Below are 72,089 nucleotides of genomic sequence, written 5' to 3'. Positions count from 1 at the left end.
TATTTCCCTTTCTCTCCCTCTGAAACCAGACTGACATGACTTTAGCTCAACGTAGGGCGTAATGTGCAAACCAAAGGACTGGCTCATCGATGAAAAGAAACACATTCCCTTTTATACATGACTGGAATGGCAAAAAGGGGAGACTTTACATGTACTATTTAGGCTCATTAGAAGGACTGATTATGATAGTTCTCTGGTGTAATCTTTAATCGACTTTGACACTAGATTTGCCCCGTTACAAATCCTGTCATGCAAATTAAGTCATTTGTGTTGTTTGATATGGAAAGATCTGCTATGAAATGAAAGATTAGCTCACAGATGAGGCACCAGAGACCGCTGCCCTCGTGCACTGTGCAACTGATTACAGGGATGAGAGCGTCCATTTCTACAGTGCGGTTAACATTTAGGAAAGGAGATTAAATTAAGGTGGCTTTAGGTCTTCCTGCACGAAGATATTCAAAATAAATGTTCATATTTTCATAGCTGTTATTCTTGGCCTATACCAAACAGGTGCTCTGAAGCAGTGCTCCAATGTCCAGTTATTTTCATGTGTTTTCCATAGCGTGGGACTGTATATGTGTACATTCATGGACGAAATGCCCGTATAGATATGTAAATACCTGTATATAAAAGTATATACAGGTGATTGGTGTTAACTGATTAACGGGCAGCTTGACAAACTAGGTGGGAGTTCCAGTTGCCCCCAGCAAACCGTGATTTAGTTTGGACCTCTACTCCCATCCCACCTTCTATTTTAATGTTGGATGGCCATACTCTCAGGTTTTTGGCCTAAATGATTATAAAATGGAAAAGGAAGTAAATGGTAAGATTTAAGGAAAGTTTTCTCAAAAAGGTTCATGTGAAAATGAAATCTTATTAACTAAAACGGTAATGTGAATTTTAGTGCTATATCATGACTTCAGAAATTGGAATCTTGTAGTTTCTACAATCTAGATTAGCTCTGCTGGGTATCTCTGGCCCTGAAAATACAAATTATATGTTAGCAGGAGATGGGGAGGAGAAACTAGATTTAATTAAAACTGTTTCATCCTACAAGTATATCATGGAATATACTAGTTTCGGGCTTTTTTTATCTTCAACACTGTTTTCTGTCTTATATCAAGAATTCACCATATTGAAACCAAATCAGACATGGCTGATAAACAAAGCCATCTACCTAGCAAAGAGTGTTCTATGGTGAGTTGAAAGTAAGTTTTAAGAATGGTTGACAGGAAGGAAATCATGAGCAGTGTAATCCAATGGGCACAGCGAAGCTTTAAATATAGTTTGGTTTGCTAAACATAATGCATTGCTGTATTCAGAGACCAAAGGTAAAAGTTGAATTAATTTCTTCATTCAATGATACTTCAGCCAAAATTGATGCAGAGGTTTGTTCTTCCTGAGACCACGTTAGGGCATTTAAAGAAAGTGCCACTTTCCTACATATGCTGATAGTTTTGTGATTATAATTAATGAGAAATTACTTTAGGTTAAACCAGATCTTTAGAGGTAAGAAAGTAGCTATGCAAATGGAATAAAATTTTTTAACTAAATTTTAAAACTTTAGTCATATTTAGTGTATGGCCTCATCAGGTTGTTTTTTTAAAAAAAGTGATCCGTTTAAAATAAAAATTAAGAGTTACAAAGTAACGAGGCATGATTTTACTTCATTGAAAAATTTAAAAATAAACGTGACACAGTCAAGAGGCTCAAACCAAATATAATCTAGTTGTCCTTATCTTTAATTATTTCTTGTTTATTAATCTATGGCTTGCATCCTACATCTTTTCACAGATAGTTTGTGGGGGGTGGGGGAAGTGACAAAATATGATAATAGACTTACCGTTAAATAAAAGGTCAAATGCACTACAGCAGTCAGCTAGCTGGAAAATATGTATGAGGTGCTGTGCATTTCAGGCATGGGATAAATACTCCGTGTAATTCGGGGGCTGTCATGGAAGGTACCTTTGATTGAATACTACTGTAAATAGTCATTTAAAATCCCTTTTGAATGATCATAACACAAGTTAGAGTGGCCTCCAGCAGCTTCATCCATGTATCTTCTTTTGGAACATTTTTAATAGGCATGCTTTGTCTTTTGAATGAGCCACACACCTCTGTTTTGATTAAATTTGATCAAATTTGGAGATTTTTGTTTTCCTTGTCACTAGGTACAGAATTAGCCATTTAGATATCATTGAAAAGAATTTTAATGAATTGGGGTGGCCGGTTAGCTCAGTTGGTTAGAGCGCGGTGCTCTTAACAACAAGGTTGCAGGTTCGATCCCCACATGGGCCACTGTGAGCTGTGCCCTCCACAGCTAGATTGAAACAACTACTTGACTTGGAGCTAATGGGTCTTGGAAAAACACACTTAAAATAAATAAAAGTTTTTTAAAAAAAGAATTTTAATGAATGAATAACATTTAGGTTTTCCTTGGCAATCCTCAGGGGAAAATGAATCCATAATGGAATGTAAAGATTTGAGAAAGTTTTCACAATTTCTCATGCTTACCTCACCAAGGTATAGAATAATGTCCATGAAGGTTTCATTTCCCTTGATGTTCATGAAAGACCTTGCTATTCGTATCAATGTGAATTTGTGTAAAATCAACGAAGTATGGGAGAAGGGATCCTAAAAAAGTGGATAAAGGAAGACAAAAATAAAATAGGAGTTTGGCATAATAAAAGAAGTTGAAAAATCTGTAAGTTAAGAATTGATTAAATACTCTTGCTTTTATTGCTATTACACTGACACTTGTATGACTGAAAATGTCTGCAGTTCATGCACAATGTTTCAGTCCTAAAATATAATCCTTGCTATCAATGTAGTACTTTTAATTTAATTTTGTAGCACAGTGAAATAAATTGTTGCTATTCCTCAGCCATCCCATCCCCTTGGCTTGCAGTCCTAGACAAGCACATATATTATTTCAGGTCACTGATGGGCCAGTGTCAAAGGGCACGCTGGTACTTTTACGCAGGGCACAGTGTGTTCTCAAACTTATGCCTGCACTGAAATTACCTGGAGGGCTTGTTAAACCACAGATTGCTGGCTCACCTGCAAACTTTGTTTTTTAGATGTGGGGGGTTACATTTTGCATTTCTAACCAGTTGTTTGATGTTGATGATACTGGGGAGACCACACTTTGAAAACCATCTAGATAGGGTGTCATAAAGATTCCTGAGGGTGTGAGATTTTCACATGGGACCATCTCTGAGCACTAGAGGGAGAAGGGAAATAAATTGCCAACATACTTTCTTTAATGTTCTTTCTCTCCTTTCTTTTTAATGTAGGCCATATCCAACTTTAGTTCTCAGAATATATTTTTCAGGTTTTTATTGAAATTCAGATATATTTTTTCCATTGAAGAAGACTATAACACGTAGGACATAATAAGTCCTCGATAAATATTTTTTTTAACTGTGTTTCATTGTCAGGCTAGCCCAAAGAAAATATTTAGCACATATTGTTTTTGATACATAGGATTATGTGGTGCTGATGATTGAGAAAATTTCAAATACCTGATCTCCATCATTCTGTGGCAAAATATATTTTAAGTTCTGATGGGTACCAGAACAACACCTGAAGATTAGAATGGAATCTCCATGGGTGAAGTCAACAAAGGGAATAGGATTAGGGGGTATGGGGGTATAGGTAGTAGAGAAAAGCAGATATTCTTGGATTTCAGGGATTTTCATTTCAAATATATTCCTTTCAGCAACCTTTATAAAGCACTTATTATGTGCCAGGTCCCAGGTTAGGGACTGGGGTATAGCGAGATGAGTTCCCAACCTTATTTGCTCTCTGTTCCCACTTAGAATAAGGAAGAGCTAGCTCAGGATAAGGACAGGAGCCAGTTGTTCTAGGCTTGGGTCTGCCACTAGATACCTGGGCAACCTTGGGTCAATTACTAAACCTCTCTGAGCCTTGTATACTCCTCTGGAATGACTGTTTATCACATCATTTTTTCCACGCTTTGGGTCATCCCCTGTTATATCTTGATTTAATTAATTTTCATAACCATTCAGGAATGTAGACATTGATCTCATTTCACAGTTGTAATTTTTTCTAAAACAGTAATAATAAGGTCTGTCCTGTACTTCACGGAAGACTTCTGAGGGTCAAAGAAATGATTTCTGGGTAAGAGATAAGGGCTTTGCAAACTATAATGTGCTATGTGGGATCATTGTTTACTACACATAAACATGTGCTTGTAAGAATCTAAGTCTTCTATTATTATGATGATGTATAAACTAGAAACTTGTCAGAACACACTCTTCTGGCTGGAAATGTCCTTTAAAATTTAAGCTTCAGTTCAGGAAGTGTCCAAAACCCATGTCTACATATGGAGCAGCCATATTGGCATTTCAGAAGTAGACCTAGGTCCTAATCTGACAGGATTGGTGGCCTCTTAAGAAGAGGGAGATCTCTCTCTCTCTCTCTCTCTCTCTCTCTCTCTCTCTCTCTCTCTCTCTCTCTCTCTCTCTCTTCTCTCTCTCTCTCCACACACACACACATACACACACACACACACACACACACACACACACACACACACACACACCAAGGAAAGGAAAGGCCATGTGAGGACACAGGAAGAAGGTAGCCATCTACAAACCAGAAAGAAAGCCTAACCAGAACCCAGCCATGCTGGCACCCGATCTTGGACTTCCAATCTCCAGAAGTGTGAGAAAATAATTTTCTGTTGCTTACAAAAAAAGTGGATCTCCAGCTATCATACACCTGTCACTACTTGCAGCTTAAGCCTAAGTTCTTGTTGCCCATTTCTTTCTATGCCTTTATCTCTAATAATTCTGATATCCACATGAATGACTCTTTAAGTGTCCGTGGTTCCCTGATCCTGGATTTCCCAAGATTTAACAATGGACAGCCATCTACCACTTGCAGTACACATTTTTTTTTTGCTGTCCTCCAGAGCTGCTCAATGTCCAAAATTCAAAACTTCAAATGCTGAAATGTTACTATCTCACTTCTTATACTTCTAACACCATCCCCGCGTTCCTGTATTTACTCACTGCTTTCATTGTGACCTACTCCCTCCTCTGCCCGTGTTACTCTCCCTGATTTCTTTTGTTTGTTGGGTTCCTTATTTTTCTATACTTACCATGTGGTAGGCACTGTGCTAAGGACTAGGGGTGGAGAAACAAAAGACAGAGCCTGCCTTCAATGTGCTTTTGACCTGATGAGAAAGGCAGTCTACCAACCCAAAAGAATGAAACGTGGGGATGGCCATGCCGGAGACATGTACAAGCTACTGTAGAAACTTAGATGCAGAAAGTTTACCAGAGAATGTGATGCTTGGGTCGTAAAAGAAAGTCGGGTTGGCCATTTGTAGATGCAGAGAAAGAATACAAGAGTGAAGGAACAGTATAAGTGCTGACATGGAGACCTAATAGGGTTTAGAATGGTTGAGGAAACGGCAAGTAGTTAGATTCAGCTTCAGCATAAAGTGCAGGTAGGAGATCCTTGGAGAAAGAAAGAATCTGGGCCTGGAAGGCCCATAATCAGGACTCAGATTATGGCGGTACTTGTGTGCTCTGCCAAGGAGACATGTGATCTGAGTTGTTAGATCACATCACACTTAGAAAGAACACCGTGACCTCAATATTGGTGGCAGGGACACCACTTAGCTGCCATTTGTATCATCCAAGCAGAAGATGATGAGGGTCTGAACCAAGGCAGAGACTGACTCAGACCCTGGGCTTTGCTCCTTTCTCTTCTCAAGGTGAATTCTATCATCAATCACGTCAGCCCTGATTTTGTCATACCTTTTCAAAGTCTTAAAAATGTACATATCCTTTGACTCCATTTTACATCTTAGAATTTAACTGAGAAAAATGCTCAACAATAGGTGTATAAAAATTGAATACCACTATAAAAATTTAGAAATAGCCTCGTTACCCAATAATAGAAAGTAGTTAAGTAAATTCTGCTACAACATTCAGTGATACTTCAGGCAACCATTAAAATGGTCATAAAACTGGATTTGACCACAACCACCAAACAGTAAAGTTAAATAATACTAATACTAAGCAAAGATTCTCAAACCAGCTTTCTTCTCAGTGGACCCGGTATTTTTCTCTCTTACAACTTGATCTTCCACCACTCTTCATGTGTCTTCAGTGTCAGAATATTGGTATTGGCCTGAAGACATCTGTTGCCATCTTAAATTTCTTAGAGCAATTTTTTTCCCAATAGGCTGCCTTATTTGGGTGGGGAGACTTTCTTTAGGAGTACTAAGCCACTAATCTCCTACCAGGCTTGGGACAGACTGGGCCTTTCCTTCTATGTGTTAATTCATGTACGTAAAGGCAAGAGCTTTAAATTTGACTCTGCAGCTGGCCACACCAGACTTGTGGTTATGGTCTCTAGCCTAGAAGAAATATTTTCTAATACATTTAATCCATCATTGAGTTAAAGTAAAACACTGAAGCTAAGCAACAGTGCTCATTCATCATTCATTAACTCATTCAACAAAATCTCATTGAAGAATATTCTGGGCATTGTAGGGTGTTGGGGTGGGAGAGGAACCATATAGGTATTTATGGCCTGACTCCTGCTCTTTAGGAATGTGTACTCTAGCTGCAAGGGATTCTGGAAGAGGACACATGACAAGCATGCCAGGTGAGAGAGTTAGATAAGAAAACAACAGCAGCAACAACATAAATAACAGTAAATAATATGTGTATCGAATATTTGGCAGTACACAATTTGTATTTCACATCAGAGTGCTCTTGTAAGGCAGTTATCACCAAATCCATGTATATTTTAAGCATTCGAGAGAGTAAGAAAGCACTTTGGGCTGCAGTGATCAGCCCAAGAAGTAGCATTTGAATTCAAATGTGAAGGGAGATAAGATTCAAATAGGTAGGTAGGAAGAAAGGCTGCTCTGTTTCGTGGGAATGATATAAGAAAAAAGCATGGAACAGGGAAGTGAGTACAAGTTAGAATTGGAAATTGGATTGGAGCTCAGTTTGTAAAGAGAAGTGGATGAGGGTCAGCAAGTGGGAGACTAGGGTTGATGAAACATGGAAATATAGCGGATTGCAGGGCTCCTGAATGCCAAGTTAAGGAATTTGTGACTAATGGAATATCATGTTAAAATAGTTTTGGAAGAAAAATGGAAGGCAAAGGGACAAAATTGGGGACTAGAAGGGATACCAGATATGCAACATTGAAATACTAAGTACTTGAATTCTGGTGACTCTTTAATAGTTGTCTCTTCCTGGGTAACAAACTATCCCAAAACGTAATGGTTTGAAGCGACCACTTATCATTATTTCTTTTGGTTTGTAGGTAGACTGGGCTCAGCTGGGCAGTTTTCTCTTGGGATTTCTTAGAGAGTTACAGGCAGGTGTTGGTCAGGGCTGCAGTCATGTATAGGCTTGACTGAGCTGGACATTCAGGATGGTTGACTCAAATGACTGCCAATTGATGCCAGATGTCATCTAGCAACTCCGTTTGACTGGCGTACCATCCCATGTCTTCTCTGCATGGCTTAAGCTTCTCAGAGTGGCAGCAGGATTCTGAGATGACTGCAAGGCTTCTTATCACCTGACTTCAGAAGCCCCAGAATGGTGCTTCTGATGAAATCTGCCCAGATTCAAGAAGAAGGGAATTATACCCATCTCTCGATGGGAGGATTGTCTAAGAATTTGTGGCCATATTGAATTTGCCACAGTGATTTTGAAAATGGGAAAGAGACACTACCTGGAAGTAACTTGCTCATCAAGGGCGGGGAGGACTTACATAGAGGGTAGAGGCTAAGATCACTAAAAGATTTTAAGCCTGATTATCAGGGAGGAGAGGTGCTTTCATATCACCTGCTGTTGCCTTAGTTCAGCATCTATTATTCAATGTGATGTAACTGCTGCTTATTTGCATCTACCCACCTCTGTTTGCCCTGAGAGCAAAGATTGAAACTGAATTTTTTGCCCTGTATCCCTAGCACCGAATTCAGATCCTGGCATGTAATAGGCATTCAAAAAACATAGTTGAACAAATGCATGAATGGATCATTATCAGGAATGGGTAAGAAAGGAGGAAAAGTTGATTTGGAGAGAAAAGATAATATTTGATGTTAGCTATATTAAATTTTAAGGGGTCAGGGATATATGGAAATTTCCACCCAATGCCGAAAATGTGAAACAGGGACTCAGAAGTCACTTGTACACAGCTGATCATTGTCAGGCTATGAGTTCTTCAAGGGAGAGATGTAGAAGAAGAAGGTGAATGATAGAGACTTAGCCAAGAGCTTTTATTCCAGGAATAGGAGGAAGAATAAGCAGGCAGAGAAGGTGATGGTAGATTCCCTCCTCCAAAGGTGAAGAGGTCCTCATGAGCAAGGTCATAATACTTGTAAAAAGCTAAGTATTATCACCTTTGATTTTGGAATCTTGGTAATTGATTCCTCTCCCCAAATATTAATACACTTAGATCTTGGAATACTAGAAATTTCCCAAAGAAACCACTAAACACTATAGATGCAAAGAATTTCCTTACAGAATTATCAAAACAAGAGTCATTCTGCAAAGAAGTCAAGAAAGAGTGATAATAGACACATAGATGTAAACTGGCAGATAAAAACTGGCAGATAAAAACTTTGAAACTAATATTTTTATCAAAAAATATTTAGTGTACATCTTCTTTCTGCACTGTTTTATTCAAAACATTGCTAAATGTCATCTTGTTAACAGAAATTTAGCTTTGCAAAACATATCTTCCATTCCACCCTTCACTCCATGCCCCATACACTCTGGATTTCATGGTAAAAAAGATTCTAGATCACTGTGTAGGAATTCCCAAATCTTTTTTCCTGCATGCACCTGATAATTGGGTGTGTCATTTAGCTTTGATGGACCTTAACTCTCTTATCCATAAAATGATGAGAGGTGCAAGAAACTTCTTAAGTCCTTTCCAACACTAAAATGTTTTCATTCCATGGTTCTGAAGATAAGAGTTTGACAGCTCCTGTCTGATATTTATACAGTTAGGAGAAGAGAAATCTCCCCCAAATGCAGCCTTTGTAGAGTGGTTGGTCATGAAAGCTTGAGTCAGGTTATTTGTGGTGATTACAAAAGAAGGGTTGTTGATAACAAGCATTAGGTCTTGTTAAGCACTAGCTGAGAAAAAACACCTTTGTGGTCCTGCAAGTTACTTCCCCTTCTTCTACTGACCAGGCAGGTCGGGACCCACTCCTCAAACAGTTGGCTGTGCATCTTGATTTTCAGTGACCAAAGGCTAAAGCTCATGGAGGGTATGGACACCCTTGGTCCATTGTAATCCTTCAAGAAAGATACTACGATGCAAGGAACAATGTATACAGGCACGTACCAAATATATAGAGCAATCGATAAATTATAAATAATAATAGACCATGAAATATGACCAAAGAAGGTTTATTTCTTAGCCCCATAAAACTTTCTGGAATATGTTAGAGTATCTGATCATTTTAGTAAAACTAGAATATAACAAAAAGTTATCCTACAAAAAAACAGGTCAGTGGTTTTGAAAATCAACTGCTTACCATCCAAGTAAACTTAAAAGTCTTAGAAGATGTGGCTCTGAGTCACTTTGGAAACAAATAAGCACAGATATGTATCTATAAAAGCAAAAATACATATTTTCAGAAAATTAATGTATTCCAGGTTACTACAGCAGTGTAGGCAAATGGAGTGCCATAAATCAAATTTGCCCTCGACTCAATTTAACATAAAATCTACAAGGAAAAAGTGATACATAGTTAAAAATTGTGTTTGTTTTTGTTTTCTTGTGGAAATGGATACCTAGTTTTATTTTCATTTTAGTATCACTCTATAATGGTGATGATGATAGTATGACAGTAAGTACGTTATAAAAGACTTAGGAAACTTAGCATAGAGGCCTACTATATTGTTCCTGGAACATAGCAACAGATATTTGTTGTTGTATTGACAAAAACTGATACTTGAAAGAATAATGCATTAAGGTAATTTAATTTATTTAACATTCAATATACTATTTGTTGGCAAACTAAACCTTAGAATATGTAGATTTTTGGAAACATTTGGAAAAGATGTATGCAGTTTTTAAAGTCTGTTTTAATTAAAATAGCATCAAAACTCAGTGTAATTAAATGTGTTTAAGTAATTGAATCAAAATTCAGTGTAATTAATAAAAACAATGTAAATTAATGTATTATCCATACAAAATTTAAAAATATAAAAGTTGATTAATGAATAGCATAAATATTAAGCACATGTATGTCACGAATGTAAACTACTGTCAACTACACATTGAATGGTTCTCATTACATGCTAGATGTATGTATACTCAGTTCTCTATCACTGACCTTATTTCATTCAATTCTTACAAGGATCCTTTGAAGTAGAAACTAATACCACCATTTTCAGATGAGAAAACTGAGTGTTCCAGACCTACCTCTAAGCACACAACTGAAATTGTCATTTGAACCCACATCTATCTGGTTCCAAGGCTCATGGTCTTAACCACCTGTGCCCTCAAAGAGCATAAAATAAACACAAACAAGTAGAAATCATGAAGACAGAGACTCATAAAAGTAAGCTGCTTTTTTGTTCAAGGGAGGAGATATCATGAAGTGTAACTGACTCATCTGTCATAAAGAAATGAGCATAATCTAAAGAAGATCGTGTACACAGTATGCCTTACTTTCTGCGCAGAATAGGGTTTCGTGGATAGTGAATGAGACTGAACCCTCATGATAAAGAGTTTTGTGTGGTGACAATTTCCAGATGCAACATATTGTGGAAACTGTAGTTTATATAACTACAGGGCATTAAGGGTCCATATTTCCCATGTTTTATTATTCAGTCTTTGCAGTTATAAGTAGGTAACATGACAAGGTACATTTAGTAAAAAATGCAGGCTAATAATCCAGTGGCTGCTATACCTTTTAGGCAAGTACATTTTCCTAAAGGACATGCAGGTTTTTAAAGTACTTCTGTCTTCCCATATTGGCACATTATCATATGCAGTTACTTTATGCTTATAAATCACACTGCTGCTTGACCCCCCAAGGCTCTGCATCAAATCTGAATTTTTTCCACTTCCAACCCTGGGACCCTGACTCCCTTCTTCGGGCAAGAGGTGGGTAGAGGAACAGGTAGGGGAAGATAAGAATCTTGCACTAAATTTTCCTTTAAATCTCCCCTATAAATTTATATTTCCCTTGGAAAGACTGCTAAAAAGAATATGGGAGAAGGGAAAAAAAAAATGTCCATTTCCATCCATAGCATCTCAAGGAGAAAAGCATCCAGAATTCTAAAATTATCAAAAGAGTACCAACTTGGAAAAAAAAAAAACACACACACACAACATGAAAAGAGAAATGAAGGACCAGAATCATTATATGCCTCCTTTAAAAAATATGACTTGCATTGTCTTTATTTCCTTTTTCCAGGGGATTTTTCTGCTTTATGACTAGGCAATACTCTGTCAGAAACACTGACAGGAGGCTTTACATATGGGGTGACTGACTCATTACTAATGAGAGCAGGTCCTTTTGCTCAGCCTCCTTAGCATTGCAAACCAGGCTGCTTGTGGGCTCTGCCTGTGACCTAACGCACAGGCCTGCACATTCCGCGTCTCCCATTCCCCCTCACCCCTTCAGTCCTTATTAGAAGTCATTTATAGGTTCTTCCCTAAGACTAGGCCAAAAGTTACTCAATTTGGAAAGACTGATTAATCTCTGGGGAGAAACTCTCTTCTAATTTGGAAACCCCAGTCCTATAGGTGTGGTGCTTTAGCTTTGCTGCTAAGTCTCCACGGAAACCATTGCTATTTGTGACTGGAGCTCAAGAAGTAATTCTTACCTGCTTCAGCGAGACTGGCAATGTCATGACAGCTTCAGGAGGCTGTCATTTCCGCCACGAGAGATTCTGTAGATCGATTATTAATGAAGCACTGCCATATTGTAAGTGACTCTGTTCTTTGAGGGCGCGTGTTTATATTTAATTATTGAAATGTGAACTGTGCAAAGGCATGGTAGCACAAAAGTCAGCTATTATTCCCCAAAAACGGTTCAAAAATCAATCTTCATTCCAAAACCCATAATAAAAAATAAAAAATAGCAATTTATTGAGAAAAACTAAAGACATCCTATGTCAGAAAAGCTATCATTAGTTGTGCTAAAACTAATGTGTGCATATTCTTAAAGAGAGTTGTGCGTAATTATGCAAAAGAACTTTAAGTACTTAGTGAATGGAGGACCCACTGAATTGGCACTATCATTGGTAGTTTGACATTTGCCCTGCTTCTGCCTGTCACACCAGCCGTGGAGGCAACTGTTATTAGAGATGTGTATGAATAGTAAAAAAAAAAAAAAAAATCTACCCAGGCTGCCATGCTTCCATCTGTTCTCCAGTGTGATCAGCTTGTGCTAAAAAAGTTTTCACCTCTTTTGGCCTCAATAATTTTTCCTGTAGAACTGCTTCTGAAATTCTATGATGATAGAGGGGCATTGAGTAGAGGGTGGGAAAGTAGAGCGACAGGAAAACCTTCCCCATTGGCAGTCGTGGGCTCAGAATCTCTATATAAAAGGAACTGGGGCAGCAATCTAAATGGAAGATGAGGGGAGAACATGAAGTAGCGTTCACATGACATTTTACATAAAAGTGAAAAAATGCCCATTGTCTTTATCAAAGAATGGGCGGGCACTGTTGAAGTTTATCAGAAGTCTAAAGCCCCCGAAATGACCCACCATGCTGTCACAGGCTCTTGGCATTCAGTTCCTGTGTTGTAGGAGAATGTGGGGCCAGCCTCCAAAGTGTCATAAGTGGTGTGTGATGTGATCATATCTGTATTTTTAAAAGGTACATCTGAGGCTGAGCCGGAAGAGACATCACTGTTGTAACCAAGGAAGAGAGGGTAATGGCTTGGACTCAGTTATAGTGGGATCAAGATGACAGAGATTACAATAATAACTACAACTGTCAATTACAGTTGCCTCATTTTTATTTATTCTTCAGAACAACATGGTGTGATAGTATAATCGTGCCCATTTCTATAGAGTCTTAGCGATGTAAGTTAGTGACACAAGTAACAAAGCTAACAGGAAGCAGAGCTGTGCTTTGAACCAAAATGTGCATGAGTTTAAACTCATGTTTCAACAGTTCCGAAGCAGATAGCACTCGATAAGTAAGCAATTCTTGGCATGCAATGGACAAGTAATCCAGGTTTGCTTCGAGGCTTCCAGCTTAGTTTATAGGTGAAGGATGATGTCCCTTAGAGGCGGAGAAAAGAAGAAGAGGAATAGCATATTTGGGAGGGAAGATAATGAATTTGTTCAAGAAATAGTTTTAAGTCGATACAGAATTACAGAGGGAGGTGAGCAGAGTGTGCTAACGGGAGATTGGAAACTCAGGTCTGCAGAGAAAATTTAGGGTTATCTAGAGGTTGCAGACAAAGCTCAAACTATGGAAGTTAAAAAAACAAAAATAAAGAGCCAACAACTGCATATAGATATTAGGGAGAATAAAAAGAGGAGAAGAGAACTGGGGATAAAATTTTGAGAAAAACTGATTTTACATTAGAACCAACTTGGTGGTTTATAAGAAGTGTAGCCACCCTGGATTTTTCCCCAGCGCAATTAAATCAGAATTCCTAAAATGGGGCCCATGCAGAACCAAGCTGTAAAAGCTCCACCTTAATAGGCTGAAAACATAAGCAGTGAGCAGGGTGAGGACAGAATGAGGTCTGGGGACTACCAGGGCTGAGGAGCATCTTGTCACAAGCTGAGAGAGGTCTGGTAAAATGGGGTCCCAAAAGAAGCTGCTTTCAAACAAAGTTTTAATGGAGGAAGTTTGAAGGAAGAAGGAAACTGCCTGCATAAATGACTAGCATGGAAGCAGCGAGTGTGACTTCCTCTTTCAGTGATTTAGATGGCAAATCAAGGTGGAGATCAAGGGATATTTGTGTGGGGGGGACAGGGGGAGTGAGTGGCATGACTGGGAATGCCTTCACCATGTTCATAGCAATGCAGGGGAGCTGGAAAGACAAAGAAAGATACAAGAGAAAAGAGACTGGAGATCCTGGAAGGAGATGAGTCTGTGGTGACTGAGTCAAGAGCATCGGTTGGTCTTGAAAAGGAGGAGGCACATTCTTCTGTAGTAAGATGAAAATAAATAAGACTGGATGGAGAGGAGTATGAAAATGGAAGGAAGGCAAGTGCAAAGTTCACATCCGAGTATATTTTCTTCAAGTAGGAGGCTTTTGGGTCTCTCTTCCCTAAAAAGGTGCACCCAGAGGTCTCGTGGGGCAGCCCAGGTCAGGCTTGATCTTGTGGTGAAGATTTGGAGTACCTCTAGCTTCATGATTGTGGTATGTGCAATGGAGGGCAAATTTCACAGGTCAAGTTTTAAGGGGATAGGGGCTTACGGCCAAGAAGTCTAAAGAGAAAGAGGAAACCAAGGTAAAACACTGAAGCAGCCTGAGAAGCCAGGAGACTTGATTAAATAAGTGGTCAAAGTGGACATCAGGCAAAGGGCCACAATGGAGGAATCTAGGGGCAGGTGCACACAGTAGCTGCTTATGCCACTCCTGCAGCTGCTTGCATTCTCTGGTAGTGAATTCCAACAAAATACAAAGGTTAAGCCATTTTTGGAGAGTCACTGGAACGATGGCAATTCTACGGCCTGCCATTTCTGTCACAGTCATCATCACAACAACCCAGGACCAATTGTCTTCAGAGACATGCAGTGTGGTAGATAAGTGTAGCAATTCTTCCTTTCTCCTATTTGCAATGTGAATTTCCCAGTCCTTTCTTTAAGAAGTGGAGTCTGTTTCCTCTCCCAGTGCATTTGGGCTAACCCTGTGATTTGCTGTAACCTATACAGTTTATTGGGAGTGATGCAGTATGACTTCCCAACCTAGATCTTAATAGACCTTGTCACTTCTGTTTACTGCTCTGGAGGAAATCAGCTGCCATGTATAGACGCTCTGAATGAGGTGAGATTACGAGGAAAGAGACAATGTAGGGACTGAAGTGCCTCAGCCAACAACCAGCACTAAGGCCCCCGAGACATGTGAGTAAAGCCTTCTTGGCTACTCAAGCACCACAAGACACTTTGTGGAGCAGAGGCAAGCAATCCTCGCTGAGCCCTGTCTGAATTCTTAACACATGGTGAGGGATAAAATGGCTATTTGTTTAATGCCACTAAGTTTGGAAGTAGTTTGTTATATAGTAATAGGAAACTCATACATATGGCATGCAAATGAAATCCTGGGCCTTTGAGATGGTAGTTCTTGGACTGCAGTTCTAGTTATATCATTTACTCCTCTTGTGACCTTGGAGGCACATTAGGTTTTAATTTTGACAAAGTCAAATTTATACTTTTCATTATTTTGTTGCTTTTGCTTTTAGCGTCATATATTTAGAAAAAAACCTTTTGCCTAATCCAAGGTGACAAAGACTTATGCCTATGTTTTCTTCCAAGAATTTTAGTTTTATATTTAGGTCTTCAGTCCATTTTGAGACAGTTTTTGTATATGGTGTGAGGTAGGATTCCAACTTTTTTTTTTTTTTTTTTTTTGCATGTGGATATCTAGTCCTCACACCATTTTTTGGAAAACTATCCTTCCCTCATTTAATGGTCTTGGTACCCTATGGAAAGTCAACTGACCAAAAATATAAGGGAAGGATAGTTTGGACTCCCAATTCTATTGATTTACATGTCTACCCTTATGCCAAGTCCACGGTATCTTCATTATTATAGCTTTGTAGTAAGTTTTGAAATCAGGAAGCATGACTCCTCCAACTTTATTCCTTTTCAAGGTTGTTTTGGCTATTCTATGTCTCTTGCATTTCTATATGAATTTTAGGATCAACTTGTTGATTTCTACAATGAAGCCAGCTGGGATTTCTGTATGGCCTGCACTGAGTCTTTCGATCAATTTGGAGAATATCGCCATCTACACCATACTAAGTCTTCTACTTCACTGTGGACTATTGAGTTAAGTCACTTCTCTTGTTGCTTTTAAGATTCTCTTTGCTTTTGGTTTTCTACAGTTTGATCATGATGTGTCCAGGTGTGGATTTCTGAGTATATCATACTTGGAATTGATTGAGTTTTATAAATATATAGATTAATGTTTTTTTATCAAATTTTAGAAGTTTGGGCAATTATTTGTTGAAATATTATTTCTTCCCCTTTCTTCTCCTGGGGCTCTTATTATGCATATATTGGCACATTTGATGGTGTCCCACAGGTCTGTGAAACACTGTTTATTTTTCTTATTCTTTTTTCTTTCTGTTTCTCAGATGGGATAATCTCAATTAACCTCTATTTAAATTTGCTGATTCTTTCTCCTACCTGCTCAAATACACTGTTAACTTTCTCTAGTGATTTTTTTATTACAGTTATTGTACTTTTCAGCTCCAGAATTTTTATTTGTTTCTATTTTATAACTTCTACTTCCTTATTGATATTCTGTTTGGTAAAGCATCATTCTTATATCTTCCTTTAGTTTTTTTAAGATATATTTTCCTTTAGTTCATTGAACATATTTAACAGAGAATTTAAGGTCTTTGCCTAGTAAGTCCAATGTTTGGACTTCCTCAGGGACACTTTCTATTAAATGGGGCATTATTTTGTGTTTCTTTACATGTCTTATCATTTCTTATCACAAGTTGGATGTTTAAAATAATATAATGTAGCAAATCTAGAATTCAGATTCTTCAATCTCCCCTGGGTTTGTTGTTGCTATTTGTTATCATTGTTACTGCTGTTGCTGAATGTTTCTTGACTTTCTTGAATTAATTTGATGAAGTCTGTCTTCTTTGTTATGTGTCACTATGGAAATCTCTGCTTGGTTAGTTTAGATGTCAATTAATGGTTAGACAAAGATTTCCTTAAAAATTTGGAACCAATAAATCTCCCAAACTTGGCTAAGGGTTTCTGTGTGATTATTGATGTATGACTTAAACATTTAGGCAGGAAGGCTAACTCTGCCTTAGCCTTCACTTCTTACTTTTACAGAGCCTCAAAGCCATCCAGAAGTGAGAGTTTAGGGTCTTCTCCTGAGCATATGCACAGCTCTGGAGATGTTCCCAATCCTATGCATGTGCGTGATCTCTTAGATTCCAAAATATGTATGAGATCCTTTCAGAGTCCCCATGTTCATCTTATTTCTGAGATTTTTCTTTGAAGTTTGGCTAACTTACTGTTTGCTGGAACAATTATTGCTACCTAAGGTAGCTGTGATGTTAAGCCATTACCACTGGTTGTTTTCAACAAATGCCTCCAGAGAAAAGTCTGTTTGCACTGGATGAGCTCTCAGTCAGATCAAATAAAGACAAGCCCTGTGAGGGGAACTGCCAGACAGGTCAAGTAATGGGAATTCAACAGGAATAGTATTTGTAGGAACTTCAACCCCATTCTGAGCCCTCCTGTGGATGCTAGGCTGCTATCTCACTGTGATTGCAGGCTATTGGTTTTCAAAGCTACCACACAGCTGAGGAGGGGGAATGAGAATAGTACAAGTTAAAACACCCCAACGATCCCTGTTCTTACCAAGATTTCACCATTTTTTTCCTTGAACAAATGCTTCCCAGCCTGAAAATAAGCCTTTGGTTAATTTCAAGTTCTGAAAAAGTTTATTTTGACAATTCTTCCAAACATTCTCATTGCTTTTATGCAGAAAAGCATTTTCAGAGGTTTGAATTCTACCTTTACAACTGACATCACTCTCTTATGACTTGGGCAATTGTATAATCTCTCTAAGACACAAAACTCAGTGTTAAATATTTTGGATTAAATAAGCTAAAAATGGTAAAGTGAGTGAAGCATAGGAGAAGTTTGATAAGTAGGTTTCATGAGTGAGTTGATGGAATGACGTGAGAGTTGGTGTCTATGTTGTAGAGAGGTCAAAGAATGTGTCTGAATCCTCCCACCCCAACCTATACTTGCTCTTATGGTCTGCAGAAAGAAGAGATGAGTTGGCCTAGCTAGAACAAGCTAGTCTCATGGTTACTATGGAGATCCCTCGGATTTGAGACATAGTGAAAATTCCCACCTAAGTCTGGAAGGATGCTGAGAGACAGAGAAGCAAATCAAGTGTGTTCTGAGAAACTTCAGTTTAGAATCCTGGAGAAAACTTGTCAGAACTCCAAATTTCAGACCCAGAGAAATGATTAGGATAAGGGTTCCAAGACCACAATATGGGAGTTAGGTAGGGCCCAGATGAGTACTCGCTAGTTCAGGTCAGGGAATAGGCCGAGGAGATTAAATAGAAAGGACAAGTGACAGAAAAGGATTCCCAGGTGATTTCTAAGCCAGCAGAACCTGGTAGCCTGTGTTGAACAGAAGAGGCTAAAGAGGCTTAAAGGGCACAGGTTGAGAGAAAAGGACTTGGGGCATCAATACTGCCTGCAACACTGGGAGAGTGAAACCATGGTGGGGTTGGCCAGGCCATGAGCATGGCCCCAGGTCACACAGAAAGACCACAATTAAAACTTGATGTTGGAAAGGAGATAGAATATTAAGCCAAGGAGGAAGAGGCTATTTTTTCATATTTTGGCAACATTAGTGGAAAATTGTTCTCTCCTGTGTGGTAGAAACAGTATAGGTGGTTATCTTTACTTCTTGCCAGATGCCCCACCAAAATCCTTCAGTCACCTCATTAAACAAAACCTTGATTAGTAAGAAAGATAGAATGAGGCAAAGATAAACACAGAACTTAAAGACAGCCAACGGCCCTCACCGAATCCATTTATAAGCACTCCTCAGTTATATGCAACACATTTAGTTGATGTACCCTTGGCCCAATTGATATTGCTCAAAGAACTTAGACTAATTCTAGGATTAGCCACAGAATGAGGTTAATGAGGCAAAGAAGAGGCAAAAATGAACTTCACAGATAAATTTGAAATTAATCATAGTTTGAGATTATCTTTGCTGTGACATCGTTTAAAATCATGATATGTGTATTGAATTCTTTGCAATAGGGGTAGGCTCTGAGCTAGGACCTGAGGAAAGAGATGAAGACAATTCAGGGAACTAATTCCAGTGGTGAGGGAAGAGAAGGAACACACAGTCAGTAACCAACTTAAAAAAAAATGGTTAAGTGTTAAAAAATGCAAATTGTTGGTTACAAAATAGTCATGGGGATGAAGGGTATAGCATAAGGAATATAGTCAGTAATATTGTAATAACTATATATGGTATCAGATGGGTACTAGATTTATTGGGGTGATCACTTCGTAAGTTATACAAATGTCTAATCACTGTTATACACCTGAAACTAATATACTATTGTATATCAACTGTAATTAAAAAATAAAACAATTATTTAAAACAACAACAACAACAAAAAAAAACAACCAGGGAAAATAAACATTTTATCTGCAAAGGACTGAAAAAAAAAAAAGATAAAGCAACAAATTGTGGAAATATGTAGAAGTATGAAGGAAGAAACAATTAAACTCGAAGAAATCTTCACATAAAAGGTAGATAGCAAGAGATAGTAGCACTGCAAGTTTTAAAGGGAAGAATTTTGGTAGGCAAATAGTTTGCCTCCATTAGAAACTAACTTCTATAAAGTGAGAACTTCTATTTTCATTTCCTATTCCATGTATCACCCATTAACATCTGTATAAAAGTTTGTTCCCCATACTATAATTAATATCAAGAATGTAATACTTCCTTTAATAAATAAAGCTATGAGTTTCTACTTCTAAATACAAAGTTCCATCAATTCATGAGCAGAGTATAATTTTAGAGAATTTTCTAACTGAATTATATTTTGTTTATTTACAATGAAATCATAATTGCCCATAAAATTTATTGACATGTTTGTAAAAGTATGTTCTTTCTCCTTTTTAATATAAAATAAACTTTGTTTTGCAAAAAGCAAAAAACAGACTGAGGAAAATATTTGCGAGCCACATCACTAAGACATATCTAGAATATATAAAAAATGCTCAAAACTCAACGGTAAAAACAAAACAAAATAACAACAAAAAAAAACAGTCTAATTAAAAAATGAGCCAAAGGCATGAATGGATGTTTTGCAAAAGAGAATAGACAACTGACAAATAAACCCATGAAAATAAATTCAACATCCTAGCCATTAGGGAAACACAAATTAAGACCTGTTATGATTATCACTACCTACCTATTAAAATAGCTGAAATAAAAAATAGTGACAATATCAAATGTCGGTGAAGATGTGAAGAAACTCAATCACTCATATATTGTTGGTGGGAATGTAAACTTGCTACAGCACTCTGGGAAACAATTTGGTATTTTCTTAAAAATCTAAACAGATACTTACTATGCAAACAAACAATCATACTCTTGAGCATTTTTCACAAAAAAATATAAACTTATTTCCACACAGAAATTTGTACATGAATGTTTATAGCAGATTTATATAAAATTGTATTTCTTTAGTAGCACTTTGCATGTTATAATTAATATACAGATCTGTTTTCTTCAGCATTCCACCAATATTTGAGTGCCTACTGTGATCCAGGTGTGTTCTAGACACAAGGGTTATGTTGACATACATATATATACCGTGTTTCCCCGAAAAGAAGACCTAACCAAAAAATAAGCCCTTGCATGATTTTTCAGGATGACATCCCCTAGTCATAAACTCTAATGCATCTTTTGGAGCAAATATTAATATAAGACCTGGTCTTATTTTCGGGGAAACATTATATATATATATATATATATATATATATATATATATATATATGTATGTATGTATGAAACATTATATATATATGTATGTATGTATGTATATGTATATGTGTATGTATGTATATATGTATGTATGTGTGTATATATGTACATGTATATGTATATATGTATATTCTCTGTGTATGTGTGTGTATATATGTATGTGTGTGTGTGTGTATATATATATATATATATATAAAATGTTGTAGTGGTGGTTGCATGAGTCTACACAGATTCTGACACTGAATAAAATTGCACACACATGCATACGAGTACACACTCAAATGAGTGCATGTAAAACTGGTGACATTTGAATAAGGTCTATTGTTTGTGCCAGTGTCAGTTTTCTGGTTTTGATATTGTGCCATAGTTATGTAAGTTGCTTTATAAGATTTTACATTTGGGGAAAACTAGGTGAAGGGTAGGGTTTGAATCCTTTTAGATATTGGTTGGGTCATTGTAAAGGACTCTTGAGTTGGGAATATGGGTTGTTTGATTTGGAACATGGTTTGGATAGTGATCTCGCAGTCATTGGACAGAGGCTGTGACCTGGAATACCTGTTATTGGAAGACTGGACAGCGACTCAGAGGCTTGTCCTCAGTGGAGAACAGTAGAGAAGTGCATTGTGCTTACCTTTTATATTTCATTACTTATTCTTCTTTCCTCTTTCTTCGGAGTTCCCTGTTCCTTCTGCTTTTTGCTTCACAAACCCAACATTTGTCCCATTTGGGCTTTGAGCTGCCTGCCAACTAAATCTTAATAAAGTCTCAACCCAAGATGAAAGCTGATCATCTTGATCATATTGAATGTATTACTCCATCCAGAGGTGTCTGCATTTTAAAGGGATAATGCTGTGGCCTGCCATTAGGATAGAGGAGGGAGAGAGAGCGTCTGCTTTAACGTCGCTGCCTCCTTTCCCATTTTTGCTCTGCGGCTGGTATTTTAAAGATCAAGGATGTTTTGAGCAGCACCAACCTCTAGGTAGTAGCCTCTAGCATTGTTACATTTGTCCCTTTGATAAAGGTGAATAAATATATACAGGGCTCTTCTCTCAGAAATGCTGAGAATGACTTAATGTATAGTATGGAATAAGAATTATATTCATCTCTATACTGTTAACAAAACAGCAATTTTATTCACCACGCTACAAAAGCTAGTTGGCGGAATTTCCTGAATTTAATGGAAACCCTTTAACAGTATGAGTGAGGAAATAGCCTTGGTTCTAATTCGGTCCAGAATATCCTTATCCCATTTTCCAAATTATGCTGATCCTCTTCTGTGTGTCTAATGCCATTTTTGTTCCGTTACAGTCTGTGCTGGGATGTTATTTTCTGGTCTCTGAACCCTTACCCTCAACCTTAAAAATAACGCAGCTATGTGTCAAGTACTTCCAATTATGGTGTCCTTTAACTTTTAAACAACCCAAAAGAGGTTGTTTTATAGATTTATACTTTCATACATTTTAAAGATGCTGAGGTACAGAACATTTTTTTACAGTTTTTTTTAATTAAAGTTTATTGGGGTGACAATTGTTAGTAAAGTTACATAGATTTCAGGTGTACAATTCTGTATTACATTTTAATAATTGACTCAAAGGAACACAATAAGTAATTGAGGTAGAATTCAAACCTAGTTCTGTGTTATATACTGTTTAATATATACAGTATGTTGTGTATATTACATATGTTCTTACTATATACAAAAGAATAAATATATATGCATAGTAATCAATTACATATTGTAAAACCAAGTGTTCTTAAACCATTTCTCTAGGATGCCTCCTTTATGAACTTGTTCAATTTTTCTCTTTAAGAAAAGTTTGTAATGAATTTCCAGTGCTTTGTTGTATCTAATACCTGTGTCAAATGCCCACCATTGTATGGTTATTAACTTTGTTGAAGCTTTTGCTGACGGTGTGTGCTTGGGCCTACAGCTCTGTTTTTCTCCCTTGCTCTGGGTTTCCGTATTTTTCCTCTCCACACTCCCTTCTCTGACGGATGGTAGTAAATGTAACTTAATGATTGAGTCCTGAAAACAGTCTCCACTGGGCTGGAGTACTGATTTCACGATGCTACTTTGGCATGCACCCTGACAGGCCAGTGTCACATCCTCTCTGCTGTCACCTTGTCAACTGCTCTCAGGTAGATCACACAGAATTTCCCTGTTGCACTCACAGTCCAATAATCCTATCTTTCACTTCTTCCATGTCCTTGGAAATGGGCTTGTTTTGGCTTGTTTGGCATGCCCAGCCGTCCTTGGTCCATAGACATTTAATGGTCCTACCTGCTATTCTTTTCTGACGACGTTTCATTCAGTTCCAGCCATCAGGATCCAAGACAGCAAGCTTGTTAAGTGATTAAACTCATTTTCTTCATTTGCGTGGCGCCAGATTTCTAGCTTCTCTATAAGAACTAGCTCAGTCATGTGGCAGGTTCAACTGGAGATTCCAGATGCAGATCATTTTCTCCACCACAAATGATCTCAGTCTTACTCAGAATTTGAACCATAAAGTTAGCAGAAAACATTTTTTTTTTGCAACTTGCCCTATTATTGTGGCCTGTAAAATGAAAAGATTAAAAGAAAACTTACTTTCACTAACTATACTTTGTAGAGCTCACTTTACAATTCTGTATTTCCTTAGTGGCACCTTGCGTCTTATCTTTAATATATGGATTTGTTTTCTTCAGCATTACACATATTTGAGTGTCCACTGTGATCCAAGTGTGTTCCAGACACTAGGGTTAAGTTGACAAACATAGCTGACCAGTTTCTATGTGCATGGGGCAAACCTTTTAGGAAAGATAGACAATGAACAAGAGAATATCAGAGAGTGCTTACTGCTATCCTGAAAATAAAACAGGATTATGAGAGACAGGTCAGGAAGGCCTCAGTGAAGAGATGATGTTTGAGCTGAACACTCAACAATAAGGGGCCAGTCAGGAAAAGATTTGGATGAAGAGATTTTCATGCAAGGAGAAAAGTCCATGGGGCATGTGGGGACGGGAGGGAAGGGTGGAGGTTGGCATGACCAAGGAAGCAGCAAGAAGCCAGTATGGCTGGAACAAAGTAAGTGACAGAAAGGATGCTAAGAGATAAGGTCAGAAAGGCAGGAGCGAGATGTTTCAGAGTCCCACAAGCCAACATAAGAAGTTTAGATTTTATTCTACATGTCGATAGGCATTCAATTTCTGCGAACACTTGCAGAACACGTGTCCTAAGTGTAGCAGTGCACGTGTGTCTCCCATGACACTGTGTGCTCCACGAGGGCAGAGATTCTGTTCTCTCATAACAGTATTCCTAGAGACTAGCACTTAGGAGGCACTCAATACTTATTGGTTGAATAAATGAAGGAACGAATGAATGAAGGAGAATATTGTCTATATGACGTCTATCTATGGGGGGTTCCAGAGAAGCAGATCCCAGGGTAACGATTCATGAGAGAGTAGTTTATTAGGAATGTCTCTAGAAAAAACAAACAAACAAACAAACAGCAGGAGAATGTAGAAGGGAAGGAAGCCAAACAAGGGTGCAAAATCAAGTGTAATGCCAGAGAGGGTAACTTTGGTTCAGTCCTATGGAGGAGACCTGGAGGCTGTGAGATCACATCTCAAAATCAGTCTCTGGGATCAGGGTACTGGGGCATTTGTACTTCTACACTGGGTGGTCCCAAGGGGACATAAATTTTCAGGAACCTCTGGTTTGCTATCTCATAGGAAGTGAGGACAGTCCTTCTTAACACAGAGACAAAATATTGGCTGTGGAGAGCTGGTGAGCACTAAGTGGTAAAGGGACCCAAGGGCATGTGAACTGAGCCTGAGAACATTTGCTACCGTAGCATAAAGTTTTCCATATAAACGTTAAATATGTTAATACAAGAAGCACATCAAGTAAATATCCTATAGTTCCAACCTGGAGCTAGAAATCGGAGAATTGTTGCAAAGGCTCTTCTACAGCCAACAAGCTTTGTTCTTCATAAATAATATTCCTGTATATGCTCCATTTATTTTTAAACTTTATGTAGATGCTGTTGTTGACAAAATGCAAGTCCATTTAAAAGGTAGTACTGAATTAATTACAGCTTTTTATATTATTTTAGTGGTTAGGAATATGAAAGGCATAACTCATCATTTGGACGACCTTGAAATTTTGGGGCATTGTGAAGGTTTCCATCCACAAGCTTAACAATATGGGAGCCTTGATGTAAATCTTCATAAATTCCTTATCATTAAAAGATAACATTTTTTCAGAACTGAAATAGAAAAAATTGATGTGAAGGAAGCACATGTAATATTTTTTACAATAAATAGTTATTCAAGTTGGGTGACATAGTGGGACATTTTCCTGGGTCTTGAGACAAGAGCCTTGGTTCTGAACAAGTCACACCCCCAATTTCTATGTATTTCTTGACTAACATATTATTTTCCTGCTTTGAGCCATGCCGTGGATACCAGGGGAAAGGCAGCTGTAAGACATTTTAGTGAACATAATACACTGTCACTGTAAAAAGTGTTTGCTATTATAAAACATTGTTTCTCACTTCATTTCACATAATCATAACCCATTAGGCATCTCTGTCTTTGACCTTCAATAAATATCTGAGGACACAAAGAAAGCTACACATGATATAATGGATTTCTCCACTTCCAATTTGAGGGAGGAAAAAAAAAACTTCCCTTACGTTCTTCGATTCTCATTTCCATTTATTTATTTTTAGTGAGGTTACCCTTTTCAAGTACACACTATTTTTATATCCATACCCTAATTCTGTCAAGTTCAATGTAAATCACTACACAAATGTGGTATTTAACACATGATTTCTTAGCAACTGGCCCAACTATTAGCATTTCATGGGACTTTCCTTTTCTTGGTGTATGGTGTTGGGGAATGAATCCACAAATGTTTTGAGCCCTCTGTAAAATAAAAGCCAACTCGCTCTCATTCCCAAACTCAGCATCTCCTATTTTGAATTGACTCCTTTTACTGCAGTTAAAAGTACTACTTTTGTCCTTTTTAATGTCATGGTTTATTAACATATTTGTTTTAGGCTTGGAGCAATAGTTTTTAACCAGGGATGATTTTGCCTTGCAGGAGACATTTGGCAATATAGTATTTTTGCAGATATTTTTGGTGATCATGACCAGGGCAAAAAGGGAGGAGGATACGGGTATGTAGGAGGTACAGATGAAGGATACTGCTAAACTTCCCACAGCGCCCAGGTCAGCCACCCACACAAAGAATTATCCGGCCCCAAATGTCAATAATGCCAAGAGTGAGAAACCCTGAGCCAGATGAAGATTTTGCCTCCATCTTTTTTAGTAGATGGATGCTTGCAATAGTTTATAAGCTTTAGGAGCACTCAGCAATTAAAATCAGTCTTTTGGTTTCCACACAGTGATGAGCAAATAAGCTCAAAGCAGACCAGTAGGGCGTAGCTCCCTCAATCTTCTACCACGTGTGGAGGTCAAATAGATACCTGTCCTTGAGCTTTTGAGAATGAGCCTAAATTCTATGGTCGGCATGCATAACACCCTGTGCCACTAGCGGGGTCACCGTAAGGTGACTGAGCCTCTGCTTCCTCCAGTAGATGATTAATTATGAAGAAAAGTCTCTGCACGAACTCAAAATTTCAGCTGTCGCCCAGAACAACTCATCTGTGTTCACAAAACATCTCTTTTGATTCAAGACTCCAGAAACTGATTATGCTCAACTCACACATGCTCTTTGCAGAGCGAACCCTCCCAGGCAGATAAAAACCATGAAATTTCCTAAGTACTGTAAAGTGCTAAAAATTTGGATGGCAAATGCACAATAACTGCCATCAATATTAGAGCTGCTATTAATATCAGGAGTACATACTATGACTTTATTCCCTTAACTACATAGATAGTACTTAACGGTGTGGATTTATTATCACATTTGGCATATTTTATTTATAGCATAAGAAAGGTGAAACATTCTGCAGCATTGCATGTTAAGATTAGGATTTATTGTCCAGGAATCCTTGAACAATTTTATCAAAAGCCCATTTCTAGGTGGTGTTTTTCTGCAATAAATCATACAGCAAGAATCTATCAGTGGGCACCAGGAAGAGATAAATGAGTGTAGAGGAAAGAGGGTCATCACAGATTTTTTTCTGTATCATGACCTGTCATTGGCAGAAATCCATTTATTATGGTTCACAGATGATTTTTTTACTTACTCGCTGTGTTTTCTGTTTAGGGTGTTAGCTAAGATAAAATGAAAACCTGGAGAAACATAAACTATCAAAATCCATGAAGACAGACATAACTTAAAGATCATGAGACACAAAAAGTATCGATTTTTTTTCCTCCTCCCAGGTAGCTGTAACTTTTTTTTAAAAAATGTCTTTTTAAAATGTAACTATTTTAATTTTTTAAGTAACCGCTCCACTCATACAGGTAGTACGATGAAAGGAAAAGTAGATTCCATTGCAGACTAGAATTTCGCCCAAGAACATTCCTTTAACAGGAAAGCAGGAGGGGTATATAATAGTTGTTGAGTAGTTGTCAAGCATCCCATGGGTGAATTTTCTGTTGTTGTTTTTTTACATACCCTACCTTATTGAATCTGTCATCAGGACTCTGTTATTTGGAACAAGACCAGATACATGAAAAACTACATGCTAAAAGCCAGGCTAAGTATGAGGATAAGATTTGTGAGGTTGTCTCTACAACTACAGTTGAATTTACATTTAATTGAGAGGATTAAATAACATATAGTATTTCTGGTTTCTTTTTTTCAATGTATTTATTTTGCCCTGTCTTTCCCCCTCAAGTTGTCTAGGCTAAGGGGGAAAAAAACCAACTTGCAAAATGTGTTTCCAGCTCCTTAAACTGAAACACTAGTGAGTATACATTGAGTGAATGCTTTATTTCCACAAGATTACTTAAAACAGGTCTGTTTGGTTTTTTGAAGGAGGCCGAGGGCTCCCATCTCTACATTCTCTGGGATGTAACCCTATATGACACTCTAGAGTGTCACTCTCTCTCCACATCCCTCCTAAATGGACACCAGATTTAAATATAATATACTCATAGGTGAGTAGTAGAGAAAATATAGGTGCACGGCAACTATACACCAGTGTGTGTCCCAGACCAGGTCCCAGGACTTCTATTAAGGAATGTAGAAAAATCAAGTTTCCAATCTCACATCCTTTCTAGGCAGGTGAGGACAAGTCCTCCTTCTGGGGGCACATAACCCTGAACACCAACCCTGAACTCACAGAAAGGAGCAGATAGCAAAACGGAAGTGACTGCTTCCTTCCTCTACTTTCTCAAACACAATATGCCTCTCTGCAATAATTGATTGGGAGAAATTGGACAGAATTTTTTAGTCACAGGTAAAGTCCCAGGAATTATATGAGGCAAGTAAGGTGCTTGCCTGAGGTGCAAATTTAAAGGGGTAGGGGTGCCCAAAAGCTCAGTCATCAAAGTAAATAATATTTAAGGACATTTTTAAGTATTAAAATTACTGCAAAAATCTATGATGAGTAAAATATCAATATTTTCAATAAAGACAAACTCAGTATTATTGATTTTCTTTTTGCTCCAGTGTGGCACTCCATTGTTTATTCTGTGTACTGCACAGTATCCACTGAAGTAAGTGGAAATTTAGAAAAGCTTATTTTTCCAGTTTTATTGAGAAACAATTGACATACATCACTGCATAAGTTTAAGGCATACTACATGATGGTTTGATTTACATATATTGTGAAATAATCATTGCAATAGGTTCACAGAACATCCATCTTCTCATGGAGATACGATATAAAGAAAAGAAAGGAGAAAAGAAAAAAAATTTTGACCTTGTGATGAGGTCTTAGGATTTACTCTCTTACAACTTTCCTATATTATAGAGCAGTGTTAACTATAGTCATCACGTAGTACGTGACACCCCTAGTACTTAATATATTATAACTGGAAATTTGTACCTTTGACCCCCTTCTTCCAAATCCACCCAACCCTCCACCTCTGATGACCACATGTCTGATTTCTTTTTCTATGAGTTTGCTTTTTTTGTTTGTTTGTTTGATTGGTTTGTTGTTTTAGATTCCACATGTACATGACATCATACAGTATTTGTCTTTCTCTGTCTGACTTATTTCATTTAGCATAATGCCTTCAAGGTCCATCCAAGTTGTCACAAATGTATGAATTCCTCATTTCTATGGCTGAATAATATTCCATTATATATATATATATACTGCAAATTCTTTATTCATAAATCCACTGGTGGACACTTATATTATTTCTGTCTTCACTATTATAAATAATGGTGCCATGAACATAGGAACGAGGGGATGCAGTAACTTTTTGCGTAGGGGTTTTCATTTCCTTCTAAGTGGAATCGTTGGATCATATGGTAGTTCTATTTTTAATTTTTTGAAGATCCTGTAGACCATTTCCGTAGTGGCTATACCAATTTACATTCCCACAAACAATGCACAAGAGTTCCCTTTTCTCCAAATCCACTAGCATTTGTTATCTCTTGTCTTTTGATGGTAGCCATTCTAATAGGCACGAGGAGATGTTTCGTTGTAGTTTTAATTTGCATTTCCGTATTGACTAGCAATGTTGAGCATCTTTTCATGAACCTTTTGGCCTTGTGTATATCTTTGGAAAAATGTCTACTCAGGTTTTTAGCCCATTTTTCAATTGAGTTATTTGGTTTTTGCTATTGAATTATATGAGTTTTTAAATATATTTTGGACATTAACCCCTTATCAGATGGATAGTTTACAAATATTCTTTTCCCATTTTGTAGATTGTCTTTTCATTTTTTTTTGATGGTTTCTTTTGCTGTGCAGAAACCTTTTAGTTTGATGTAGTCCCACTTGTTTATTTATTTTTTTTCTTGTGCTTTAGGTTTCATACCCAAATAATCATTACCAAGGCCTATGTCAAGGAGTTTACCCTTTATGTTTCCTTCTAGGAGTTTTATAGTTTCAGGTCTTACATTGAAATCTTTAATCCATTTTGAGTTAACTTTTGTGAGTGGTGTAAGATGAGGGTCCAGTTTCATTCTTTTACTTGTGAATATCTGATTATCCTAGTGCCATTTATTGAAGAGAATTGTCTTTTCTCCATTGAGTATTCTTTGCTCCCTTGTCAAATATTAGTTGACCATATATGTTTGGGTTTATTTCTGGCCTCTTGATTCCATTCCATTGCTCTATTTGTCTGTTTTTATACTGGTACCATACTGGTTTGATACTACAGCTTTATAGTGTAACTTAAAATCAGGGAGTGTGATGCCTCCTTGCTTTGTTCTTCTTTCTCAGGATTTCTTTGTCTATTTGTGGTTCTATATAAATTTTAGGAGTGTTTTTTCTGCTTCTGTAAAAAATGTCATTGGATATTGATTGGGATTACATTGATTCTATGGGTAGCTTTTGGTAGTATTGACATTTTAACAATATTAATTCTTCCAATCCATGAACATGGGATGTTTTTCCATTTATTTCTGTATTCTATTTCTTCCATCACTGTCTTGCAGTTTTCAGAGTAGAGATTTTTCACCTCCTTGATTAAATTATTCCTAAGTATTTTATTGTTTTTGATGTTATTGTAAGTGGGTCAATTTTTTTATTAATTTTTTCTCAGAAAATTCATTGCTAGTATGTAGAAACACTACAGATATTTGTATATTAATTTTGTATCCTGCAACTTTATTGAATTCATTGATTTGATCTACTAGTTTTTTGGTTTTTAGAATTTTTTTTCATATACCGTGTTTCCCCCAAAATAAGACCTAGCCGGACAATCAGCTCTAATGCATCTTTTGGAGCAAAAATTAATGTAAGACCCAGTCTTATATTATATTATGTTAGATAAGGCCCAATCTTATATTATAGTAAAATAAGAGTGGGTCTTCTATTAATTTTTGCTCTAAAAGACGCATTAGAGATGATTGGCTAGGTCTTATTTTCGGGGAAACATGGTATAATCATGTCATCTGCAAGTAGAGACAATTTTACTTCTTCCTTTCCAATTCTGATACCTTTTATTTCTCTTCCTTGCTTCATTGCTTTACCTAGGACTTCCAGTACTATGTTGAGTAGGAGTGGTGAGAGTGGGCACCTTTGTCTTCTTCCTGATCTTAGAGGAAAAGCTTTAAATCTTTCACCATTGACTATGATATTAGCTGGCAGCTTAACATATATGGCTTTATTATGTTAAAAAATTATTACGTTGTTAATTTAAAGTAATTTTTGATAAATATGGACTTACTATTGTCATTTTGTTAATTGTTTTCTAGTTGTTTTGTAGATCCATTGTTCCTGTTGCTTATGCTGCTGGGCTTTTTTTTTTTTTCCTTCATGTATTAATGTCTTTTGGTATCACTATGCTTTGACTTTTTTATCATGTTCTTTTGTGTAATTATATAGGTTTTCCTTTGTGGTTACCATGAGGTGTACATAAAATATCTTAAAATTATAACCCCCTATCTTAAGCTGATAACAACTTAACTTCAATGGAACTTCAAAACTTTACACTTTTATTTCTCTTCTACCTCACATTTTAGGTTATTGATATTACAATTTATATCATTTTAAATATTGTGTAACTAATAACATTATTGTAGTATGGTTGTTTTTAACTTTTATACTACAGTTTTAAGTGAATTATGCACTATTGTTACCAAATTACAGAATGTAACTTTGACTATATATTTATCATTACCAGTGAGTTTTACTCTACCTTTTTATGTTATTATGATGTTAATCATTATCCTTTTAGTTCCACTCAAAGAACTCCATTTAGCATTTCTTATAAGGCAGGACTAGTGGTAATGAACTCCCTCAGCTTTTGTTTGGGTAGGTCTTTATCCCTCCTTCATTTTTGAAGGGCAGCTATGATGGGTATAGTATTCTTGTTTGACAGTTGTTTTCTTTCAATAGGTTGAATATGCCATACCATTCTCTCCTGGCCTGAAATGGTTCTGTTGAGAAATCTGCCCATAGTCATCTGGGGCTTCTCCTGTACGTATCTTCTTTTTTTTTCTCTTGCAGCTTTTAAATTTCTTTCTTTCTGACGTTTGACTAATTATGATGTGTCTGTTTTTTCCACAGCTAATGAGGAATTTCTTTATTATACAAATGCTTTCTTAATCACCTTTGCAAAGTAATATTAATCTTTAATTTCTAAAGCCATTTGTTGTGTTCTTCTGAGGTCCGTGTGTGTTTCCATTAGACGAATGTGACTGTGTCTCCTAGATATCAAAACAGCTGGTTAAAAAGTGAAAAATGAAGTTATATTTTAGACATATCAATTTATTCAAAACATAGCAATACAAATACAGGTTACAAAATACTAACAAAGGAGCTTGGAAATGATTCTAGTAATGTGCATTGGTAGAGCCCTGTTCTGGTTCAATCTATTTGGAGTCCTTTGGGCCTCATGGATTTGGATGTCCATTTTTCTCCCCAGGTTTGGAAAGTTTTCAGCCATTATTGCTTTAAATAAACTTTATGACCTTTTCTCTTTCTCTTGTCCTTCTGGAATTCCCATAATGCAATTTGTTTATTGTGACATATGTCTTATAGACTTTCTTCACTTCTTTTTATTCTTTTTGCTCTTCTGACTAGATAATTTCTAATGTCCTATTCTCCACATCACTGATTCTTTCTTCTGCATGGTTGAGTCTGCTTTGTTGTAGTAACTCAAGTTAACCTACACCCCAAGGTCTACTGGCTTTGCTCTGCAAATTATTGGCTCTGTGTGTTCTTTTTTTGGCTTAAGCCAAACAGTTTCTGGTGTTCTCACCAGTCCTCCTGCTTAGATGGGGCCCAGATCCATACCAGTGGGTGGAGCTATGTCTCAGCTCCCTTGCCTGGGTGAGAATGAGAAGGGCTGCTACAGGCAATTCTCAGTTTCTCTTATAGGCTCACCTTTGGGAGGGACAAGGAGGTGCCCTCAGTCTTTTCTATGAGTCCATCCCCCAGCCTGTGTGCAGAACAGGAACCCTCCACTCTTGGAACTGGCCTTGCTCGGGGAGTGATCAGGTCTGCCCACCCACTAGTGTAGCAGGAGCATTGCTGGGCTACACTGCTTCCAGGTGTTCCTGTCAGTCCCTCTGGTCAGATATGGCCTGGAGTCACTCTCCACATTGGGTGGGGCTGTAACTCAGCACCTTGTCTGCACATATGCAAAAAAAGCTCTAGGGCTGGCAAAACTCTTCATTTGAGGACTTGAACCAAGCAGATCTGTACCCCATCAAATTGCCTGGTTAGAGCCAACCACCAACCTGGTTCTGCAGATGAGCAAATCTGCTGGTTTGTATTATTGCTTGGACACTGCTGGTATGAACTCTATCTGCCAAGATCCGTGTGTTGGTTGTTGCAAGCTCCTCCCCACAATGTGACTTTTTCATCACAGTCAGATTTCTAGTGGTTGAGCCCCACAGATTCCCCTGCAAGCTTCGTGGAGTGAGATCAGAGTAGTAGCCCCCACAAAGCAACCCACAATGTAGGGTGGGGGACTTGTTCCCCTGCGTTTTTCCCCTCACTGGAGGAGCCAGAGGCTCTGGGGAGACCTCTCTGCATGGTTCTGCATTGGCCTGGGGGAGGGTCAATGTGTAGCCACTTCTCTTACTCTTCTACTGCATCTGTCTTGGTCTCTGTAGTGCAGGAGGTACTTCGGCCTCAGCCCTGTGTTCTAGGACTCTCTCAGTGGTGTGTGGTTCTTGAATAGTTGTTAGTTGTTCTTCTTGTTCTGGGGAGGGAAGTCAGGAATGACCTATGTCATCATCTGGGTGATGTTACCCACCATTTATTATCTTTGTAACTGCAATGGTTCAATTTCAACAAGCTGGACATGTTCTGGAAGCAGGAATTTATCACAGGTTGTTCATGCTGTGAAGGCTGTGCCTGGGAGCATCACAGAGAACTCTCTGGAGGGAGTCAATGCACAGATTCTAGTCTTTGTCTACCACACATCAGCTGTGCAACTTTGGATGAGTTGTTTGACCTCTCTCATGGCCAGTTACTGATCCATAAAAGAATCCTGGAGAAAAAAACAAAGGTTTTGTGGTATTTCTGGAACCTATCATATCAATGAAAGACATCTGTATTAAAATGGATGCTGTGGTCATTGAATTGAGCTTATTTGAGATCAAGCTGAATGATTTGTTTATTCTTCCAATAAAAACAGTTTATTAGGTCAGCTTTCAAATCTTTTAATCTGTACCAGAGAAGCCCTGAAATCAACTCTGAGGGCCAGAAGTAAATTCTCTCCCACCCCCACCAAGTTATATCTGTTTTGAGTATCCATAAAAACCTTCCAAGTGGATCGATTCTATGCCTTTAATGAACATTGTGCTTGTTTTGGTTCTTAAAATATGGTGTGATATTAGATGACTCATTTTTTTCCAGCTAAATAGTCTCTTCCTATGGGGTTCTCGGTAGAACTAAAACTGGGGAAAGGGATCAAAGACACAAGTCATTGCCAATCAATTTTGGAGTAAAAGATTCATGAAGACAGCAGTTTTATATCATGTATTTGTTCAGACTTCTCTAATTAGCCATGTTAATCAAATTTTACCCTGATATTGGTAACTTGAAATTTCATTTAAATCTTTGCCCAATAATTACCACATCTTTTCCTTCAGCATACTGTAGTAATTCGCTTATAGAATCTTCACATTGAATTTTCTTCAAATGTTAGCCAATAGCTTAAAAGAAGGAGTTTACCCAGTGCTTTGGCATCAACGGGGTATTTTTTGAAAGGAATACATAATTATGAGTGATAAACAATAGAAAACAAAAATATTTTATTCCTTTTTGAGAAGTGAAATATTGTACCAGTTAATCACATTTAAACATCTGTTGTGCTACTATCATAGAAGAAAGTCTAATTGTGCGTGTTTGTGTGTGAGAGAGAGAGGTCACACATGGGTGTGTGAAAATATGAACTTTTTCCTTCTGCCCCAGTGACCCTAGAACTGTGTCTGTTGTCCTTTGGTGTGAGCCCTGGTCCCCTTCTACTCCTGGAAACCTTATCATCAGTACAGGTGTATCTGAATCCTTTGGATGCTCAGTCTGAAAACTGAGTTAATAAATCATGGAGCTGCTAATCCATGTGGTGTTCATTTGTAGGACCAATGGGAAAAATTTAATTACTCTACCATTTAAAATAACTTACTTCAATTGTTATAAAGTGAATGAATGATAGAAGCAGAGAAGACTGACTGGACTCTTAACCCATTGTAGGGTATAAATTAAAGGCTGTCTTTGGCTGTTTTAACTTAGTCTAGACATTTTACACAATTACTTTCTCAACAGCTTAGAAGAATTAAAGGAGCTTACTTCCTTTGTCACTTTTTTTTTTTTTTCTTACCATTTCTGACATATGGGAGGGGTGGAAGGGAGAAAGACAGAGAGAAAGTGAGAGAGGGAGATACATTTCACTTTATTAGTTTGGAGAATTAACATGAAAGGAATGTAGGTTACGTGGTCACTTAAAGCATCCCTCATATTAATTTATCCAGAAGTTTCCAGTTGGCAATAAAACATTATGAATCTAGAAGCCAAAAATGTTCCCTTTGTTACCAAAGAAATGAAATCCTATCTTGGCAGGTGACAACAGCAAAAGGAATATTCTTTGAAAAGGATGGCTTGATCAGTCTCACCTATACATTGCTTTTAAGATAAACAAAATTACAAGCCAAAGAGCTATTGACACGTCTTGTTATATTTTTCAGCTTCTTTGGCTGCCTTCTTGGGCTGATGTTTAAAAGACTAGAATGAAAACTTACCTTCTCTGTGTTTTTGAAACTTCCCACTGATCAGCCTCAGAGAAAAATGCAGTGGTGTATCATGTTTCTAACACTTGAAGATCTAATTGGGATATTGTTCTGTACATGCTGTTAGACACTGCAGTGACAAGAAGAGTCCTAGCCCACCTTGGCCGGGAGCCAATATACACCTTCCCCGAACAAAGTGCAGGATAATTAAAGTGCAACTACTGGGAGAGCACTGCAGAGCGTGCACAAAAATAGCCATCAATAATGTGCTGGAGAGCATGCCCCCGGGACCCTCAGAGCTCACTGCTACATTGACTTGCCTCTGCTTTTCAAATATAGTTCATCAGAGGTATTTTCTTCCCCTCCCCCATCTATTGACAATTTTGTTAGAAGTTCTAAATTTAAAAAAAAAAAATTAAACTAACAGCCCCCTCGATCATCTATGCGAAATTACCTACAAAACAGTTAGGAGATCCAACAGATACGTGTATGATTTCATAAAATGGAAGGGAAACGAGGCATTTTAGAAGCTTCACTTCAATTACAAATGGAGAACTAAGAACTAAATAAAATGCAGGGGGTATTTTTACATTAGTCACAATTCCTATTCAAACAGCCTATTTAAATGTGCACAGGCCTTTCACGCAGAGCCACTCAAATGCCCTTGCATAGCAGGTTCTGCAAGTAAAGCAGGAAGGGGTTGGGACTGTATAAGACTGCAACATGACCCCGGGTAAGCTCGCTTACCATTCTAGTATAACCATTTAAAAAATAGTTTTTCTATTCATTTCTGCTTTTAAACCACAATTTCGTGCAAATCATCAAGCATTGGGAACCTCTGAGTAGCTGGTTCCTACAGTGAAACCTAAAGGATTTACACTGGAACTTTCCAACACCACTAAAGAGAACAATGCATATAAATCCTTTTCACAGTGATGGGGAAATGGGATCCTTAGAAAGCTCCTTCCCTATTCAATGAAACCTGCCAATTTTTTACTCTTAAAATATGATTCTGTCCACAGGGCAACTTCAAAATGGTTTCTCCACATTTCTTTAGATCATGTGTAAATCAAGGGCTGTTCAGCAGATACCACAAATAAATCACCCAGATTTTATTTCTTCTCTTTTTATAGAATGCATTTGCAAGATCAATTTGTGATTCTGAGGAATTCCCTTGACCAGTTTAAACTCTCGCTGCCTTGCTTTTTGATTTTGGTTTGCCTTTCCCTAAGTGATCCTCAGGAAACACGATGATAGTCTTAAGTTCACTGCACAATCCCCTGGCAAGGTCAAATGGAGAGTTATAACAGACAGGCATCTATTTATTTATACATGTTGCTGTGCTATGCTGAGTTAATCGCAACACATTCAAGTTTTTGAATCATCGAACTTGCTTTCAAATCAACTTCCGCAAGACCGCTAAAGGATTCAAGTCAATAGCTACGCGAATGTTTGTGTTTTTTTTAATTAAATTTCTCTGTAGGGTCACTTAATGACTGTTAGGATGCTTGATGCAGCCCCTAGGTGGAAGACTGTCTGCAAAGCATAAAGAATGAGCTTCTCTCCTTCTGCCACAGCCTCTGCTGATTTACAACCACTTTGTGTTTGATGTTGGACAGGATAATTTCATCAGTCTCCAACCCTTGTGATCACATCCCAAAATGACTCGTCAGGTGAAGCCCCTGCGGAAGATTGCTTGTCACCTGTAGGAAGTAGCTGTCTGCTGTGAGTACTCTTTCCTCATAAATGTAATCATCTGTTAGTTATTCATTGAGCTATATACTTCATGGGCTCGATGGAGTGACGAGGGCAAGGAACCAACTCCTTGCTGGGAAAATGCTTAGAAATAATGCAAGTGTCCATTGTATTTTTCTTTCTTTTCAATCTCTCTCTCTCTCTCTCTCTCTCTCTCTCTCTCTCTCTCTCTCTCTCTCTCTGTCTCTCTCTCTCTCTGTCTCTCTCTCTCTCTCCTTCATCTCTGTCTAAATGTTGAAAAGGAGTATATATCTGGGTTCAGTTTTGAAAATTACTGTGGAAAATATCCATTTAGGTACATTGAAGCATATTTTTTTTAATTTTTAAAAAGTTTACAAGTGAAGAAATGGACTTAGTTGGTTAATTTGCCAAATGTCAGTCTGTCAGTGTTGCCCGATTTTCAGCTCTTTATTCCTAACCGATCAGCAGTATTCCAGACGAAAGCAGTATTTTAACGAGGTGACACAATTTCCTCTTTCACTTTTAAGCCCAATCTAGAATAAGCCCAATATAAAATATTTTAGATATTTAGACATCATGCTTAATCCAATTCCTAATTAGCCACTTTATTGGTTTATTGACCCAACATCTGTTAAGTTTCTACCATGTGCCAGACACCAGCGATATGATGGTTCAGCAAGTACCGCCAACAAGTATGGTGAAGCCCCCCCTTCTGCAGGGCTTACCAGAGGGGCCAGGCTATACCATAAGTTACTCCAGTGATTGTATGATTACTGCCTATAAGAGCCTTAGAGGAGAAGTCAAGGGCAATGAGCCTGTTTAGCCAGAGTGACTGGAGAAAGCCTGCAGGGGACAGACCCCTAGAGATGGGCCATAGATGATGTCTGCATCCCCGAATGACACAGGCCTCTCAGGGACCCAGTATGCACCAGAGCCATTTATACCACAGCCTGACTTGTCCCAAACCATTGCATGATGTCTCATTGTCATCTCTGGGAAATTTTGGCAGAAAGGCTCCTGGGACCCCTGCTGTGGGGTTGTCTTGGCATTTTAGGGAAGGAGAAGAGCAGAGCCTGGGATGGACAGGGAGCCTTGGGCTGCATCCAACAGTCCTACTCACAGATTTTGCTCTCGATCAATCTCTTTCTCTAGGAGGCCTGACTGGTGGGTGGGACCACAGGTTCAGGAGGTTTGAAGCAGTGGACTATACTTGAAGTTAGGATTCTTGGTGAGTTTGATGCAAAATTTCAAACAGCCTTGTGGGCCCTCATCTAGTTGATTCAGGGTGTGAAGAAGCATTCTAGGTCTAGGCACAGTCCCAGGAGCAAATCTGAAATGCATACAAAATGTACTAAAAATCTTATTGGTTGCTATGGTGAGGGTTAGATCATAACCTAGGAAGGGCGGAGCTTGTGGTTAGAAGACCTAAACGTGGAAATTTTCAGAGCTCTTTTCTATTCCTATGCTTAAAATGAACTTTGACAATGCATGTAGGTTGATCCTTCTACCCTAATGAACTAGACCAGAATATTCTTTCCATTCATAGTTTTGTAATAATAATTGAATTTCTGGAGTACAAATTTGCTTTGCAGATTAGCCAATACACCTTTGTCTGGACCTGCTCTCTGGCCCTAGCACTGCAAGCCCTTTGTTTGACATTTTGCTCAAACTCCTATCTACTAAAGAGTGAAAAGTGACCACTTTCTGATATTCTCTGGGGGGAAGGAAGACCTTTTTTCATAAAACAATATAACCATATCAATAAATGGTGGTTAAACACCTAGTACATTCATTGTGTACTAAAGGTCTGGTGTCATAAAGGTCTAAAGCATCATTGGAGACATGGCATTACCTCTGGAGGCTGCAGAGTATGGAACTTACTAGAACTTCTTTTCCCATATGGACCCTAAGTGCCTCTGTGTAATTTGATGTTGTCTACTTTATGAGAACACAAAGTCAATTACTTTTAATGATTGGGTTCTGAAGCATTGAAAATTGGTACTTCTATTACCAAAGGCAGCAGTGAAATGGGAGAGAATGGCACAGGGGTAAAAAAAAATTCCACTTATTTATGATCATTAGAAATTGTCTAATGGATTCACTTTTTACTCAAAAAAGAAAAATGTTCCCAAGCTGGAAGGTGTCACATTCAGCTAAGAAAAAAAAATTATGATCAAATTAAAACACACAGTGCTGGGAAAAAGGTTTATTATAGATGTTGTGATGGGTAACTCCCAACAATGATGTTTCTAGTAGGCAGAAGGGTAATGTGGTTTTCCTTTTCATAATAGCTCTTTAGCTAAACCATATCAAAGGAAGATAGAAAGAAAAAAAAAATGTCAGTGGCAATGAAGCAGCATCAGTGGCATCACTGACGTTGGCCTTAATAAGCACAAAGCAGAATGCTGGCATCAGGGATTATCTAAATGCAGCCCTGCAAGGCATAGCTTTGGCACCAGCCAAATAAATCATGGATGCCAGAATCACCCGTCTGTATTTGTGGGAGAGGTAACCTACCTGCTTCAACTTCATTTGGAGAGCATGTGACTTTTCTGAAGCAAGGAAAGCGTTCCAACCTTCCCTGGAGGATGACTGAGTTGGTCCACAGGGAAATGGTCTTCTAGAAAACAAGTCTAATGGATCCTGGAAAGTTAGGTGAGAAGCTCTGCAAGACAGGAACACAGTCTGTACCGTAAACTAAATGTCAAGAGTTTGACCTGGGAAATCACACTTTTGAAATAAAACTATGATCCTTTTCTAAACAATTATAACTTAAATACAGAGAAGAAAGTAATTTGGACACACCCCACCCCCATGTACTACAAAAGGAGATGTGGGGCCTTCCTTATTCTTTAACAAAGCTCCATTGTTTTCTTGTTATTTTGCTTTATGGGGTTTAAATTAAAGGGAAGCTACTCTATGGCAAAGTAAATCTTTGTTTTAAAACATTTAAGTAGCACCTATATTGGTGAACTCCCTTGAGGACCAGTGCTTGTTCTGAGATGAATTTTTTTAAGTTGGAAATATTTCAAATCATTATCATGAAAAAGCAATTACAAGGGGAGAAGTAAACTACCATAATATCATACAATTTTAAATACTGTCCCAAAAGTCTTAGTGAAATCTCCTCAGACAGCCAATGTATATAATGAATTAACTTCTCTTTTAAGCGCCTGGAATTTATTAGATATGTACCATCCTTGAGACAGAAGCAAAAAACGATCATTCAAATTCTCTTGTAGAACACCAGAAGGAACTAAATTATCCCCAAATCTTCAAGGTCTAGTTAGCCTAATTGTTCTGCTGACTCTGGGATACAAAAATTTTAGGTAAAAAGTTGACTTCTTTGGTAGAGATTGTAACCAGGTACTTTCAAAGTTATTTCATTAAGTTTACCACATAATTATAATTGAAGAAAATACAGGGTTCATTTTTTTAACCCATTATTACAAAATCCTTTGCTTTAAAAGCTGTTATTAAGAAAAGAAAAAGTAGCCTTTTAGTAAAAACTAAGTTGGAATGCATTATGACATGTAGAAGAAACAATGAACTTTTAAATTCACTGTGTTATAGGAAAAACATATGAGACTTTTAAGCTTTTAAGAACTACTCCGGGTATCTTTATTTCCATTTCCATAGCATTTCATGAGGACATTAATATGAATATCACGGTGGCTTTGAGCCACTATTTCAGCAATGTGTGGGCTTTTTATCTTTTTCTTCTTTGCTTTTTTATTTTGTGATGGAAAGTATATTAAATGCAAAAAAATAATTTCATCATTCAGTTTTGTAGATGTGTAAAATCATAAGCTCATTAGAATTATCTTATCAAACACTGTACACACTTTCTGGAGCAAGATTTAGTCCAAATGATGGTAAGAAGCACGACGCTTCTGTAGGCCCAAGATGTAGCAGCATAGAGCAAAGGCTCAAGAAAAGTCTCATTAAAGAGATGAATATTAAAAGATTCAAGTAAGTAGGAGTTAGCCAAGAAAACTGGGAAACTTGTTCTAAGCAAAGGAAACAGCATGTGCCAGAGCCCAGAAGTGACAGGGAGCACAGTAACTTGGGATATTTGAAGCGATAGAGTATTGGGAGAATGGCAAAAAAAAGACTGGAGGGAAAAATGGTTCGAAATGTGGACTTCATCTCAAGGACAACTATTAAAGGGTTTTAAGAATGGAGATAGCAAAATCGAATTTTCATTTATTGAGATCAATTTCATAGCAGTTCAGAGGATAAATTGCTGTGAGACACTGGGATAACCAGTCAGGGAAAACCGCAAGATATTTGATTTAAAGCATAGAATAATATGAAAGAAACATAATGAAAATTTGGACACGGTACAGATTCTCCCTGGCTGTACATATCATAATCAGGAGTCATATGCTGCCTATCAAGAGAGAAAGCATAGAAAGGTTTAAAGCCTAGAGACACATGATGGCTGTATTATTATTGTTGTAAAGATCATTCTGGTGGTGACAAAATTTTTTTTGCCAATTACCTATTGCAACTTAGAAACCACCCTAGAGTTAATAGTTTAAAGTTACTATTCATTTCATCATGATAACAATCTATTGGTCAGGAATTTGAGCAGGGTTCAGTTGGGAGATTCTGGTGCCTCATGTGGCATCAGCTGGGGTCACTTGGTACTATGCTATTGGTGACTTTTCTGAAGTGTCTGAAGTTTCCCAAAAGGTTTCATTCACATGTTTGGTGTCTTGGCCAGGAGGGCAGGAAGGCTGCAGTAAGCTGGGCCACTCTCTCTCTCTCCATATAGTTTTAGGACCTCTCCACATGGTCTCAACAGTCAGGTGTTCAGACTTCTTACATGGTGGTTCAGAGCTCCAATAGCAAGTGTACTTTTTTCATTTTGATCACAGCTGACGTAATTCCTTTAAAAACTTTGTGGAATTCCTCTACATCAAATTATATTCCACTCCACAAAGCCCTTTGAGATAGGTCCTTCTCTTCCTTGGGCTCCCTGAGAAAGCTGCTGTGGGACATTGCCTCTAAGATTCTTAAATGTCTGTTGTTTCATCAAGAGAGCCTTGAACACACAATCTTAACAGCCCTAGGAGGCCTTTTGTCTAGCAGAAAGTGTCCACAAATCTCATCTTTCTGAAATCTTAAACAAAGAGTTTTACAGTTTCATTGTTGACGTCAACTTTAACCTGAAACATTTTACTATCCTGCATTTGATCCTTGCCACAAGGTCATTTCTTACTTTGAGAATCTTTTTTGATAACTTGAGAGAAATTATCCTGTGCCCTCACTATTTCCTCAAAATATTGCTTAAAAATTGAACAGTTCCTTTGATAGTTTTTATCTTCTCATGATTATAGAGAACATTATAGAGAGACTCACTTTGGCTTTAAGGATACATACAGGCTCAATGTGAAGGGATGGAAAAATATATTCCATGTAAGTAGAAAGCAAAAGGGAGCTGGGTAGCTATATCTATATTAAACAAAATAGACTTTAACTCAAACACTATAAATGTGTCATTATATAATGGCAAAAGGATCAATTAATTAAGAAGATATAACAATCATAAATATACCTACACATCAGAGCACATAAATGTATTAAGCAAATACTAACAGATATGAAGGAAGAAATAGACAACATTACAATATTAGTGAGGAACTTCAATATCCCTCGCTATTCTATAATGGATAGATCATCCCACTTTCTGTAATGGATAGATCATCCACACAGAAAAATCAATAAGGAAATTTTGGTCTTAAACTACACTTTAGATCAAATAGACCTAACAGATATATCAGAACATTCTATCCAATAACAGCAGAATGCACGTTCTTCTTAAGTGCACACAGAACCTTCTTCAGGGTAAATCATGTGATAGGTCACAAGACAAGTCTTACCAAATTTAAAAACCGTAAAATCATGCCTACTATCTTTTCTGACCACAATACTATGAAACTAGAAATCAGTAATAGAAAGAAAACTGGAAAATTCACAAATACATGGAAATTAAACAACATTTCTGAACAACCAACAGGTCAAAGAAGAAATCAAAGGGGAAATCAAATATCTTGAAACAAGTGAAAATGGAAACACAATATACCAAAACCTATAGTATGAAGCAAAAGTAGTTCTAAGAGGAAAGTTTATAGAGATAAATGTCTACATTAGGGAAAAAGAATGATCTCAAATAAGCAACCTAACTTTACACTCGAGGAAGTAGAAAAGGAACAAATGGAGCCTAAAGTTAGCAGAAGGAAGGAAATAGCAAAGATCAGAGAAGAAATAAATGAAACTGACACCACAAAAACAATATTAAAAAATCAATAACACTAAGAGCTTTTTAAAAAAAAGATAAACAAAATGGACAAACCTTTAGCTAGACTGAGAAAAAGGGAGAAAACTCAGATAAATAAAATCAGAAATGAAAGTGACATTATAATTTGTACCACAGAATTGCAAAGAATCATGAGACTACTATGAATAATTATGCACAAACAAATTGGATAACCTAGAAGAAATGGATAAATTCCTGGAAACATACAACCTAGCAAGGCTGAATCATGAAGAAATAGGAGCTCTGAATAGACGGATAATGAGTAAAGAGATTGAATCAGTAATCAAAAACCTCCCAACAAAGAAAATCCCAGAACCAGATGGTTTCTCTGTTGAATTCTACCAAAATATTAAAGAAGAATTACCACCAATCCTTTTCAAATTCTTCCAAAAAATTGGACAGGAGGAAATACTCCCATCTCATTATATGAGGTCAGCTTTCTTTTGATACCAAAACCTGATAAGAACACTTCAAGAAAATCAAACTGCAGGCCAATATCCTTGATGAATATAGATGTAAAAATTCTCAACAAAATATTAGTAAACCAAACTCAACAGCACATTAAAAGGATTATACAGCATGATCAAGTGGGATTGATCCTTGAAGTACAAGGATGGCTCAACATATGCAATCAATAAACGTGATACACACATTAATAGACTGAAAAATAGAAATCATATAATCTGAGATCTCAATAGGTGCAGAAAAGCATTTAACAAAATATAACATCCTTTCATGATAAAAACTCTCAAAGAATTGGGTGTAAAAAGGAATGCACCTTAACATAACAAAGGTCATATGTGACAAGCCCGCAACTAACATACTCAATGGTTAAAAGTTGAAATCTTTAAGATCAGGAACAAGACAAGGGTATCCACTCTCACCACTCCTATTCAACATAGTACTGGAAGTCCTAGCCAGAGTAATTAGGCAGGAAAAAGAAATAAAAGGCATTCATATCTGAAAGCAAGAAATAAAATTGTCTTTGTTTGTAGATAATATCATCATATGTAGAGAAAAATCTTAAAGATGCCACCAAAAAATCTAATTATTTAAAACTATTAATAATTTAAAAATCCAGTAAAGTTGAATGGTTACAAAATCACCATACAGAAATCAGTTACATTTCTAAACACTAACAACAATCTGAAAGGGAAATAAAGAGAACAGTTCCATTTACAATAGCATCAAAAACAATAAAATACTTAGGAATAAAATTAACCAAGGAAGTGAAAGACCTATACACTGAAAACTACAAAACATTGATGAAAAAAAATGAAAAAGACTCAGATAAGTGGAAATATATCCTGTGTTCATAGATCAGAAGAATTAATATTGTTCAAATGTTCATACTGCTCCAACCCATCTGTAGATTCAATGCAATCCCTATCAAAATTCCAATGGCGTTTTTCACAGAAATAGAAAAAACAGTCATAAAATTCATATGGAACCACAAAAGACCTTGAATAGCTAAAGCAATCCTGAGAATGAAGAACAAAGCTGAAGACATCACACTTCTTGATTTCAAACTATATTACAAAGCTACAGGAATCAAAACAATATGGTACTGACCTAAAAATAGACACGTAGACCAACAGAAGAGAATTGAGAGCCCAGGAATAAATCATCACATATATGGTTAATTAATATTTGACTAAGGAGCCAAGAATACTCAATGGGGTAAGGATAGTCTCCTAAATAAACTGTATTGGGAAAACTGAATAATCACATGTGGAAGAATAAAATTGACCCCTATCTTGCACCACTAAAATTTAATTTAAACTGGATTAAAAATTTAAGCCTAAGACTTTAAACCATAAAACTCCTAGAAGAAAATATAGGGGAAATTATCCTTGACATTGGTCTTGACAACAATTTTTTGGATATGAAACCAAAAACACAAACAACAAAAGTAAAAATAAGCAAGTGGGACTACATAAAACTAAAAAGCATCTGGACAGCGAAGGAAACCATCAATGAAATAAAAAGACAGCATACTGAATGGGAGAAAATATTTGCAAACTATCTATCTGATAAGGGATTAATATCCAAAATATATAAGGAATGCATGCAACTCAATAGCAAAAGAAAAACCCAAAAAAACTTCTGATTAAAACCCCCCCCAAAAAAACCCCAAAAAAACTTCTGATTGAAAACTGGGCAAAAGACCTAAATAAACTTTTCTCCAAAGAAGACATACAGATGGGCACCAGGCACATGAAAAGATGCTCAACATCACTGATCATCAGGGAAATGCAGATTAAAACCACAGTGAGATATCAACTCACACATGTTAGAAAGCTTGTTATAAAAAAGACAAGAGATAACAAGTGTTAGTAAGGATGTGGGGGTAAAAAGAACCTCTGCACATTGTCGATACAAATGTAAATTGGTATAGTCACTGCAGAAAACATTACGGAGGATTCTTTAAAAATTCAAAATAGAACAAGCATATGATGCAGCAATCCCACTCAGGGTATATATCCACAGGAAATGAAATCAAGATCGCTAAGAGATATCTGCATGCCCATGTTCATTGTAGCATTATTCACAATAGCCAAGACATGGAAACAACATAAATGTCCATTTGTGGATGAACAGATAAAGAAAATGTGAGGTGTGTGTGTGTGGTGTGTGTGTGTGTGTGTGTGTGTAATATCATTCGGCCATGAGATAGAAAGAAACCCTGCCATTGTGACAAAGTGGATGGACCTTGAGGCATTCTGCTAAGTGTAATGTCAGACAGAGAAAGAAATATACTCTGATAGCACTTCTATGAGGAATTTTAAAAAGCTTAATTCACTGAAACAGAAAGTGGAATGATGGCTGCAAAGGGTTGAGGTGGAGTGGGAGGGGAGGCACCGGGATGGGTAGATGTTGGTCAAAGTGTTCAAATTTTCAATTATAAGATGAATAAGTTCTGGTGACTTTATGTACAGCATGGTGACTATAGTTAATACTATATACGTGAACGTTGCCAAAAGAGTAAATTTTAAATGTTCTCACCACACGCAAAAAAATGATAGTAATTATGGGAAGCGATGAGGTATTAATTAACCCTACTATGGTAATCATTTTGCAATATATAAGTCTATCAAATCATCACGTCGTACACATTAATCTTATACAATGTTATATGTCAATTATATTTCAATAAAACTGGAAATTAAAAAAAATAAAAACAGCAGCTTTGGGGTAATGAAAAAGATAAGAAATTTTCATGTGGGAAATTTTTTTTTTTGAAAACTGGAAGCCACATAAAAAGAAACCAGTACAAGGAAATCAACGTGCCATTTCAGAAGCAGTGCATTGATTGACATTTGGGGGCTGGAATAGGCAAGGCCACAACCGTAGGCCTCTAAAGTGTGACTGCTATTTTGACTGCACATGCTAAACTATGCCTGAAAAAGACAGATTTCCACCTGAAGTTTCTTTTCCTTTGTCTTGGTTATTGTATGTAAAACATATTTTCAGTACATCTATCATTATAAATGTGCACACTTGGATCTTATTATCCCCTGTTTTCCCACTTGTTATGATTGCTTTACTTATTTAATTTTATTACATTGTGTGAATTTCTATATTTCACCTCAAATTCTTTTAGAAATGAGTCAAGAATAGGCAAACCAATGAAATAGAAATAACTTCAGACATACTTATTATGACATTTAGAAACAAAAGATGTTAAGACAGAATTGTATTCTTGCTTATTTTCTTTCCAAATTACTGCTGTTAAAAACAATCATCTGAAAACCAAAATATGGAGCATAGCCATGTTAGTGTTGCCATAGGAAATACAGGAAGCTATTAGTGGATGGGCACGCACTGTGCCAATCCAGTTTGGTCTAGGATGATTTGGAATTTAATTCCCAAGTTTAAGGTGTGGCCAGAGGGGAAACATGTATAAAAACAAAGGAAAAGGGGGGAAAGCATGCTATTGACTTTTTAAACTGGCTTCAAAGGAGGAGTCATGGTCACCAGGAAAGGGGGGGTTTGGAGACCTGGATTCCCTCAGCAATTTGCAGCCCATGTGACAGTTCCTTCCCTTTCCATAGTCCCACCCTCTACAGGTGAAGGATGGTTTCCATGTCCCTCCTTGAGTTCTCATTGCTCCCAGCATCTTTTGCATTTCATTTACCACGTGGGTTACAATTTGTTTACGTGCCTCCTCCTGACAAGTCAGTTTCTCCTCAGTGTGTATGGTTTTTACTCAGTTCTATATACCCAATACCCTAGCTGGCACATAGTTGGTGCTCAATAGAGATGGGCTGAATAAATATATGGATGAAATCCTTTGTCACTTTATCTTTCTTGGCTTCAGTTTCATTTAAAATATAAAGGAAGTAACTCAGCTGATCCTAAATTTCATTCCTTGACTCTTGTACACAAAGCACCTAAGGCCTTTTTGACCATAAAACAATCAGTACTTAAAACATTCCTTAAAGTTAGAAGCCATGCAACTTGTCTGTCTCTGAGTGTTGAAACATCTAACAGGTAGTTAAGTAACTTTAATCTGAGAGTGAGCACCTGGGGAAGGAAAAAAAGTGGGCAGAGCCCTCTGTACTTCCAGGAGAGACCAGTGCTTCCTGTATGTCTTCGTATTTCATTATACCCTTGAAAATGTATATTAATGATAGGAAAAAGCATAAGGAGGCTAGCGTTTGGAAAGGAAGTGGGCCAGGGAGGAGCAAACAAGGCCAGAAGGAACTGGAGAGAAGAGTGGAGCTAAGTCGTGTCTAGGAGAAGAGAATTGTGGTCAAGACAGGGCTCTGAAAATGGAGAGAGGCTGTAAAAGGTATTGGATCTATACTTTTACTCAGAGAGTAAATTCAGAAAATGTCTGAAGCTTCTGGCCTTTTTGTCACTAATACTCTATTGGAGCTGCTTCAAAAATGAGTTTTAACAGAAGCACTTTAAAAAAGATTGAGACAAAAATGTAATAATTGCACACTCAGGCTTGTAATTTCAGAAATGCATGATGTTAAGGGCTCCAAACATGCTACTTCAAATTGGGATTCCTTTTCACTCTTCACGAAAGACTAGTCTAGTCAGAGTGGAGCTGATGGCTATTTTTGAGTCAGACCAGTAAATGGTTGGAGTCTATTGTCAGAGTGGGAAAACTGTACTTTTTCCATAATTCAAAAATAATTGAAAGAATGTAACTCCACAATTTTGAAATAATGAATTTTTTTAGATAATGGTTAAGTTTAGTCCAATCTTAGAAAATTCCAGCCCCAATGGATTTTTTTTTTCTCGAGAAAATAAGGAGAAAAGAATCGATGAGCAAAAATGGCGTTAGAGAAAACACCATCATTTTAAGCTGTTACCTGTTGCATTCCCTAAAGGGACAGAGAATACATTTTTAAAAGATATCTGTGTTGACAAAACTCAAGGAAAAAATGTACTCTCATGAGTCACCAGCGAATTGTGGCTTTTAATGTTTAGAGTAGATGTGAAGTGTATGGGGCTATATTCCTCCTGAGGCACTGAGGACATTTATTTTCCTGTAGTTTACAAGTGTATGCAGGCTCTTACCTTGTCTCTCTTTGAGGAGAGGAAGGAAAAGGGAATGTTTAAAAAAAAGTCCTCTGGATGGTAAATAGAAGAGGCACTTGTGGGGCTCTGGCCCCTGTCATTGTCTTCATCATAAGCGGTGTCAGAGCCATCACATTAGGTTGCCACCACAGGGTGCATGCAAATGGGAAAGAGAGCATGAGGCAGGCAGCGTTGAGCAGCCACCACCTGCACATTTCAGATTGTTGGCAGGTACATTGCAGTGGACTAAAACAGAATAATTACTAGAGATAGAATTGGCAAGTATAGTATACGAGAGAGGCATTCAATTGCACACGAATACGATAGGTGAACTATAAAAAAAATGGAAAGGAGGGAGGGGAGAAAATTCCCCATTAAACACCAGACAGCTGGCAATTCCGATCTTCCATTTGGTTTTCTATGAATTAAGGAAAGCTGACCTATAAAGTCAGATGCTAGCAGATTTTGGACCATTGATTTAAGCAGGAGTAAAGAGTAAAATCGGGGCCTTGAGAAGGCCTCTCTGAACACCAAATGGAATAAGCCCTCAATGGCCAGGGACATGTAGAGAAATGTGTGATAAGCATAGAGAGCATGAGTAAAGGCAGGGTAGACCATTACTTTGTAAAGATGTGAGTGCTTATTTGATTTATCATACATACAGCACTTCTGGGCCAGTCACTGTTCTAAGTACTTTATATTTACTAACTCATTTAATTCTCAGAGTGACCTTATCATTGCTCTTCTTATCATTGCCATTTTACATGTAGAGGAGGAAACTGAGTCACAGAAAGTTAAATGATTGACAGGGTGGAGAATTCAGCTCAGATCACCTAGCTCCCGGGTCTATATTCCAACTCATCACATTGAATTGTCTCCTGATGAAAATCCATAGAGATATTGTCAGAGATTTACATTGAACAACAACAACAAAATGATCACTTTGAGCAAGTGATCTAGGCTATTCAAAGTGAGCAGCATGATCTCCCTGAATGTGTAGTTACTTGAATGAAAATTATTTTTTTCTTTGTAAATCTCTGACAGCATCTCCTTTCTCAGAGTTTTGTCAATGAAATGCCTAAAACATATTATGACTCCTCTTTTAAAAGGCTAAAATTATGTACCTATGTATGTTACATACTTTCCCCAAATTGCAGGTGTGTGTTGGGCCTGGAGGGTCTGTCTCAAGGACGTAGTCCACTTGGCCACTCATTGGACCACTGGTATCTATCAAACTTTTTTCATTTCAGCCAATTCTCTTAACATTAGCACTTAGGTTGCCCACCCAGAGTCCATACTCCTCTATCTGGCTAACAGGACTTCCCATTTTCTCAGACATTTACCCCTAAATTAGGACATGGCTTTGTCCTAGCAATCATTATTAATCCAGGAACAGGCATTTGACTTAAATCACCCTAATTAGGTTCAAGGAAACAAATTATATTCCATGGTTTCTTCTCCCCCTCCAAGGAAACATTATCTCAATTGTCCCTTGCAGCCATCTTGCATCATCCACATGAGAAATCAGCTGAGTATAAAGGCTGAGAATTGCAAATGGGAAAGAAAATAAACTAGGTTGTTCATGGTAGCATTGTGTAAAGATTGTAATGGGCCTGGAACTACATTTGAATTTCCTGTCTTGTGAGACAAATTTCCATTTTGTTTTTCTGTTACTTACAGCCAAAAGCATCCTAATTAATGGAAACACTAATACCTTCTCTTCTAAGTTGAACACTTACTTCCCTGCAAACTTGATCTAGGCCCTTAGCAGCTTCCACGCTGATGTCCAAATACTTCTGCATCTCGGTTTTGACCTGTGAACCCCTTTGAATCTAGAAGCCTCTCAGAGACTGTCTGACGTCTTCAGCTAATCAAACTCTGAAACTCTCTTCAGGTCCTCTGGCAGTAGTGATATCATGGAAAGGAGTGGAGAAGGTTGACATGGCAGTGATCAAATTGGTAGCAGAAATCTGTTGGAGAAAAGAATCTGCATCTTTCTGCTGCAGGTGTTATTTTTTTCCCCTTACATCATTGGTGTGGTAGGACAAAAAGGCAACGTTTTTCAGTAAGAACACTAAAATCAAACACTGACTTGTCCATTAGCTGTATGACCTCAAGCAAGTTCCTAAGCCTCACTAAAACTTCGTGTCCTCACCTACAAAAATAGTAGTAATAATTATTTTATCTCTAATCTTTTAAGCATTACAGATACTATAGAGTCAATAACATGTGCTAAGTCCAAAAATGGTAACCATTACGACGATCTTGGTTCTACATCACTGTTGTCCAATGCTCTCATGTATTCAACAAATAATAATTGAGTGCCTACTGCTTTGCCACGTATGGTCACAGACACCAGTACTTGATCACACATTTATTGCACATCAGTATCTTTTATAAGGAAAATATTCATGTATGTGTTGTGAACAAATGTATACACACCTCTGTTTTCAAAATCTTTCTTTCAAGACTAATACCCCTCCTTTTCCAGCCTTAGCATAAGTTACTCAAATGTAGTTTATCTCTAAATTGTACAGAAACAAGGACTTCCTTTTAGAAAAATCACCTTGTTTTCTCCTTCCAGTCCAAACTTCATGGTTTCCTTTATTGGGGAAAAGATATTTTGAAGTTTGAAATGAATGTGAAGAGCTGCATATGGGAAGAATGAGGGAAAATCTACTCCCTTGTCCCTCGTATAAATAGGAGTTGAGATGATCGTCCTGATGCTTTATATTAAAGTTAACTCTTATCCCGGATGTGAGGAGCCAATTTCCCCACATGCCAGAAGGAGCCACACCTTCTGTCCTTCTGTCCTTCATAAGTTTCTGTCTCTGGACAATTCTCAGCATTCCTGGGCAGCTGTGGTAAGGAAGCTGGTACATTCCTTTACATGTGGTAGGACCAGAAATGACCATCAAAGGGAAGAAGTATCTCTGAGGCAAGAGTTCACAGGCGTGGGTTAGTGGTTCCTGCCCACATGGAGACTTGTCCTTCAGCTTTACAGAAAAGGACATGATTGATGGAGAAAAGAGCGGTTTATCTTTGCTTGAGCTGGAGCTTGAAAGGGTGAGCAATACCCTTAAGGCCATTCTGTTGGTGGAAGCAATAATCATTAAAGACATTTCCCAAGGGAATGAGAATCTCTGAATTTTAGGACTGTGGAGTTTATTTGCCTGTTCCTACTTGGCAATTTTTTCCTCTTCATCGCCAACCCTAGAATTCTTAGTGTTTCTTTGTTAAGGGACTCTGCGGGTCCTGTTTACATTTAACCCACATGAATGACCTCATAGAATTTTTCTCACTTCCCTACAACAGGACAATTATCCTTTAGAGACCAATGGAATTTGGTATCATCAGAAAAAGTGGTAACAGAAGGAGCTACCACCACTTTTGCTGTGTCTCCAATTAGGGTGAATAATATGTAAATGTTGCCAATGACTGCTCTATGAGTTAAATCACTGACCAAGGATATCCAAACCAATTATCAGCATTAAGAAAAACAACCCACTTTGACTTTTTGAGGCTTATTCCTATTACTCTTCTACTTGACTAAACACTCTTCGTCTTTTTCTAATAATGGATCAACTAGTTCCGTTAAGAAATTATCATAGTAGAAACAATTGAAAAATACAGACTCAACAAAGTTCCCATTTTCCTAGATGTATAAGATTAGAAAGGAGTATAATTAATTTATGGTCTCTGCCTCCATCAGAAGCAATACATATGCCAGATAAAGAGAGTTAAATAGAAACATAAGAGGTGTGAGGAGGCCCGAGAGGATGGCTTTTTCGGTGACCGGAGAATGCATGCCTTGAAACTCCTATTGGCTGGAGTGATCAAGGAGGGAATTGTGAAAAGACCTTAAAGAATGGGTAGGTCATAAAGAATGACAAGAGAAAGGGCATGCTAGGCAGAAGAGTGTCGGTGAAGGTTCCATAGTGAATTCCCAGCTTTCCTGGCCCAAAGGAAGGCTGAACTGGTATGCTGGAGCCAGTTAGTTGAACTCTGAGTGTGAAATTCAGGTGTTTAAGTTGTGTCTTGCAAGCCTTGAGAAGACATTGAAAACTGTGCAGGTGAATGTCATGAAGACTCTGGAATTTTATGACTATAAATCTGGCAGGTGTAGGAGGGAAAGATTGAAGGGGGAAGACCAAGAGTGATTGCAGAGGCCATAGGGTCCTAAATCAGGATGGCGGTGTTGAGGAGAGCAAGAAGGGAGGTAGCGAGATGCTGACAATTACGTTTTTCCTGTGGAGGCTCATTAAAGGTTTCATATTTCTTTACTCCATTTCATAGGAAAAAATTTACAATATTGTCTTTAGCAAGTTTAAAATGCAGAACGTGATATGGTTCTGATTTTTACAAAACCTTTGAAGAGTAATATTAAAAGCTTATGAGGTATATATTCAGTATAAACCAGCATCCGTCCCCTTCATTGCATGTGATATGGATAAGTAAAATATGTATCCTGTGTATGATTTGTGTATATCAATAATAATGTATAAAGAAAACATATCTAAAATTTAATCAGGGTTTCTGATTATAAACTGTATGAATCACCAAGATAACAACATACTTGGAGTAGAATCTTCCACATCACAAATCTCAACATACAGATATCAGCTTTTAAATTAAATTTTCATCACCAAATCAGTTCATAAAATGTTAACTAATTCTCTCCTTATGACCGAGACACTATGTAAGGAGAGAGAAATGATTTCCCACCTCCCGTACTTGCTTCTCCCTTCACCCATCTCCTGATTATGCCAAAACCCATATTGTTAGTTACATGGTGACTGAATGAGATTTCTTAATCTTTTATTTATTCTCATACATATAAATTCAAACGAGGTGAAATGCATTTCACAAGACAACATTACTAACTGCCAGCTTTGTCCATCCCACTTGCTCCATGCCCTGATTAGGATCCCCAAACCCAAAGAAATATGGGGAGAATCATCAAACTTGACAGATGGGAATAGAAAATAAGGAGGGACTATCCGTCCTTCACCCCTCACACCCCTCAACATCACTCCCAATGGGCTGGGATTCCTCCACCCATCGAGAAAATTCATTTCAAACCTTAAAAAAGAAAAATTTAGCTATGTTCCCATGTTTAAGTCTTAGGGCTCAAAAATGCTTTGTAGTAAGGGAAATTGTTAAACTGTGAGCTTCTTTAAGGCAGATATCATGTTTTGTCAATTTAAAAATCCTTTGTCTTTGCTCTGTCTCCACAATGTCTACCTCAGACCCTGGCAAATAGCAGATACTCGATTAATATTTATTGACTTGAGTTATTGACTCATACTTTGTTAAAGATATATATTGAAAATATATAAATTAGGAGGATTCAGCAGGAGTCAAGATAATTTTAATCGATTACACCTTTTTGCGTTAGTAAATCACCACTGTAAGGGCCCATTGGAAGAGAGCACTGGGCCTTGTGTTGTAAACAGTGGCTGTTGCTGATAGATTCTTATATCCATTACAGCACAGGTTTGTGGACCTGGAAAAATGCAGCAGTGGGTGAGTCCTTTATTGAATGGCCCTCAGATGGTTAATTTTGTTTGCTGATGGCAGATACTAAAGCTACAGAAAAGCTGCTCTTGTTGTTCAAAGAGGCTTTTCAATTTTTAATTTGACATGGAGAGTTACATGGTCTACAATACATGCAGACCAGCACTTATCTCTCATCATCAACTTCTTCCGTTGGTTTCAACCCGTCTTGGCTGAAAGCAGCTGTATTGTAGGTGCTTTTCCTGGCTCTAGCTTACATGTGTGGTTCAATGACAAGATTTCTGATAAACTGGAACAGAGAATGAGAAAATGGGCTTTTAAATGATCAACTGATGATTCACTTCTCCAGGTTTCGTTTCTGCCTGACAGACTTATTAAAGAAAAGAGTCACACAAAGCAGACTGGGGATTTGTCTCCCAGGTCCTGGTCAAATGAGAATCACAGACATTTAGAGCTAGAAGGCATCTGAGAGGTTATCTCATCCATTGTTGCCATTTTAATGTAAGGGAACTGATGCTCAGAGGATAAAATGACTCACCTAAGGTCATACAGCTCATGTTAGAGTCAGGATCAGAATTCAGCTTTTTGGGGGCTCTTACTTTACTGATCTTTTGCTGATTGTTAAGGCAATCTAAGGGGGGGAAAGATAATTTTTCATGGACTTTTTCCAAGAATATCATTCTTTGAAGGATTATTATGATATTTCTAGGTTTTCTTAGCTTTAAATGGGTGTGGTCCTGTAAAGATCACTGGCTGTGAATTTGAGTTCAATGTATAACCATTGCTGTAACTTATTGAGCACTTATCATATGCTAGATATTGTGCCTATATTATTTTTACCTTCATAATCTGAAAGGATAGAGACACTGAGGCTTAGAGCAGTTAAATATCTTTCCCAGTGTCATAGAGGTATTCAAATCCAGTGTATGATTGATTCCCAAATCTCCATTCATCGCTTATACCGTGCTGCCCTTATTATTGTGTGTCTTCAGGAAAGTTACTTAAGGTCTCAAAATCAGTTTCGTCAACTGTCAAATGGATACCTTAATATTGTTTCTAGCATTGACGTAGGATGAAATGAGAAATAATCGATCAAAAGTACCTGGCTTTGGACTTGACACAGAAGACACTCAACAGAAGTCAGTTCCGTTCTACAGCTGTGTTCCTCTCCCCTTTGAATTTTTCAGTAGGATTTACATCCTGAAGTATATTGACTCATGTTGAAAAAAGAAAATGGAAGCACTTTGAAGATGTCAGAAATAGATTAAACATTCCAGTTGATAATCCCAAACTGTCAAAATAACCTAATGGCAAGATGTAAATTGCAGGAAACTGGGCTCCAAGCCTGCTCCTTGTGAGTGAAATGATTGACTCAACTACAGTCAGAGAAAGCACCAACTTGAATTCAGCATCCTAAATTTAAAATTCAGGTTGGGTTTCCAGAAAAACATCTGTTCAATACTCAGGTAAAATGTTAGACAGTAGATTCTTTCTATGCCCCATTTATTGATCCTACCTTATATGTTCTATACAGAGTGAAAAGCTGCAGGCATATTCATTTAATAATTCCACATAGGCGTCAGGAATTATTTGACCGTTTCTTGAAGCAATGTACATTCTTTTGAACTATACTTCTGAAATTACAGCCTAAGTATAAGTGTGATTCAATTTACAAAAATTCAATTTGCATGCAATGATTCAGTGGTACATCTGTTGTTTTTAGCCAGGAAGACTTTTTAGAGTTGATAGCAATCAAAGAGGTTTATATTAAGAGGATAACAATGAAACAAAAATACAAATGAAAAGATTATCATGCTTGATTCAGCCTGCAAAAGACAGTGGAGGGACTAACGAGGAAAGTCACAATGGTACGAAACGAGATCAGCATGTTTTTAGGTTTAGTAATTGACCTTGGGAAAAATCACTACACAAACTCCTACATGAAAAGGTGTGTGTTGATGGCTGAAATATGAGCACATTGCTTCCTTTAAACATTCCATCACACAAGACTTGAGAGAAAAGTGACTACCAAGCAAAAAACTGCTCTGATCTAGAATATAAGTGGCAAGGGGGGTAGGTTCTGTTCACACTTACCATTTATTACATTTTCCATTACATAGCACTCAATAGTTATTGAATGAAAATGGGGAAGGAAATCTAGTCTGTGGTAGGAGAAAAGTTTGCCAGAGGGCTACCAAATGAAGATTTCACCCAAAACATGCAGAGGACCATTGGCAAGGTTAAGAATTCCAAAGGGTGCTACTGTAAATTAGTGTGATCGTGCTGGTTTCCTGTGGGTAGAACAAGATGGAGAAATCTGCCTAAACACTTTGTATGCTACAACATAACCTACCTAATGCCTAGCATTTTCCTCCATGGCAGGAGATCAATTATAGCTGCACCATGTATTTTTAAATAAAATATTCCAAGACTCTGTCTACAAGTTACCATCCATGAAGTGAATCTTGGACAAGTCACTTGACTAATCAATGGAAATAGAAGGTGCCCTGGAAAACTAAGTGATGTTTCAATTTTTGCTTAAATAATAAGTTTCTGGCTTAAAAGACTTTCAAAACCCTGGATTGAATTAATCGGCATATATTCTCTAATTGGAAACACAGTTCTCTTATTACAATGCAATGATTTGTTTGAGTAGCTTATATTAATACATATGTCACAGGATTTGCTGTTATAAAAGTCCTCTCTGTAGTTCAGGGTAGTCAAACTACCCCCTCAGAAGCACATCCACTCTGCTGGAAACCAGCCTGTCTTCACAGGACTCCGGATTCAATCGTGATGAGAAATCTGAGACCTTGTCCTCTATGTGCACTCATCCTTCCTCGTATGTCGCCACTCCCTCTCTTCGACTTTGCAATCGTTCCCATCTTTACCACTCAGGACTTTTCTGGGCATTTGGCTTGACATCTCTGGAATGCTGCAGTCTTCCTTGGCCTGGCAGAGGAAATCTGATCCTGTCCCAAACCTACCTCCACGTAGTCCTAGATGAAACCTCCCTAGTGACAGCTGGCTTCCAGTCCTTACAGGGCATCTGGGAGCAGGTGGAGTCTTTCTTTCTATCTGCACTCTAACCTGACGGCTATAGACAGAAGAGCTGCTGACCAGGAGCAGAGCAGGTTAGCACTATCCAGCTTCCTTTGGAGGGTACCATGGGCCAGGGCATAAGGAAGAGGGAGAAGGATACTTTTCCCCCTTTAAGTTATAAAAATAGAATCTATTGTACCAGATGAGTTAATTTATCAAAAGCCATCTGATGGCACAAATGACTAAGTAATTTATTTACATTTGACCTCCTACATTTGGCCCAGGGCTTTACACACTCATTGGTTAATCATTCCTTGGTTAACCTTATCAGAATCTTTAGGACAGAGGTGGGGAGGAGAGTATATGGGGTGGTAGAGGGGCATCGGTGGATTTTTTTTCTGGAAGCCATAGAATCATGTAGTTTCATGTCTCCATAATTCAGAAATGTTAGACTTATCTCTCTAGCTAAAATGTAAGCTCACTAAAGGAAGGAAACATACTCCAGATGTGGTAGGCACAATTCTAAGATGTCCGGTGGTCTCTGCTCCCTCCTGTCAAACCAGTATAATCCTAGTTGAGTGTGGGTGGGACCTGTGACGTGCCTCCAGCCAATACAATATGACAAAGTGATGGAATTCTTCTTCTGGCTTCAAGCAAGCCAACAGCCATGTTGTGAACTGCCTGGGGAGAGGACCATTGGCAGGGAACGGCAGCTGCCTTCAATTGCTGAGAGTAGTCCCCAGTAGACAGCCAGCCAGGAAAATTACAGGGACCTCAGCCTTACAATCACAAGAGAATGAAGGCTGCCAACCGCTGGAGGGATCTTGGAAACAGATCTTTCCTTAGTCAAACCTGCAGATGTGTACAGATCTTAGCTATCACTTTGACTGCAGCCTTGTAAGACCCGGAGCAGAAAACCCAAGTAAGCTGTACCCAGACTCCCGACCCACAAAAACTGAGCTGATGAATGTGCGTTGTGTTAAGGTGCAGATTTGTGGTAATTCCTCATGCAGCAATAGAAAATTAGTATACTGCACGTGTCCTATCCCTCCCCCTCCTGTCTCTTGTAGGGTGCTGAGCACATCATAGATTATCAATAATTAAACATACAAGTATCTTGATTGATCCATCAGTCATCTTCTAACTTTTTCCTTCAAGTATTGGATATGGGGTCTTTGAGACCTCACTAATTTTCTCCACATCTGTTTTAGGTTAGTAGGGGACATGTCATATCTTGTCTTATTCTTAGAGGGGGGAAAAAGTTACAAGGAAATAAAATGCTCTTCAACAATACTTATTGCTGTAGAAATAAACCTCAAGAGATATATTGGAATGCAGGTGTGATGGGAGAGCCTGTCTACCAGTGATTTGCTTGGAAGGTTATCTAGCTGTGTTCTGGTCATGTTGTGTGGTGATATGGTTAGTTTACATCATATCAAAGAATGGGCTGCAGTATAAGGAGCGCTTTTCTTTCCACGCCACCACCACCCATGCAGGATTAGGGCCTGCTGGCTGTCCTGGAAGGTTAAGTTCCAGGAGGAGCAAACAGGATCTCAGGGAACTGACAAATGTCGCTTGTGCCAAGAGTTTGCTTTAATGTTCCTGGATGTCCCAGTGGCACTGAGAGGCAGGGTCGGCTACATAATGTGTGGGGACCAGTGGGAAATGAAAATGCCACCTATGTCCAAAAATAGGGGGAAAGCACTGTTAAAGGTACTAATATATAACTTTTTCACTTCTTCCACACTCTCTCTCTAAAGATGTCATGGTGCTTTCTGTTTGCTCTTCCATGGCGTGCTTCTTCAGGCGCCGAGATACTCCTGGGAGAGCACAGGCCCAAGGTATCCAGGCCCCTGTCCAGACCACAGCCCTCTGTTCCCCCTCCCACCAGCAGCTAGACTGACAGGCTCTGCCAGGCCAAAGATGAGGGATTCAATTTCTCCTTCCAAAGAGCCTGCCACTTCAACCCTGGCTGGATGGCAACACCCCAGGGGTTGCAACCTCTATGCCAGGATGGGCTGGGTACCTGGCTGGGGTGTGGGTAAGAGGCTTGTCAGATATGTGGTGCTGTCAGCCCAGTGCCTTACCTGGAGACTCCCTGGGGCACACATAACTGGCCCTCCCCACACCCACACCCACTCCCAGGCCCCCACTGCTGGTAGAGGGCAGTAGAAGTTGCTGGAAGACCCAGGGCACCGGGGAGTGAAGAAGCAGGTATCCTAGAACCCATCCCAGAGAGGTTGGGAGGCAGCAGGAAGTGGGACCATGCATGAATCAAGGCTCCAAGTCCCCAGCACATGCCCCATTGTCCCCATTGTCCCATCAGCCTTCACCAGCAAAACACAACACCAAAGATAAGAAGAATTCTAAGACAGCAGCAGAAGAGCGTTAAATCTTAAGTGTAGACAGGCCCTTTCTCAGCACAGGGTCCTGCATGACTGCACTGGTCTGAAGCCCAAGGACCTCCCTGGCCTGTGGGGAGCACAGTGTAGGGAAATGGGGGGAGAGGATGTTGTCCATTCGGATTCTGCTACTCTGTTTATGGACTTTCAGATTCTGCTCCTCTCTCTCTGGGTCCAATGTCCAATTCCCTCGTTTCCCTTCTCTGCACTCCCTCTACCTATGAATTTTTCTATGCCCTTCGGGGAGAGCCTTCCTCCAACTCATGCTTGAGTCCTCTTTTTGGAGCGTCAAATAACTTTCATCTACTTTACTGGGGTAAGACACCCCCCTCCACCCCCCACCCCCACCCAAGGAAATGTATTCTTCATAGTCTAGGTAAAATGAGAGAAAAAAACCCTAGGGTGAAAAGGAAATACTTGTAACAGAAAGCATAAGTTGCTTAATATATTAAAATTATTTTTTCCACCTGCAGGAGTCCTAATACTTGACCATGAAAATCAGTGTATGTGTGTATGGCATGCATGTGCATGTGTGCAAATGAGGAGTTTTGCTGAACAAATGAAGGAAAGCATGACAAACACACATATTTAAATGCAGACTTTAATGTCACATCGAGTATCTTTTATTGATAGTTACTACTCTTGAAGAAGTCCTTGAGTGAATTCAAGGAGCCACATTCTGTCCTCTCTAATTGGCCATAAAAATGTATTTCTTTAAGAAGTACCTAACCTTAACAGAAATGAATCCTGGGTGTCTACCCACTACTTCAAGAAAAAAGGTTTGATACATAATCAAGGAACATGATTTGATTTTCGAAAGCCATTAGGAAAGACAGTCCACAGAGTAATGCTATTAATATTTTTGCTATTAAGATATCTGTTTCCTATCTTTGGAATACCCAGAAAGAATGGAATCTAAATATTTAAACGTCTCACAGAAAAATCTCTGACATCTGGAAAGTGTCTTAAAAGTCTATGAAGTCTGATGCTGGATAATGAGAATCAGCTAACAGAATTCATTTTTATTAAAGCATTTCAAAAGATCAAGTCACTGATGCATTTTAACATTGTAATGGCATAATACCCTTGCCTCAAATCTTCAGAGGCAAAAATGATCACAGATGAAACAAATTCAACTGCACACTATACTTTCATAACCACAGGAATATTACTCCATAAGAAATACTTCCGGTATAAATGATGATTTGGGGAGAAAAGTACCATTTTGGCATAAAATGATCTAGTTGGCTGTGGTTATAAATTACTTCAGGCCCAGTTCTCCTTCCTCTCTTCCGCCAGGTTCCCTTTCTACGTGATAATGAAGGGAGTTCTGAGCATGGAAGGCATGAACCAAGTATGATGAGGTGAATGGGAATCTGACCCTACATAGTTTTTTCTTCTTCCTCCCTACCCCTCATTTTGTCATGTGTAATAACAGCGTATAGCAGGAAGAACTTACCAGGAAGGGCACAGATACTTGAAGCAAAGAGAGAACAACATTTGCTGTCAGGAAGTAATCTTCACTTGCAGCTTTCATTCCAATCCTAACACTCACCCTCATGAGGCGGAAAGAAGTGAACAGCCATGCTTCACTCTCTCCATGAGAACTGAGTTGCCCGCGGGCCCAATGCGTGGCCCTGCGGATATGGGATGATGTGGCAACGCAAACATTATGCAGAGAAGCCATCTGACTTCCGTGCACCCTCTGGAAGGCCGTATAATACCACCATCTCCTGTGGAATTGGTGGAAGAGACTCATTTGCATGGAGAATGCCAGAAGAACCACTGTCTGTGCTCTGTGGTTCTGTCAACCCCTTATAAATTCAGAATATTGGCACGTTACAGGGACTTTTTTAGGCTATGGAGGACTGACTCAGTCGAACAGAAAGCAGTACAGCAGAGATTAAGAGCATAGGCTTTACGACACAACCAGGATTCAAATCCCACCTCTGTCTCAGACAATTTTTGGGGTACTGAGCAAGTCACTTAACCCCTCTAAAATCAGTTCACTTATTTGTTACACAAGTCCTGAGAATACCTTCCTCCTGGGGTGTCGAAGGTTTAAAATAGAAAGTTTATGTAAAGACCACATTTGTTGCCTGGCACATGGTAATGCATAGTGACTCAGTGTCATAACCACAAATGATTTTTTAATGATATATTGTCCACACATTTTGTTGTTGTTGTTGTTGTTATTGCAAGCCCATGAACCCAGGGGAACAGGATCCTGGCCTTTTTCAATGTTTTGTAAATTGTCCGACACTTCTCTGGTGATTTATAAATAATAAAAACAATAAACATGTGTGTGTGTCACTTTCAAGCCAAAGAGACACCGCAAAGTTTTCATAGCATCAAAGTCATTACAAATGAATTGAGGTTTTGTGTTATCTCAATTTGGTCTGGCTGATCCTTCCAGCTGTTGTAGGTGCTCTCCTAATTTTTTCTCTTGCATTTTCCCCACATCATTCCACCTCTAAGAGCAGGACTGAGCAGCTGGAGTCACCACAAAACCTGATTGATGGCTGCAGGACCCAGATGGCAGGAGCTCGAAAATGTTTCTGGCAAATACCTCTACAAGCTGGAGTGTGTGTGTGTGTGTGTGTGTGTGTGTGTGTGTGTGCACGCTCTTCCCTTTCACTGGCACTTGAGCTAAATGCCCAACAGCCCCTTCTTGGCTGGGTTCCATTCAAACTACAGTTGGCGTCTCTGAAAATGGCTTTGGCTCTAATATCTTATGTGTGTGACTGTCTATCGTGAAGAATTTTCCCACTGCTGATGATTTCTGTTTTCATGAATGCTTGAAAATCATGTCTCACATAAGAGTTCTGACCTCCTTTTATCTTTCCAGTGGAAATTCTTTCATAAAGAAATGTCATCTCTTTTATACAATTACTCTTTGTGAGGGGCTATTTATAGCACTGTGAAATTAGGGAACGTAGTACTCCTTTTGACTTTCAGAAAAATTGTTGAGCATCAAATTGCATGTCAAGGGAAAAATGATCTCATGAAAAAATTAACAGGCATCACTATTTTCTACTTCTCCCTCCTAGCCCCCACTCCCAAACACAGAGGATGGGTAGTCATTGCCCTCCAATAACATAAAACTGGCATCAAAAATAAAATCATGCCTTATCTTGTTTGATGCAGTAGATATGCTGCTGAACAGGGGACATTTTAAATGCACTGGAAGAACTAGAGAGTTATCGTTCCAAATGGAAACATGTGGTGAATGCTTTCTGAAAGAAATGATGATTATGGAGGTGATTCTCCAGAACCCGATATACATGTTTTATTAATTGGGATTTTCTCACACTGCCTTTTCTTAAAGCCAGGGTCACCTCTAAAAAGGCTCGATGTATTCTGTGACTTCAAAATCTCTCCATTTATCCATGAGCACTCTTTGGAGACATTTTCTCTCTCTTAGCTGTCATTTATGTGATTTTCAGAAACAGTGAAATTTTCATTTTACCTGGAAATTGAAAATATACTAAACCAAAGTAGGAACTAACGTCTCTCTCTGGGGCCATCTCAGGTCAAGAGCATATTTCACACTACACCAGATGTAAAAAGGAGGAAAGAAGGTCAAGCTGTGGGAATCCTCAACGTGTAAGGAACAGCTTTCTTCTAAAAATGGAGCTAAGGCAATGAGTAAATGTTACAGACTTGCTTGTATTTCTTTATTAATTAGCATGTAGAGACTGAAGTACTGAGAAAAACAAAAGATATCAGACACTCTCTATTGTGAACTTTAAAAGATTTTGTGCAAAAAATAAAGGAAGTCTCTCCTGGAGATTTGAAGGATGCTGTGTCCAGGAAGGTTGAGGTCAGGAGCAGGGATGACTCATTCTGTGGGACGAGCCCCCGTGAGACTCTTTAGCACTAACCCTGGAATCTGGAAACTGATTCTCTCTGAGGAAGCCTGATTCAAATATGTGAGAGCTTATAGTGGCTTTATTTGTAATCCCCCCAAACTGCAAACAACCCAAAATGTCCTTCAGTCTGTGGCTCAGTGATACAGCAAAATAATACTCATCAATAGAAAGGAATGAACTACTGATACACACAACGACGTGAATGAATTTCAGATGCATGGTGCCACGTCAAAAAGGCGAGGTACTGTGAGATTCCATTTATATGGCGTTATAGAAAAAGCGAAGCTCCAGGGGCAAAAACAAATCCGTTTTTGATTGTCAGGGGCTCGGGGTAAGAGGGATTGACTACAAAGGGGAGTGGGGGAACTTTTTTGGGGTGATGGAACTGTTCTACGTCTTGATTATCTGTGGTATTTATATAATTGTATGCATTTGCCAAATCTTGCAGAACTATTCACTAAAAAAGCGAATTTTACTATATGTAAATTATATCTTAATAAAACTATCGAGAACCCACTCCATTAAAAATGAAATGATAAATAAACTAATAAGTTTGAAGATACATTTATAAGGAAGCTTTAGAGATACTTTTAATATATTAAAAAGGGAGAGCATGGATTTTTTAAAATTCCAATTCAGACTCATAGTACCTGCCTGTTTTTCTACCAGATATCTCATTCTGATTTCAATGGTGGTAACCACTCCCAGTCTGCCACATATTGCTGGGGATTTAACCCCAAGACACTTCTTATATTCTGAGAACTTTGCACTCACAAGTGCAGAGTTCTGCATAAGCCTAAGATATCTAGCCACAGTCCCAAAGACTCGGAAGCATTCCAGAACAGGCTGGGATGCCCATGACTCCCCATGTAAGGCTACTAAATGTGGGTATCTTTGGTGTTGGGGGGGGAGGGGTGGATGGTGTATCTGATCACTCAGGTTTGGGAACCACTGGTTTAATCAACTAATACTTACATGAAGATAAGGGAAGCCCGGATATGCGCAAAAACTTTCTTTTTCTGGGTGAGATCAGTTTAAAATAAACCAGAAGGGGAGCCCTGAATAGAAATGGAAGAGGAAAGATAACATAAAGCCTTCGGAATATGTGGAAAGTAGAAGTGTCATCCACTCATTGATGGTGTCTGGCCAGGCCATCGTGGAATATAGAGGCGTGTGTGTGTGTGTGTGTGTGTGTGTGTGTGTGTGTGTATGATTGTATGTGTGTGTCAACAGTTAAGCCATCTCTTGATTGCTGAGGGCCATCTTCTTAAGCCACTGTCCTACCTTAGCACGAACTATCCACGGCCCTGCCTTAATGTGAGGGGCTAAGACAATTTCCCGAGTTCTCTAAGTGTTGCAGGCATCACATTCTGATGGGAACACTCATCTTAGGCCCTTATCTCGGAAGGGACATATGAATGTATCCCTGTCATGAAGTAAATCAATTACTCTTTCATCTGGTTTGGTACTTCTTGGCATCCTTTTGCCAAGTACACACACAGTTAAGTGAGAGAGGTTGCAGGGCCCAGTTGATGACTAAAATTCCTACAAATTGAGTATTTCAGGACTCTGCTTCATACATAACTCAGCTTCAGAAACCTAACTGGCAGTGGCCAAAGGGATTCCTTTCAAGTCATCTGTCTTTCTAATGTACCCAACTTTTTTGTAACTCTCCCAAATCAATGCGATAAAAGCAAGAATACACTGTCTTCTGAAGATCTTGAAAATGCTTCATTGGGTACATCAGAATCATTTGTAATTGGCTTGGTAATTTGGGAGCATGCATGCAAAGTAGATGCTGCTAAAGAGATTTTTAATGTACTTGAGAAACAGTTTGCTTTTCCTCTGAAGTAGGCTGAACAGTTTTCTCTTCAGTCCTATTGACACTATTAATTTGCTTTGCAATCTGCCCCGCCCCTGCACCCCCAACACACACCACCATTTTTCCATCACTATTGCAAACAGAAACAAGGAAAGCAAGGCTTGGAGAGCTCTTGTGGAAAGAGCCATTTGCTCCAGCTCAAGCAAACAGCAAGGTCAATCAGCCTGAAATCTGAATTTTTCAGACACATAATAGACCCTTGGCTTATCCAAGCCTCTTATCTGATTGGAAAAAAATCAAAGGTAAACTTCAGGGCTTGTGGAATTAAAAGACAAATGAGATGTCATAATTATCAAAGTGGCTAATTTAGAAAATTAAGCTGTTCACATAGGTGACATAATTGCTTGTCACAATCACTCTTTTTCTCATTAGCTTCTTCCATTCAGCACCTACAGGCAGCACAACAGTCTTTGGCCTTGCTCAACAATAGGGGTGTTCTTCTGTGGTTTAGTATCACAATTTTTCTCCCATCTTCTATAAGTAATGCATATTTATTAGCAGGTTTATTCAAAGAACAATTCTAGAAATCCCAGTCTTTCACAGTTTGGTATTTAGTCATATTTAAAATTTGTGATCAAATGTTCTTTTGAAGTAATGAGTTAATTATCAAAATAAGACTTATGGAATTGCATAGCATTTTCATGTTCCATGGAAAACATTAAGGGTTTTGAGATATAGTAATATTAGGGGGGGAAGAAAAAAACCTCCGAGTTTAGGTAGGATTTTTCTTTACTAGTCTTCCCAAATTCTGACTAGAAGGAAATGAAATGTATTTCCGAAGCATCCTTTCATTTTTTCCCCCCTAATATTCTATTAGGTATTTGATTTCTATAGATCCAGCCCAATGTAAATAAATTCTCTACAAGAGAATTATTTGTAAGACTGAGAGTAATACTATTTATGTGTCAGCAAGTGCAGAAATTATTAAGGATGATGTCTTAAGAAAGAAAATGAATCTTGTTTGCTATGGACTTCTAAAGCACGCCGTGGTAAGTGGTCAAGGTTAAAAACATGAGTATGAGATTGAGTCAGATTCTGCTGTCTTGTAAAGGGGTAGGATGTGGCTGGTGTGAGTTTTGCAGGGATTTTGTTGATATTGTTTGTTTGAAGTGATAATTTATCCTGAATGTACACAAGGAAGCTGTCATCTGTATGTTTCTGGAGTATTCGTGTAACAATTGTGTTTTGATTTCACTAACATTGAATTAGTGAGGTAATTGTGTTGCAAGAGTTATTATGGTTATATACTAAAAGCCATAAGTTCAGAAAGAAAAAGAAAAATCCAATCAAATCCTCCAATGTATGAGGTTTCTATAAACCTTGACTTTACTCATAACTGAATCCAAAGTGGTACTGTATACTCTGAGGACATGTAGACGTAGAATTGAATGGTGAATATATCTCCCAAAGAAATAGATACAAGTCCAATTATGTTAATGTTGTATTTATTCCCTTCACACTCACAAGTACAATCGTTGGTAAGAGGAATGGTACACTGGATGTTCTAACTAGATAAGGCTGAAGACTAAGACAGAAAAGAGACAGAAGACTCAGCACCTGTCTAACCTTTCTTTGTCCACTGTAGCATTCAGGATCCAATAATACACAAGAGCCCTTGAGTTGATTGTCTTATGGGCCTTTGAATACGAACGTGTGCTAGTTTGTAGCAGAGTAGATATTGGGGTAAAATTTACAGATTGAGGGCACAGTGGTAGCCCATTGCAGGGAAGCAGGATCAAGGAATGCCAACATCTTAGAGATGTCTCAATGGAGATCTGAAAGCTAAGGGAACAGCTGCCAAATATAAATGAGAATGACACTTGGCTATTTTCAGCAATTTGACCATTCGTTTGGACTTTCCATGGAATTCAGTGGAATATTAGTGCAAAGGTTTTCAAATTGTGCTCTAGGCATTTTGAGTTGGGAAGGCAAAACAGACCGGGCTCTAATTCTTCACTTCCTCGTACTTCAGCCAGCACAACAGTGATTTCATCTGCTTTATACAGTGGGCTTCCATTTAAAATTGCATTGGAAGATAGGTTTCATGGCTAAAAATACTTTGAAAACTGCTAGGTCAGTGTGTTTGATAGAACACCTAAAGATAGTATGCTTGAGATAATAAAATAATAATGGTATTGCATAAGAAATCACATCACCTGTATTTCCACCCAATGGACAAATCTGTTGTCAACACAGAAAGTTACTCTTCCCAACATTCATTCTACAAATATTTATTGAGTTTTCCACCACTCATCACCCTCCGCTCAGGTCAACCTGACGTCATCTGAGACATCATCTGGGAACTCGAGTTGCTCATTTTAGCTATTGCTGTTGTGGTTAGACTCTTTCCAATCTGCCAGCTGGAAACCATTATTCCTAGCTTTTGACCTTTCCTGCGATACGCTGTTAGCAAGCCTTGACCGCATTAACATCTGTGATGAACTAAAATTCTATCTTAACAGAAACGGGGGAAACTAGAGGGGGTCTGTCTTCTGATAACAATTTCAGGTGGCAGCAACAAATAAAGGAATTTGGAGATATCTTAGTATTTTAGCATTTACAAAGTGGATCTTGTGCATACCCGTAAGATTAGGAAATGTGTGCTGATTCCGTTTTATCCTCGCATGTCGTTAAACAAGTTCCTTAAGTTACACAGATAATAAGTGACAAATTGTATCTAAGTGTAAGTCTGTCTGAAACTAAAGTTTATCCGTCCCACGAGTTACGCACCAAGTGTGGTCTGTAGGCCCTTGTCCATCTGCAAAGAGATAAGCCCAGGAATTAGGAGTCAGCATTTAGACAGTTTCATCACTTGACAGTAATTTTATACCTGTGGAATATGACGATAAAAAATTGAAGCATATAAGTTGCATGTCTTTTGCTAAAATATGCTGTTTCATATTTCAGTATTGCTAAAATATGCTGTTTCATATTTTAGTATTTTGCAGAAGTATTTTGTCAGTCCATGACACTGATTGGAAAATAAAAGCCGAGACCAAAACTGATCTGCTCTACAGATCGTTGGAGGGGCATAGCACTGCACCAAACTGGCCCTAAAATGTTAGCTCTCCAAGTAAAATGGATGCGGTACAGGAAAGGAGTGGCACCCCTATTCTGAGCACGCACCTTCTTATCTTCGGATAGAAATGATAGCATAAATTCTCAATGGCTTGGCTCAGTTTCCCTATTGAGTCATTTTATGTTAGAGCATGAAAACTTTCCCACAGACTTCTCCCCAATGGAGGGCTGATAGTGTTGCTGCCTTGCCTCAGCGCTCCAAGCTCTTCTTCCAGCCTCATCAGCTTTATCTGGGAGCTGGTTTAATTAGTTTCCTCTCAGAATGGGTTGAATTAAAGAGAGGCTTTCTAATGGCCTGTTCAGGGGCACCCCCTGAAGAGAGAGATCAAATTTATTTACGATGCCCTTTGGCTAGGTGTTTGATTTTCTTGACAAAACATCACTTGAGTCTTTAAAGGTTTGTCTTTAGGTGTTCTATAGCTGGCCTGAAGCCAGGTTCTCTTAAATGGTGATCAAAGGCACAAACAATGCAAGTCATCAATACAAAGTGTGTTCTATTTAAACATACTACTTGGAAAGGACATCCTTTTTAGTTTTTTCAGTTTTTAAAGGGCCCTGTATCGGAGACAGTTACAAACCATTCTACAGTACTGTAATTATGTGCATTTTAGTTTATATGTATTATTTTCTCTCGAGACTCAGAAAGCATGGCCCTGACCCAAAAGTATTTGCTCACTTACTTAAATAACAAATTCATTAGGAGTTTAAGTGGTATATATGGTAAGATATGTTATTAAAACAGAAGTGAAGCTACATCATAATTATATCCCAAAATTAAAAACCGTAATGAGACTTTTGTTATTTGGGGTGTAAAGACAGGGTTTTTTAGAAACTGGAAATGTCCTGTTTATTGCAAAACTCTTATGTTTGGAAGAAAATTGTTAAATTGTCTTTTGGGGCTTTGTTTAAGGACATGCCACTGTAAAGTTTAAAACTATCACAAGAACTCATTGTTTTGAAAGCTGTACTATTAAAATACATTTCGTTGTTATCAGCAGTCAGACTGTTATGATCAGAAATAAACTTAGAATTTTAAAAGGATCAACTTCTCCTGCAAATTAAATCTATCCTCAGTAGCATTTTCCTGGCTGATCTATTTTTGAAATACTTTTATTACTTAAAGGAAACATTCAGTTGCTAATGAAAACAAGGTTTAAAAAAAGGGAGAATTTGCTCAAAATAAACAAAATTTTTAGCGGCTGTTTAACCATCTATTTAATAAGATTATATTTAATCAGTCTATGTAGAAATAATGCCTTGGTCCAACGCTATTTCTTTTAAGAAATGGAAGCTTAAGCATGAATTATCTGGAAATATCTAAGCCAGGGTAACTTACTTGTTTCAGCACCTGGTATGGAGCTGGTGTTGGTGGAAAAGATAACCTAGCAAAGCTCCACAAATTGTGACCAGGTTTTCAACTGAACTCACTCAAGTCCTCATCGATAGAGAAGTCTTTAATTCAAGACTAAATTAGTCAAGTAAATGCATATTGACAGGGCAGCTGACTAAGTTCACAAGTATGGAATAATATCTACCTAATACCTCTTGTGAGCCTTCTTAAATTGCTCTTCTCCCCTGAAACTAAAATGGACTGTGGTCAGTATCTCCGGTCTCTTTTGCATAGTTCTTTGTTTGGATTCTGTATGTGTGTCATGGGGGTAAGTGACTCCTTTGAATGGTAATAATGCCTCTTGAAGTATGAGAGCTGTGCTGGGCTCTCAGACTTAAGTTCCAAATTGTATTGTACAAGACTTCTCTGTTATCTATCATTGACCCTGTACTTCTCTCTTCTGTGCCTTTGCTCCCTTTAATGCTCTGTACTCTATAGCAGAAAGTCAGCACTGCTCTAGGCCTTTTTGTAAACTTCCTGTCCCCTTCTCTGTACTCATGTTTTGAACCCATTGCTAGCTAAACACCAGACTATGGTAAATTGAGCTACTCATTGCCCCAAATTTGAATTCATTTCTTGAGGTCACCACTTTTCTCTACAGCCATCTGTCTGCCCAGGATTAGGGCTCATGCCTGTGAGTGCTGTGGCAGGAACATGATGCAGTCTCACCCAAAGATGGCCATGTCCTGATTCAAAGGACCTATGAATATGTTACCTTATATGGCAGAGGGACTTTGCAGATGTGGTTCGGTTAAGAGCCTTGAGATTAGGGAGATCATCCTGGGTTATGAGGGTAGACCCTTTAAGTGGGAGAAGGAGGCAGACAACGTCCGAGTGCTGTAATAGGAAAAGGACTTGACTCACCTTTGTTAGCCTTGAAGATGGAGGAAGGGGGCTAGAACCAAGGAATGCTGCTGGCCTCTGGAAGCTGAAAAAAAAGACCAAAAAATGAACGCTACCCAAAGCCTCCAGAAGGAACGCAGTCCTGTCAATGTTTGATTTCAGCCCGGTGAGACCTGTGCCAGACTTCAGACATACAGAATTATAAAAGAGGAAATTTGTATGGCTATAAGCCGCCAAGTGTGTTGTAATGTAACACAAGCCGTTAGGCTCTCCACCCTGGACAGCAGCGTGGGGCTAGTCCCGCTGATATCTATGGCTTCCCTAGGCAAGGGGACACCTCAACCCAAGGGAACATTTCACTATATCTACTATTTCACTTGGCCTTTTTGTTTCAGGTGGGAAAGATAATGTTTCCCAGCAAGAGTGTCTCTTCGTGAATAAAAGAGACCCTTTCTAAATAAGCTTTCTCTACTTTTTTTCATTAAAAACTCACCCATTCTCTCCTTTACGGCAATGAACAAATGCTTGGGTTTGATCTGCAAAAGCTGTGGCACAGATTTAATTTGCAGTTGGCCTACCAGAAAATCACGTCAAAACTATTAAATCATTTACTTCCTTTTCACTCCCTTATGCGTGTATTATATAAATCAAATGATTTGCTGAAAATATGAAAACAACCACTGCGTGGATTGGTGTTTTAAAAATGGAATTTAAAGAATTCATTACCAGACCAAAAAATTATTAAGCACAAAGATGAGCACATGTTCACATCGGCTTAATAATTTTCTGATTTAAGAGAGGAATATAAACTCTGTAATATTTGTTATATCATATACTGATATATATAATATTTAATAAGTATAACATGTATACATGCAATATTTACTAAGTATTTATTAAGAACTTACTGTAAGTGTGGGTATACAAAGGCAGACAAGATGGTCTCTGCCACTCACTGATGAGGCTTTGAACCCAGGACTCCTTCCTGAAACCTTGT

Source organism: Rhinolophus hipposideros (assembly GCF_964194185.1).
Source record: "Rhinolophus hipposideros genome assembly, chromosome: 18".
NCBI lineage: Eukaryota > Metazoa > Chordata > Mammalia > Chiroptera > Rhinolophidae > Rhinolophus > Rhinolophus hipposideros.
Note: the sequence above shows the minus strand (reverse complement) of the source record.